We start from the raw sequence: 72,089 nt of genomic DNA, 5'->3' as shown, positions 1-72,089 counted from the left end.
ATCCACCCAGCAATATCAATTGTTACGCCGCGGTAAGTGAATCGGTAGGTTGAATTTGGTGGGATAAAGTGTGGGTACTGCCACCTGTGCCAAGGCGTCTTACCAGCGTGGAAGAGTAGGCCAAGACACCGTAGGCCAAGATAGGGTGGGGCTCTCATCTTGAGTTGAAGCCCTTTGCGTCAACAGCGGCGTGAACAGGTAATTGATGTGCTGCACCTTAATCTTTTTCGAAATAAGAACGTCGATCGTAATCGATGGAATGGTGGATTTGCCGCATTATACAGTACTTAACTATTCACCTCATGACGTGATTGTATAAACAATAAACGTTACGTGTGTATGTTGAACCTCTATCGTACCGTATGTAACCAACCGTGCTAATCGGAGGTGCGATATGAGATTCGACAACCAAGCGAGGCTAAAAAAAAAATAACCCAAAACATGTCATAGATTGACCTTGAAACACTATTTAACCCTTTAAATTACAACCGGTCAGCCGGCAATTGTGGTGTCGTGTTCTCGGTAGCGACAGTGAGCGCGCCTCCTGAAGGACCCGGATCGAGGGACAGGCATTCACTCAAAAGAGAGCTGAGAGCGGTCGTCGGTAGCGAAACGTCGTACCAAAAAAATAACACGTGGCAAGGTTTTACATTTTTTGTTATTATTGCTCGCGTTTCAACCTAAACGGTGTTGCTGAAAAACTACAACAACAAAAAAGGAATCAATTGCTGGGGCATATTTTTGCCACCCACCTCACCACGTGACAACTTGATTCGTTAAGAGCCGTGTCGGGTGGTGGAGGGTACACCGACTATGAATCACTGCCGCGCCTTTACATAACACAGCACGTGTACGCGTTGAACGGGTCTGTGGTGTAAAGTGCGGGTAACTCCCACCTTTTTCTTCCAAGACATACTGGCTCAGCGTGGAAGATTAGACCAAATACCACTCTCGCAGAGGGGGGGGGGCTCTCTCTATCGAACTCCTCCTCTAACGGAGGCCACTCTCGCCCACCGGTCGCATGAGCGAGGCTATTGCAGGGCTGCGCCTCTATCTTTGACTTTGCATCTCTCTCTCTCTGCACGATTTTGCAAACAGGCTCGGAAGCACAAGCAACGATTGTCAGTTCGAGGGGGAAAAGCCTCTCTCTCTCTCTCTCCAACGTACATTGTTGCATAACGGACCCTTGAAATTATTGCCCGTGTCCACGCTGCGATAAATACAAACAGACCCTGGGAGGGAGAGGAGAGGGGGAGGGAAGGGGAGGACGTGGGGGAGATGGGGAGGGAGGGGGGAGTGGGGCCTCCTGTCAACAAAACAGAATCCCATAACCACCACAGGACTGTCACGACATCAGAGGTGTATTCACTAAGGAGTGCGAAAGGCAATCAGTTCACTCTTGGAGCATTACGATAGACGTGCCGTGCTCAGAACTCGAAGGGAATATTTTTGAGTAGTCGGTGTGGTTTCGAATGGGGTTCCTACGTTCTGTCAAGCCAAGGTACTTGTGGAGTAGAGAGGGAGGTTGTTGTAGGTGAGTGGGTAGATGGGTAGGTGAGTAGGTGGGTGGATAGGTGAGTCGGTGGGTGGGTAGATGAGTAGGTAAGTGGGTAGGTGGGTGGGTGAGTAGGTGGTTGGGTAGGTAAGTAGGTGGATAGATAAGTGTGTAGGTGAGTAGGTGGGTGGGTAGGTGAGTAGGTGGGTGGATAGGTGAGTCGGTGGGTGGGTAGATGAGTAGGTGGGTGGGTAGGTGGGTGGGTGAGTAGGTGGTTGGGTAGGTAAGTAGGTGGATAGATAAGTGTGTAGGTGAGTAGGTGGGTGGGTAGGTGAGTAGGTGGGTGGGTAGGTGAGTAGGTGGGTGGGTAGGTGAGTAGGTGGATAGGTAAGTGGGTCGGTGAGTAGGTGGTTGGGTAGGTAAGTAGGTGGATAGATAAGTGTGTAGGTGAGTAGGTGGGTGGGTAGGTGAGTAGGTGGGTGGGTAGGTGAGTAGGTGGGTGGGTAGGTGAGTAGGTGGGTGGGTAGGTGGGTAGGTGAGTAGGTGGATAGATAAGTGTGTAGGTGAGTAGGTGGGTGGGTAGGTGAGTAGGTGGGTGAGTAGGTGGGTGGGTAGGTGGGTAGGTGAGTAGGTGGATAGATAAGTGTGTAGGTGAGTAGGTGGGTGGGTAGGTGAGTAGGTGGGTGGGTAGGTGGGTGGGTAGGTGAGTAGGTGGGTGGGTAGGTGGGTAGGTGAGTAGGTGGATAGGTAAGTGAGTAGGTGGGTGGGTAGGTGAGTAGGTAGGTGAGTAGGTGGGTGGGTAGGTGAGTAGGTGGATACATGAGTAGGTATGTGGATGGGTTGTATGGAGGTTGGTTACGTTGTTGGGTACGTTATAGTTACGCAGATGGGTAGGTGGGTACGTGTGCGAGTAGGTAGACGCATCGATGGCTATGTGAGTCGGTACGAATAAGAAGTTACTGTATGTACGTTGAACTTCTTTTGCACCGTACGTAACCCAACCGTGCTAATCGGAGGTTTGGCGGCGTCAGTGAGGCTTTCCTGGACAAATACATGGCATTATAATTCTTATTACTACGACGACTACAACAGTGTTTGTATATATATAGTACCGTGCATCCAGTATGTATAACCAGGTGAGGGAACATTGAGATACTGTACCTGAAATTCACGTAAAAGGGAAATAATAAAATAATAAAAATAAAACAATAAAATTATCACGACGTTTCGATTGCAACACAAGCAATCATCATCAGATGTGAAAACCACAGCAAGAACATTTGAAATGTGTCGTTAAACCCGCCACCACACGACACAGCCACTTTTTTTCAAATTTTCTTGCTGTGGTTTTCACACCTGATGATGATTGCTTGTGTTGCAGTCGAAACGTCGTGAGAATTGTATTGTTTTATTTTTATTATTTCCCTTCTTCGTGACTTTACCGAAAGAACCAAGAATATGAATCCCTGCAGTCACGAAAGCTTTAAATTGAAATACACTGTACCTGGTCTCTTGCACGAGAAGAACGTGGGATGAAGACACGGCAGAGAGAGAGAGAGCGAGAGATCTCACGTAAACAGAACACGCCACCTCGTCACCGGTACAGCACTAACCGGTGTGTTGGAGAGCAAATCCACAACGTTCACAATCCGAGTACGACGTTTCACCAGTAAGTTCAACTAGCCTCGTGCGAGTTCTGTTTACGTGAAAAATCTTACTAATTGGCTGTGTTTAACGATACATTTATATGTACGCGATCTACCTCCCCCACCCCCAAAAAAAAAGCCTCGCTATTGTTCGCGAAAGTCTACCACGTGTTAAACAGAGAGAGACAGAGGGGGGGGGGGGGTCTTGGTGGAGACACACGATCCTGAAACAAGACGACGCAACACACGCCGAGGGCAATGCCCACAATGCCCCGTGGCATTTCACCCGGCGCCCATTATTGCTGCTTTGTGTGTGTGCGTTTTAGTTTGTTGTCCTTCCCCAGCCCCGCACCTTCGATGAGCACGTTTGGCTACGTACGGTGCGAAAGAAGTTCAACATACAGTACAGATTTCGATTTAAAGCTTTCGTGACTGCAGGGATTCATCTTCTTGGTTCTTTCGGTAAAGTCACGTAGAAGGGAAGTAATAAAATAATAAAAATAAAAATAATTATTTTATTATGTTTTATTTTTATTATTTTCTTACTTCCCTTCTACGTGACTTTTTACCGAAAGAACCAAGAAGATACAGTACAGACATACACGCATTTCGGGGGGGGAGCTCGGGTGCAGTTCAACAGCCTGCACTCTCGATATCTACAACCGCACTGCGCCCGAATGCTTTAGCGCAGAGGCCGAGGGAGATGAAAACGTGGAGCCATTCGTGCGGCGTTCTTCGTTGTAAGGCCCGCGGGGCCCTGGCGGCCCCTGGTGGCCTTTAGTGCGGCCCTCCGACAATAGACAAGAGGGTGAAAACACCACCACCACCACCACCACCCCCATCATCATCATCGTCGTACTGTCAACCCCCCACCCACCCCACCCCATGGTTTCAAATGTGTGGCGGCACTCACACTGACGATGTTTAGTGGCACAACCGTCTCTGAAAATGAGTGAAGAACTGCTGCTTTAGACGCTACGCCATCGACAACACACCGGCGCATGTGACCGCCACTCACACATTTGCCGTCCAATAATGATCGCTGCACTTGTGAGTTTTAATTTCTCACTCGATATACGCCAGCATGGAGCCGGGATGATCGGCATGAGAGTGCAAGGTACACCGACGCGTATGATATGTTCCATTATCTTACCGATATTTCTAGAACCTTATGAGGACGAAGGGTGAGATGGATGTGGCGTGCAGATTTCATTTCCGGAGCGCAGTTGCGGACTGTTTCGAGTGAAATGAAGCGCTGAGTATTGCCCATTTCACTATCTCGTTGGCATTGTTTTGCGTAATTTGTTTAATGTTGTTTCAAGTGTGCGGTCTAATGGCGCTACATTTGCCCCATCATTTGCAACAACAAAAATAAATGCGTAAATACTCAACAATTGTTACACGAACACAAAGTGGCGCATACATCGTGGGACAAAAAGCAAAAACCGTTTAAACAGTCCATCGATCCATGCATCGTTTGCTGCATCACCTTCACCAGCCTTGTTTCTTATCCACTGCTGGATGAAGGCCTCCCACTCACCATCCCTCGTTGTAACAATAATTATGATCCAACGAAGGCCCGCGCACGGGGGAAAATGTTGTGGCTGCCATCTCCACGGCCGCACGCCCTTCTCGGAGGCTCCGGCGGTTAAAAAAGCATCGATCGGCACGGGTTGACACAAAGACAAAGATCCCCCGTATAGCCTTAACAGACTGTAGGGGCAAGTGCTGTTAGCGAGCACCTATGAAGGCCGGAACGGTACACGAGGGGGTGGGTGGCCAGCGCCACGCCCGACCGCCTTTGTCTCCCTATCGGCGATGTTTACATACCGCACCAGGTACTCATTTGAGGCTGAGTCGACCTAGGGGAGGCCCAGGACCGGTTCAGATAATCGTTGCCGTGAGCGGGAATCGAACCCGGGTCGCCAGGTTCGTAGTGCAGCGCGCTAACCACTACACTACCGCTCCCCTACGGGTTGACACGGCTCTGGGCACAGCAGCAGCTGCGCGAGACCATGCCAGCTATTCATAGGCGCCCACAAACAGCAGCCTGCCTGCTACCGTTTTAGAAAGTTGGCGTGCGGGGATGCTGTCACGGGGCTCTCACGCGGACCCAGCGGTCGGCAAGCCTTGCAAGTGGCTCTCTGTACTCGGATGGTAAATGTTGTTGTGGCTTTGCTCTCCAACACACCGGTGTTGTTGCTGGACGAGTAACGAATTGTCACGTTCTGTGTCCGTGACAAACCTTACTAATTGGCCGCGTCGGGTGGTGGCGGGTTTAACGACACATTTATATATTTACCCAAAAAGAAACCTCTATTATGGGAGTGGCCCTTTGGCTTCCCCACCCCCCCCATAGCTCTTATGGGCTGCCCCCTTGCGGGCAGCCGTTTTAAAAATAAATAAATACAAATCTTAAACTTGGGTTTAACGTAAATATAATGAATTAAAAATGACAAGGAATGGGTCACTATGGAATGTCGTGGTGACAAAGGAAACGTACAGTCAGACTGTATTGTTAGAAAATACGGGAGGCAGTCAAAAAAAAAACGAAATCGACGCCGTTTATTCCACCACCTATGATGCTTAGTCCGAATTTATTTGTCATCTCCTGTATACCTACTGCCGCCTGAACGTGAACGCTCGTCCCTCGATCGTTCGTTACATCCCCTCCCTCCTCGCCCCGTGTGAGTGAATGAATGCAGGTTCCTTCCCTTGAATACAAAGCAGGCGTCCCATCGACCTCGCGCGCCACATCAATAACCGCCGTTAACACCACGACGCTGATGGAATCGGGCATTCTCCTCCCCGCACGCCAGCCGTCACGCCTGCTCGCCCGTCATTGCAGCGGACGCGTGCGTGTCGTGCTGTGTGTGTCCGTGTGCATGTCTGTGTACCGCAGTGTATGCACGTGCTGCGCTTATGTGGGGAGCGGTAGTGTAGCGGTTAGCGCGCTGCGCTATGAACCTGGCGACCCGGCTTCGATTCCCGCTCACGGCCAACACCAGTGACGATTATCTGAACCGGTCCTGGGCCTCCCCTAGGTCGACTCAGCCTTAAATGAGTACCTGGTGCGGTGTGTAAAATTCGCCACTGGGGAGACAAAGGCGGTCGGGCGTGGTGCTGGCCACCCACCCCCTCGTGTACCGTTCCGGCCTTCATAGGTGCTAGCTAACAGCACTTGCCCCTACAGTCTGTTAAGGCTATACGGGGGATCTTTATCTTTGTCCGTGTGCATGTCTATGTACCGCAGTGTATGCACGTGCTGCGCTTATGTGGGGAGCGGTGGTGCGGCGCTGCGGGGTTTGATTCCCGCTCACGGCAAACACCAATGACGATTATCGGAACCGGTCTCCGGGCCTCCCCTAGGTCGACTCAGCCTCAGAAAATGAGTACCTCGTGTGCAAACATCGCCACTGGGTGGGGAGACAAAGACGGACGGTGCGTGGTTGCTGGCCACCCACCCCCTCGCGTGCCGTGCCAGCCTGCGGAGGTGCTCGCGAACAGCACTTGCCCCAAAAGTCTGTTAAGGCTATACGGGTGATCTTTGTCTTTGTTTTGCAATATGCAAGTGGGATGTGAGGAATCGATGTGTGGTAAAGGAGAAAGGAGAGAGCGAGCTGAGTAACATGGTTTGCTACGTACGGTGCGAAAGAATTTAAACATACGTGCAGACAAAGAATTTAGAGGTACTGTATTGAGATAGAATGGTTCAACATCATTGTCGTCAGCCGTGAAGGCCTCCCTTGAGCCCTTGTCATCTTTCACGACCCTGCGATGTAACTAACCCACCGGGAGACAAGCAGAGCTCACTGGGAAATCTGTCGAGTAGGGAAGGTTGGCGTATGCGGTGTTATGCACATTTATATCAATCAAACAATCTTTGTCAGATCGTGAGTGTAAAAATGAAGAGGAGAAGAGGAAGGGTCGTCTGGTGGAGCAATGCGAGCAGCTGGACGCTGGAGATCACGGCAGGTTGGAACCCGTCCGCAACGGGCCGCGACCCTGAGCTGAGAGGGTGACAAGAGGCATACGGGCTGCCGGACGGGCATGAGTGCTACACTGACACTTGCGTTTGATTCTACATTGTACCCACAGGTCGGTATTCGCGGGCGCCATCTGCCCATGTTTCCACCCGATCGCTCGTTGTGGGCAAAACAAGCCGGAGATATTATAGCGACACCCCCCACCGCCCTAGACTGTACAATGCAGTGTACGTATTACACAGTGGAAGGCCTTCATCCAGCAGTGGAGAGACAATAGCTAGTTGTATCATTAAATTGTAACAAGGCTGTTGCGATGATGATGATGGCTGAAAAATATATAATAAAAATGTATAACGTCCAGTCCTTTGCCAATTGACTGCTGGATGAAAACCTACCCGCTTGGCTCTGTTCCGTGACCACATGGAGTTTGACAGCTGGGCATGGGGAGCACAGCCAGACGTGATGACTGATGAGATAAAGGATTTGACAGAACCAGGGGGTGAACTCATCCGTGAAGAAAGCCAGAGACCAGACGTCCAAACCCAACATCCACACACTCATCCACCAAATCTAACCAGTTGCTCATTCAACCAGCAACATAATTACACACCCACCCATCCCACAAACTAGCCTTCTAACCACTCATCCAAGCATCCATATAGTCACTCATACCAGCAACCAGTCTTCCAACCATTCATCCACCCATCCACCAATTCAACCAACCAACCATCCACCCACCCGGTCATCCAACTAGCCATCCACATGCCCATCCACAAATCCAACAATCTACCTCCCCGTACATTAGTTCCACTTACATATTGGAGAGGATCAGTTCATATATGTACATTGCTTTTATTTCCTGTGCCAAATACTTACAAATATACCACCTCCATCATCATCATCATCAGTGAAACAAGAAATTAACCTTCCGATATAAAGCAGGCAAAGCCCATTGCATACAGGGCCACTGAAATGTTTTTTGAAGGCCTGTGGCAAAAATGCCAGGAGGCCTCCTTTGAGGCCCTCTCATCCCTTTCTGATGGTCCCTCTGCCCTGAGGCCCCCCTGGGGCAAACGGTCCCCTCCATCCATCTACAGCCCTGATTGGCAGTTAATAAAAAAATATAGTTAAGGGATTTGGTGCAGTTATGGTTTCAAGTAAATCTAAATCTGAAATGTAAAGTATATATATACTTCATCACCATCGCTATGAACAAACACTGCTTGAAAGCTGAGAACTAGGCTTTGTTATGTACTTATTACAAACTGGGGTATAATAGGCCTAACGTTTAATCCAGCATGACGTATGGGCGAATAGCCCACACACATGGCCCGGGGCAGCCTTCATCCAGCAGTGGACTGGCAAAAAGGGCTGCCCGATGTTTACTCAAAGGGTCAAGAGTTCAAATCTCAGTCGACCGGACCCCCCTCGTCCCTGAGGGTACAATAAACGAAGTACCACTTCGTGCCAAGTCAACAACGCTTGCCCTTTGTAGTAACTTGGCCCAGCCATAGGAATGTGGAATTTCCACCACTGGCTGAGGGCCATAAAAAAAGGAAATGAGCCACTTCTTGACGATTGCTTTTTTTTGGGGGAGGGGGGGCGGGGGGGGGCAACGACTTTTTTAACTTTTGAACGAAGCGACGGTTCACGCAACGTATTGTCCAGAACACACGTCCCGTGAACACGCCAACACGTCTCACTGTCCTTGTAAGGGGCTGTCACAGCGCTGCAAAAGTCGTCGTACTGATAATTATTATATCTCAAAAAATGCGTTTGTTTTTTTGCGTTTACAAATGCAGCGCTTGCTGAGTTGACGCTGACGGAGGTAAAAAACATATTTTTTTCCCCCCACGGTCACACCAAGATTATTAAACGAGGAAATTGACACGATATTAAATTGCGGAGTCAGATAAGAAGGACAGGATTTCGCGAAAGTTATTCACGGCAAGGTTAAAAATATTTATTTTCTTGAATATTGGATTGGAGAAAGTCTCCCAATACATTACTTAAATTGCCACAATGTTACACGCGCCATTAGAAGCCCAGGATTAACAGCAGCGGTCCTCATTGTTAATACGGCTCACTAACTGTGTCCTTAATGACCGTTTTCAAGATATGCACGTGAAATACGCCGCTAGATTTTAAATTACAAAAAAAATTTCGCTTCCACTTAAACTATTTATACCTGTACGATTACCGACCGATTCTACTGAAGACCGGGCCCACGTTTCCGCACGGATTGTTTGCTACCCAGAATACATGGATTCAGCACAGCCAATGAGATCGCTTCAATTCAACGAGCACTCGCCAGCGTGGTGAAGTATGGCCGAAATTTGACCCACGGCCCGCGTGGCTTGGGGAGAAGAGAACCTCATCCAGCAGTGGATTGACCAAGTGGTGCGGTTTAGATGTATAAATGAAGAAAAAAATATTAATCTGAACCAAGCCGTTGTGCATGCAAGTGGATCTATGTCTCTGACGCTCAGAGATACATTTAAAACGGAACGGGTCCGGAACGCTCTCCCGGGAATTGTTTTGGCCACGCCACATCCAATCTCACCGGCTTATTTTATCTATGCAACATTTATAAACATGTTCATTCGAATTATAGGGGTATGAGTAGGCATACCTTACTAATAGGGGTTTCCCCCTTTTTTCTGGCAACAAAACTGACACCTTTTGCAAGGAATCATGCTTACATTAACCACAATACTTGCAGTCAAATGCAATAAAAAAACAATACTCTGATAATTTATGCATTGTCTTTGAAACTGATTGGTCCACACCAGAGACAGCTTTCTTTAAAGCCTCGTCTCATATGATGTTCGACCAGATGACGCCTCAAAAGAAAGCTGTCTCTGGTGTGGACCAATCAGTTTTAAAGACAATGCATAAATTATCAGAGTATTGTTTTTGTTTGCATTTGACTGCAAGTATTGTGGTTAATGTAAGCATGATTCTTTGCAAAAGGTGTCAGTTTTGTTGCCAGAAAAAAGGGAAAAACCCTATTAGTATATTTTGGTACTGGCAAAGGAGGTCCCATGATGTAGGCATACCTTGTTCTCGAGTCTAGTTAGTCTAGTGGCAGTGCCTTCCGCCAAAAATCCCTACGCCAATAAAACATATTGTTCGGTACTGCGTATATAAAAGGTATCCCTCGGCTAAAAAAATAAAAATTGTGTTTTTTTCTCTCTCTCAAATCTGTTGAACGCTACCTCCATTTCTGGCCTAATTTGTGTGGCTGTCGTTGCAGATGGCTCAACACAGATGGCCTGTGGGGGTGGTGGGACAGGAAGGGCAGGTGGGGCAGGTGGGGCAGATGGGGCCTTTGGAAGAGGTAGGGCAGCACGGGTCGGTGGGACAGGTGGAGTCTGTGGGGCTGGAAGGGCCACTGGCATCAGCCCACTCTTGTTCCAGTGACTGGGTTGGAGGCTCATTATTGTGCAATTAGTGACTTTAACCAAGTTACTGTGCCTATCCATCAACACGTATATCCACATGCCACTAACAATTAAGATTTTGGTATATGTTTTTCGGGTGGATGTTGAGATGAACTTCGCGACCGGTGGAGGGCGGAATCGACGACGGAGGATTCTCCAGATTATGAGGCACTTTTTATTTTCTCAACCACAAGTATGGGTGGTGGAGTCTTATAATCCGATGTGTGTGTGTGAGAGAGCGACCAGATTATGTTTAGACTATTAGCATCTTTATTGACACCGGCCACGCTATTTTGGGGCGCGCCTTTACTTATAATCCGAGCACTCAGCCCAGCGAGTAATTCAAACCATCATCGTTCAGCCAATGTATCAATAATTCAAGGCACTATCACGATGAAAGTCACGAGTAAATGATTCATGCTCATCAGCACGAAGCATGCACATCATCATCATCATCCTATCAATTCATCGTTAAATCAAATATTACCATCATTATAAATCCATATATCGTCGTTATTGTCGCGTGGCCTCTGATGTGGAGATAAGAATGAGTGATTAGCTATTCACGATTAACTATTCATGACATGCAAATGTGATTAGCTCGCGTTAGCCAATTCGTCTACGAAGCGCATCATAGACACAGGATGCAAAGTGGAACATGGGCATGACACAATGCATAATGACAGTATATATATTTGATTGTTTGTACCATTGTGTCTTATTGTTTGTTGGCAGACAATAAAAAAATATGAAAAAAAAAGAAAAAAAACACAGTAGGTGTTAAGATGTTCAAATGCCAAATAGAAACCTTTTTGCAAGGAAGCGTGCCTGCATTAACCACACACAGCAAGGCTGTAGCCATGGAGTCAACATTAGGGGGGGGGGACCAATTCTTCCAGGGGGTGTGGGGGTCCCCCCCCAAGAAAAAAATGAATCTAAATTTGAAAACGAAATTCCTGCCATTACCTGCCTAAAATATAAAAAAATTCACTCACACATAGGATGCACTTTTTATTTATTCTTTACAATAATGCCTAATAGTGTATTGTATTACATTGCTCTGTTTTAACTTTTTAACCTTTTCTTGTTTCATTGTATGTAATGGCAGAGATTAGGGATTAATACAGCACAACCATAACCACAATCATATACACTGAAATCTATTTTATAGCAATATATTGGGTGGGGGGGGACATTTTGAGCATGTGTCCCCCCCAATATATATTATAATTACGGCATTGACACGCAGTCCTTGCGGTGAACGTGCAAACACATGGTGGCGCAGTGGTGAGCGTGCTGCGAGGAGTATTCGGCCGCACGAGATCGATGATCCCCGTCCATTGTTAAACATCAGTGGCGATAATATGAGCGAGCCCTGGGCCTCCTCTAGGCCGACTCGGCGGGAGACAAAGGCGGCCGGGCGTGGTTCTTAGCCACAGCACCGGGCCAGACAACTCTGCGTGTTTGCCTTCGCGCGTGTTCTGGACCTCCTCGAAAGGTGAACGCGCGCTTAAACGAGGACCTTGTGTGATGCGTACACATCAGCACTTGGGAGACAAAGGCGGCCGGGCGGGGTCTCCACCACACCCCCCCCCTCCCCCAGTGCGCCTATGAGTTTGATTCCTGGCCACGGCTAACTTCAGCGGCGAGCAATATCTGAAGGGGTCCTGCGCCTATCGCCTCTTTGACCGTACCGCACGGACCAGCGTGGTGAATTATGGTCAAATAACCCCATAGGAGTTATTTGGGGGGGGGGGTGTAGGTGCAGGGGTTCGCTTTGCCCCTTACATTAGGAATCGCGGGTGCATATAATTAATATATTTTTAATATTAATTGTAAACCACTGAAAATAAATTTCGATTTAAAGCTTTCGTGACTACAGGGATTCATCTTCTTGGTTCTTTCGGTAAAGTCACGTAGAAACGAAATAATAAAATAATAAAAATAAAACATAATAAAATAAAATTCTCACGACGTTTCGGCCACAACGCAAGCAGTTGTCCTCAGGTGAAGAACAGGGCTGTCGGAAAGACAGCGTCATTCGGACGCTGTCTTACTGAAAATAAATTTATAAAAGTGTCAAGTTGGAGGGGGGCGGGCATTGCCTCCCCCCCGTGCCCCCTTCCCCCTGACCTCTCCCCATGAACAACCCCTACGATCGACGTGTGGGAGGCCTTCATCCAGCAGTGGATAGATCTGTACATTATTATTTATTCTTATTCTTCTGAACAGCCTATGAATCCAGGAGTCTGTTTTTTCTCAAGGTTAGTCCTGGCTATGATGTACGGTTTAGATATGCGGTGTGTCTGTTCAGTATCTTATTTTAGATTGACCAAGGTGCTGATAATAGCAGAAACGAAATTTTCACCTATTTTTATTTTAGCAGTATGCGTGCAGGGCTTCATTTGAACCTTGTGTGTCCGGCTTGGCGACCCAGGAAACATGTCCGCACCCGGCACACCGCATCAAGTATCACTCTCGCTATAGCTGCGAATACTCGCTGCGAGCATTCGTAGGCACACGGAGAATGCCAATTAAGGAACATTTATCGAAAATAGATTACGCTTGCCTGGACAATAGATATAATTAAAAAAACCCACGCCGGCCAAAGGCACAGAACATCTGGATGTAGTTATTGCTGCTCGCGGGATACAGCCCGTGTGCGAGCCCTCCCCCTCCATATGTAGATGTTAACTACCTCGCCTGGTATACGGGAGGTCGCGGGTTCGTTCCAGACCCTGACGCCTGCTGTATAATTGGTTGCGTGGATGTTTCTCCGGGTCCTCCTCGGGTTTTCCCTCCACATTTCGAAGCATGGTGCGTTAAGAGCGTTTGGCTGAATCTTAATTTTGGAGCTTTCGTGACTGCAGGAATTATTCTTTGGTTCTTTCGGTTAAGTCACGTCTAAAGATAAAATAATAAATTAACCGAAAGAACCGAAGAATAATTCCTGCAGTCACGAAAGCTCCAAAATTAAGATTGAACCACTTCTACGGGGAAGTTTTAAGCTTATCTTTTTTCTCTCTCTGGCTATTTGTTCTCTCTGCCTGTGTCCTCTCTTTGGAATTTTCACACTTAAATTCTAACTTAGCAATCTTTGAAATACGTAATCAACCAGGCTATGCGTTAATTGTGTGTTGACCGACTCTCTGTGTTGCATTACATCACATTTCGATATTTTACGAGGTTATTTAATTTTAGTGTGCCTTTCTCCTAATTTTCAAGCTTGCGTGCCGTGCCACGTCGTCATCTTACTTGCGCAGAAGCAACACGTTGCCGTCCACTCATTGATATGCTAATTTTCTCTGCCCCCTCCCTCTCTCCGTCCCCGCCCCCCCCCCCTCTCTATATTTAAGGGACCGTCACAGAAACGACCCCTCTATCTGTGCCGATATGTGTCCTCTCTCTGTGTGTCCTTGTGATGTCTGTCTGCTTATGTCTGTCTATAGTTTTCTAGTTAGATTTTTGTTGCTATTTCTTTTATGCCTGATGATGATTGCTTGTGTTGCAATCGAAACGTCGCTATTATTTTAATTTATTATTTTATCTTTAGACGTGACTTAACCGAAAGAACCAAAGAATAAGCGTTTGGCTGCTATAGATTTCCACATGCTAAGCTACTGCAGTGCGCTATCGTTTGTGGCCAGGTCGCTTCTGAAAAAAGACCTATATAGCTCAGTGGGCCTTACTTGGTAAAAAAAATCAAGTTTAGTTTAAATAGTTCAGTTTATGTATGTTGAACTTCCTACGCACGGTATGTAGCCAACCGTCTGAGTCGGAGGTGCGGGGGCAGGACAACAATCTAAACACAAAAAGCAGTCCTAAATATGCGCTCTGTGTGGCTACGCGTTGTTTAAGTAAAGAGACTCTTCCCTGTGATTCTGTTAGCGGGGAACCCCTTGGGGGCTTGAATCAGAGCATTGGCCCAAGAAGAGTTCGAAGGGAGAGAAACCGAGAAAAAACAACAACCATGATTTGAAAGTAGAATATGAAAGGGGAAAATGTTGAAAGGGGATCAGGCAAAACATTGGCACCATGCAAGCAGCGGTGACTGTCTAGAAACGCGAACCATCGCGCCTCGAGATATTGTGGCAAGCGCATTATGAGTGAACATTATTTTAATATCATCATTATTATTACTTACTAATCGAATAAAAAAAACAGGGTGATCCGTTTATAGACACCCCGCTAATCCCTTAATTATCATCTACTGTCATCAATTTCGCTTTTGCCAAATTCACTCATCATCATCACCACCACAGATTTGCCACCCATTGCTTCCTCTCATCGATTTCATACACCTCATCTCCACCATCACGTTCACACAAACACACACGTTGTACCATGCTCAAGGCGCTATATAAATTCCGTTAAGATAGGAATGAGATGAAATAACAGACAGCAAAAAAAACCTCAAAATCGTCACCCTACCGCGTTGACAAAACACATATTTTTTTTTTATCGAAAAGCCTCTGCGCCTCTTCCCGCAAATCTCACACGCGAGTATTGATTGATGTAACTCTCCCACCTCTCATAACATACGAGAGTGGGGGGCCGCCCATCGCTTTCACGACAATAACTCGGCTTGTAGAGGATCAAGCAAAGGGGGGAGGGGGTGGTGGCCTTTCATTCGTCATCAGTGGGGCATCTATAAACGTATCGCCGTCTTTTTTTTTGTTCAAATAATTAAAAATCGAAACGGCCACTTTCAGATGTCCTCATTTTTCGGTGGAATAGTCGCTACACATACAGCCATTGTTGTCATTCCACTGCGAGATCAGGGTCCTCCCCACGCTGTGCAGGGACGTGGTGGTGGTTCTTTGACCATACTTCACCACGCTAGTTAGTTTGGGTTGGTGAAGGCATAGGAATGGGGGGGGGGGGTAGCATCAGTTCAAATCGCATTAGCACACAGACCTTAGCCATGGCTGGGAATCGAACTCGGTTCGCGGTGTTGATAACGCGGTGTAATGTGCAGTAGTGTATGTGTGTGTGTATAGATATGCTCATGGAATTCACAGTAATGTCTACCACCACTGCCTCCCATATGTCCAATAAAATTCCAGGGGTGGGGGAGGGGGCCTTTAAATTGTCCCAACCGTGTAATGAGCCGTATCTTCAACGAGAAAATGTTGTACATATCGCATTCCATCAGTAGCTCCAGGAGGTGCATAATCTACCGAATAATTGACAGGATAACAAAAGAAAACAGTGACGTGAATCCACCCGCTGAATGACGTGGCCACGTTCACTTCACTTGCCAACAACAACAAAAAAAAACCTCTCTCTCCCAGTTCAGGGTCGACAATTCGCAGAAAATGAATTGTTAGGGACCGCCTATTTAGGTCATGGGACGCATTCCGAGAGAACGTCAAATTGAGAAGATAGAGTCGATGCTAATCAGCTCGTGGAATGTTACATCAAGGGATCGTGAGAGTTGGCGTTCACTTGGGGGCCTTAGTCCAGCAGTGGATTGACCATGGCTGATGGTGGTGATGATTCAGGCCACTACAGTAACACGTGGCGTGGTACCAGGGCAGGATTAAGATGTTGTGGGCCCTGGGGCTACAGCTACTGTGAGGCCCCCAGTAATATTTTCAAAAGGAAAACAAAGTTCGAGAAAAATAAAATGTATTTTTACAAGGCTAACAACAATTAAAATTCGGCATTCACAAACGAAATAACTTTTCACTGACATCTCTAGAGGCCCTCCGGCTGGCGGAGGCCCCTGGGCTGCAGTCTCTAAAGGCCCCCGTGCCTTGATCCGGCCCTGCGTGATACGACCGGCAGCACGCGAGCCGTACTTCCGTGATCGGCTGTTGTTCACGACCTGACAGATACGCAGAGATCTCCCGTATGGACTTTAATAGACTGTTGGGGCAAGTACTGTTAGCGAGCGCCTATGAAGGTCGAGGAGGTTCATGGCCTAACACAACCACACAATTAAATGCCCAATCATAAATGAAATAAGAGCATCATCATCATCATCAGCCACGGTTAATCCACTGCTGGGCGAAGGCCACACCAATGCAACGCTCCGCCCAGTCTCCTGCACACGTATGTTGAACTTCTTTCGCACCGTACGTAGACAACCGTGCTCATCGGAGGTGCCTGACGTCATCACTCCTTCTCCTCGGTGGACGTCTACCTGGACGCGTTCCGTTCCTAGGCTGCGACTCAGTCACTCGTCGTGAAAGACCCAACGCAGAATATCCCCCCCGTGGGTTATGATCTTCCACGAAGCTCACGGTCTAACCCTAAAATCTCATCCACTGGACAAAGCATGGCAGTAGATGCGGATACTCGATGCACAAATAGAACATTTAAAAAAACTTCTCCGGCAGTGTGCGACTGTGGGTCATCCAGAACAGACCGTTGCAACGTGTAACGACGCAATGCCCCGATCCACAAATACGCAGGAGACATCACGGCGGTGATACACTACTCCGCTGCCTCCGACGTAGGTATCTGCCTAGGCTCGACCTCCTGAATATGAAACTGTAATCGTTGCTCTGCATCTACATCGTCAGCCGTACGACAAGAAGGGAGTCACTCCTCATGGGCCATCGTCCCTCCAAGCAAAGGGTCAAAGCCCAAGCCCACTTTCTAACAGTCTTCAATCTGCGCGTGTTCTCTAATCCACGTGTTCCTTCATCATGGGATCTCCTTTGCCAGCTCATTGGAATCCTCCTGCAGTATAAATAAACGCTTTTTGGCGTCTTCTGGTCTAACACCGTTTGAGACTAGGCTCGAAAGAAAGCTGTCTCTGGTGTGGACCAATCCGTTTCAAAGACAATGCATATGCCATCAGAGTATGTTTTTTGTTTGCATTCTGACCACAAGTATTGTGGTTAATGCAGACATGATTCTAGATTTGAAGCTTTCGTGACTGCAAGGATTCATACTCTTATTTCTTTCGGTAAAGTCACGTAGGTAAAAAATGAAATAAAAATTAATACAAATAAAATAATAAAAATCACGACGTTTCGGAGGCAACACAATACGGTCCCACCTGATGACGGAGACTTGTGTTGCCTCCGAAACATCGTGATTTTTTTTAAAAATAATTTTAATTTCTTTTTTGCAGACATGATTCTTTGTAAAAGGTTTCAGTTTGGTGTTTTAGCAACTTAACACAGCTGTTTTGTTGCCAGAAAAAAAGGGGAAAACCTATTCCCACGTGTTCCTCTTTGTCGCTCAAATACCCTGAAAGCCCCCCTTCGTCATCAGCATCGTCATCATTGCCATCATCAATTAAATCTGTTCGTTGAACGGAGGTCATATATGTTCACATCGTCAATAGCGTCTGGTAATCCAGCAGAAACCGGTGCGGAGCTTGCTTGCTGAAACAAATGCTGCTTGATAAAGTTGGTCTGGTGGGTCCATAGGCCAACGGACAAACGCACATTAATATTTGGGGGGCGACATATTTGAGACCCGCGTATCTTTGATTTTAACCGCAGAGCGCACTTCACATCAATGAAGTCGTCTCGGAATCGCTTAACACAACGTATACGTAACATGCTGTGTACATAATCACATACACATTATCATCGTCACTCTGGGGGCAAAGGATGCCGCTGCCCGCAAGATCCCCTGCACAGTGGCGAAGTAACTAGATTATTCCACCATTGGAACCTCATTTAATTGGGTTTTTACCCTTTTATCTGGCAAACAAAACTGACACCTTTTTTTTTTACAAGGAGTCATGTTTGCATAGACCACAATACCTGCAGTCATAATGCAAACAAAAAACATAACTCTGATAATGTATGCACTGTCCTTGAAGTTGATTGGTCCACACCCGAGACAGCTTTCCTTAGAGCCTAGTCTCACATGGGTTGGACCAGATGACGCCAAAAGGCGCACTAGATTATTATCAGCTCAGGAGGCGCGACAATCGGTCAGGAGGGGCCACAATATTGAGATTTCGTCTCGCACACAGGCCAGTATCTTGCCTAACCGCATCATCATTTCACTCACGGTCTCGAACATTTAACGCTGTCGGGGCAAAAATGCCGTCGAAAACATATCTCGTGGTGCTTGTCAACGGGGGGGGGGGGGGGGCCCCCAACTCGTAGCTTTGCCCACCAGGAGAGGTGGGGGGGGCGTGGGGTGTGGGGGGGGGGGCAAGGCCCCCCACACCGCTAGTTACGGGACTGCCCCTGCCGTGGGTGGCACATCTGGGAATCACGGAGCTGCGCCTCGGACGAACCCGACGGATTCCGCGGTGCCACTCAGCGGGCGAAACTCGCCAGCCGCTCGCTCCGCCGACGCGTTGATGATTTTTTTTAAATACTCTTTGGTTCTTTCGGTAAAGTCACGTAGGTATAAAATAAAATAGATCACGACGTTTCGGGCGCAACACAAGCGTCCGTCATCAGGTGGGAAAGCTTGGTCTGCTGCTGCAGCAGACCATGCTTGTGTTGCGCCCGAAACGTCGTGTTCTATTTTATTTCATTTTCTACCTACGTTACTTTACCGAAAGAACAAAAGAGTATGGATTCCTGCAGTCACGAAAGCTTCAAATCAAGATTTTCTTTTTTGTTAAATGCGCGTCGATCCCGGCAATGCACCGAAGCTTGCCCCATTTCATAAATGTGTCATGTGCGCGAGCCCAGGGGGAGGAGGATGAGGAGATAACGGGAGTCTGTGGCTGTTTGGGTGGCGTGAGGTCCGCGCGGATCATTGAAGGAAGGACGTGGGCCGTGTGGGATGGTGGTGGTTGGGTGGGTGAGGGGGGGTCTACGCAGTGGCTTGTGGATATATGGGCGTCTGTGTCTCCAGCGCTTCCGTCTGCCTCGTAAAACGCACCACATAATCACTGCCACAGCGGAATCTCGGCTTGTTAGTGCAAGGAGGGGGGGGGGGTACATGGGGGTTCGGCGGCGGGGGGGGGGGGCGCTGGTTTTAGGGGGGTAGTAGACCTGTGTGTGTGCGGTGGTGCAGCGGTTAGGTAGGTGCTACTCGCTAACATCACTGGCCCCAAAACGTCTGTTAAGGGTTTACGGGGGATCTGTTTCTGTGTTTTTACAGCAGTCGGCTTCACTGCGCTACGCTACGAAGCCGGCCACCCGAGTTCGATTCCTGCTCACGGCCAACACCAGTGACGAGTATCTGAACCGCCACGGAGGGAGACAAAGGCGGCCGGGCGTGGTGCTGGCCACCCACCCACGCGTGTGCCGTGCCGGCCTTCATAGGTGCTACTCGCGAACAGCACTTGCCCCCAAAAGTCTGTTAAGGCTACGCGGGGGATCTTTGTCTCTCGTGCGTGCGGTGGATTTGACGCAACACCCCCCCCCTCGTCCGTTGCACCGGCCCCCATAGGTGCTCGCTTTGCTCCCACTGCATATCGAGAGTATGTGGGGGTTTGTTTGCCTTTGCAGTGGTTTGCACAGTGTGGGGAGCGGTGGTGGGCACAGTGATTGGAGCGCTGCGTTGTGAACCCGGCCACCTGAGTTCGAGTCCCAGCCACGGCCAACATCCGTGGCCTACAGATGAACCGGTCCTGGACCTCCCTTCCTTCGACTCGGCCTAAAATGAGTACCTGGTACGCTGTGTAATCACTCAGTGCTGGAGAAAGACAAAGGCGACCAGAGCAGTGTCACTGACCACGCTGCCCTCTTTTTTGCATGGCGCTGGCATTCACAGGTGCTCGCGAACACCACTTGCCTGCACTGCAATCCAAGTGACTTGGGTTCAATTCCCAGCCATGGGCACATTCAGTGGCAAGGGTTTGTCTGAAAAGATCTTGGCCCTCCTCTGAGTCGACTCGGCCTTAAATGAGTACGTGTACTGTTTCTGTGTAAAAAACAGCAACAACAACATCGGTATGGCTTTGTGTGGTCCTGGCCTAACCAGCCATTACCCCGTGATTTGTGCACCATGCTGGCTTTAATAGGTGCTCACTAACAGCATTTAACCCAATGGGCTCTATCCGGCAAACATCGGAGCCAAATGAAAAATCTGTTGCCAACGTGCATAATGGCCAGGGATTGAGTCCAAGTTGAAACTGCGACGCACAAAGATCCTCCATTCAGCCCGACAGACTGTGTGGCCAAGCGCTATTAGCCAGCACCGACTAAGACCAAGATTCTATTTCAGCTGGATCTATATGGGTCAGCAGAAAGAAAAAAAAAGTCTGCATCCGACACACCACATCCAGGATAGCTAATGTTACGTCTGTGGCTACCAGTCTACCAGCGACCCGGGAAATATTCAGAGTAAAGTGAAGTCAGAAGACCAACACAGCGCAAGAGGGGAGGCCAGCACCACGACCGGTCGCCTTTGTCTGCCCAGTGCTGATGTTGAAACACAACGCCCGGCACCCCAATCGTACGGGTAGACCCAGGACAGTCTCAGAAATCTCTCACCACTGATGTCGAAGCAGGGAATACGTTACAGTTTGGCTGGATTATAGAGGCGGGTGCGCATTACCACCAACACCACAGACAAAGATCCCCTGTATAGCCTTAACAGACTGTTGGGGCAAGTGCTGTGAGCGAACACCTAATGAAGGCCGGAACGGTACATCGAGGGGGTGGGTGGCCAGCACCACGCCCGGCCGTCTTTGTCTCCCCGAGTGGCGACGTTTACAACACCGCAACCAGGTGTTCGTGTGAGGCTGAGTCGACCTAGGGGAGGCCCAGGACCGGTCCAGATAACCATTACTGGTGTTGGCCGCGAATGGGAATCAAACTCCGCTTGCCGGGTCGTAGCGCAGCGCACTAACCGCTGCACTACCGCCACCCCCCCCCCCCTACTCACACACACATTCACAAAAACGCACACACACTCGCGCAAACCAAAATCCCAACACGGAATCCAGTTTAAGTAACCGTATCGGTCCAAGTCCATTCGAAGATGACAGCTCCAAACGGATAAAGGGATATAATTGCAGCTCTTTAAATAATCCCTTTAGCACGGAGGGCTTTTAAACAAAAAAAGACATCTGTTGCCTTTCGGCTGCTGCTGGCCAAGGTCTCAGCCCCTCTCCCCGTCTCTCTCGGAAGCTCGAGCGAGCCGAGTTCTGATCGGAAGCCCCGAGGCAGTCAGCCTGGTCGCATTTGCCAGATGGATCCATTTGGCTCTCAAGCTCGCACCGAACAGGGACTCGCGACACGCACGCACGACACGCACGACACACACGACACACGCACACACGCACGTGTGACACGCACGACACACGCACGACACACGCACACACGCACGTGTGACACGCACGACACGCACGACACACGCACACACGCACGTGTGACACGCACGACACGCACACACGCACGACACGCACGACACGCACAGCACACGCACGCCACGCACACGCACGACACGCACGACACAAGCACACACGCACGTGTGACACGCACGACACGCACAGCACACGCACGACACGCACGACACGCACAGCACACGCACGACACGCACATCACACGCACGCCACGCACACACACACACGCACGACACGCATAGCACACGCACGCCACGCACACACACGCACGACACGCACGACACGCACAACACACGCACGCACCACACACACGCACGACACGCACAGCACACGCACCACACACACACGCAAACGTGCACTTGTTTTTCCTCGAGCCGTTCGTTCCGCCAAACCTCGCAGCTTTCTTGAGCGACGGACCGCGAGCCGTTTGTTTTTTATGCAATTCTTCTTATTTTTTTGGAGTCGACAAAAAAAGAAAGCAGGCGTTTAATTCGACACATCCTGTACAACGCTGTTCTCTGTGCACCCCATACATCATAGGTGCTCGATGCACTTCTGCTCCACGTGTGGTGGAGGGGCAGAGGCGGGCAGCTGAGGGTGCGAACCTGCAATTTCTTGTTTGTACCACTGCTGGCAGAAGCACCTCCGCTGGAGGGGGAGCTCTCGCGAGCCACCTCTGGAATGTATGCTTGGCCTACTCTTCCACGCTGACCAGACGACGTCTCGGAAGAGGTGGGAGTCCACACATTTGACCCCACCATCACGACCCTGCCCGATCGACTTACCGTGGTGCAAGCGATTTCAACGCTGGGTGGACAGAGGCGGAGGGATTGTTACACCACTGCCGCGCCCGGAGATAGAAGCAGTGACATCTGTGTGCTGCGAGCAGTGTGCCAAACCATTACATCACACGGCATGCGTACGGTATTCACTTTGAGATGGGATTCGTGGCTCGCGCAGAGATGGAGATTAAAAGCGACGCAACTGCAGTGCAAATTAGTTGGTGCATGTAACATATATTGCAGCAAGTAGGTTTAATGAACCACCTGTGGCGAAGGAAACGATTTTGCGTCATGTCAAAAGCCTATTCCCAGACAAATCTGTGCGAATTTTTCCCAACGCGAATGCAATCGTCGTCAGCTGTAGTTCACAATTGCTGGATTAAAAAAAAAAGGCGACTGAGCACGTGCCACCATCCCGCACCAGTCCCGGATTATCCCAGTAGCACAAGTAGCTACATATGTCAAAGGTTTTTTTGGTAAAGTCACGTAGGGAATAAATAAATAAATAAATATTAAAAATACGTAATAAAAATAATAGAAATAATAATAGAAATAAAATAATAAATCACGACGTTTCGGAGGCAACACAAGCTTCCTTCATCAGGTGTAAAAAGGCACAGCAAAATAACTACAAATAACTAGTTATTTTGCTGTGCCTTTTTACACCTGATGAAGGAAGCTTGTGCTGCCTCCGAAACGTCGTGAATTATAATTTTATTTCTATTATTAATTATTAATTATTTATTTATACCTACGTGACTTTACCGAAAAAACCTAAGAGTATGAATGGTTGCAGTCACGAAAGCTTCAAATCTAGAATTAGCTACATATGCTACGGGCTCCGCACTTTCAAGGGCCCCGCGCTAAATGCGTTCAAGCTATCAAGTCTGGTTCAGTGATTCTGCACTTGCTCTATTACTATAGTACTATACTGCCTTCAACTTTTATGAACGACTGGGTGTTTAAGCTTAGCAATGTGTCGTATTATCTGGCTGTATAGCAAATGAAAAAATACAGTTACTTCACTATGCAAGTAAACAATTGCGTGTTTTAATATGTATGTTTGTATTTATTGATTTCGGGCCCCTTGAAAACATCTGCTACAGGCCCCGCAATAGCTTAATCCGGCACTGTCCGCACGGTGTCCAGGAACTAGAATTTTATCTAAATTTTAGGCACGCGATCATCCTCCGAGCGTCTCATCCCTTCTGACCACCGTCTCCTGAGCAGTCAGACCGTGCTCCATGGCTTCCTCTTTGCGCCTCCGACTGCGATTCGCAGCGTTCATCTCTCCACGCTTTTCTTACCTTTGCACGACGTTTCATCGTTCGGTCCATTGTCGTTGTCCACGTCGCTCATGCAGCAGCAGCAGCAGCAGAATCTTATCCACGTCCTGGCTTAAGTGGCAGGTACCTCCGGCTCGCCGAATGATTCAAGAATTTGATTCCCGTTCGCCTCTCTCAATGTTCTACCACCTCTATTAAATTATTTCGTTGTACGTCTCTTACATGCGGTTATGTTCTCCACAATTAGCCTGAGCATTATAATAATTTGTAAACTATTACACAATTTTTTAAACTGTAAACAACAGTTTTCTTGCTGTGGTTATCTCACCTGATGAAGATTGCTTGTGTTGCGATCGAAACGTCGTGATTTGTTTTATTCTATTTCTACCTACGTGACTTTACCGAAAGAACCAAAGAGTATGTGAACTATGATTTCATTTGACCAGGTAAGGCCTACTCAGCTATACAGCTCTCTGTTCAGAAGCGACCTGGCCACAAATGATGGCTTAACGAAGCGGCTTATCATCGCGCGCAATTGCATAGCAGCCAAAAATACTCCGAAACGCACGTTTCAAAATGTGGAGGGAAAACCGGAGGACCCAGAGAAAAATTCCACGCGACCAAGGGGAGAACACGCAAACTCCACATATAGAGGCGTAAAGGTCGGGATCGAACCCACGACCTCCTGAAAACCAGCGAGGTAGTTAACATCCCGCCACAGCTGATTCTTCCACGTAAAACCATAAGCATGCAGTGCAAGCGTGAGAACGGAGTCGAGACTATTGACATGCCTATTCTTGACCGTGTCTTCTTCCTAGCGTTGTTCCCGCTGTGGCGCAGGGTCCGCTTTTCGGCATTGTCTTCTCCATTTGGCTCGGTCCAGGGCATCTTCAGGGGATGCGTTGACCGTCTTCATGTCTTCCTTTATTCGATCCATCATCCATCGCTTCTTCGGACGTCCGCGTGGACGGCGGCCCTCTGGCTCAATACGCATGGCAGTCTTGGCCACTGATGACTCTTCACTTCGCATCACGTGGCCGTACCACCGAAGCCTTGCCTCAAGCATCTTGTCCGCAATGGGGGCCACACCAAGTCGCTTCCGAACGTCTTCGTTCATGACACGATCCCATCGAGTGAGTCCGAGGCTCCATCTGAGCATCCTCATCTCCATGGTGTGGAGAGCTTGTTCGTGTACAGTTGTGGCTGGCCAGCACTCGGATCCATAGAGTGCCACCGGTCGGACGATGGTCTTGTAAATTTTTCCCTTCAGCCTATCCGGCATTTTCCGATCACAGAGGACTCCGGTGACTTGCCTCCACTTCATCCATGCCGCATTGACTCGTGACCTCACATCAGTCGTGATGCTACCATCTGAGCTGATGGTGGAGCCCAGGTACTTAAAGTCCGTCACTTTCTTCAGATCTTCTCCGTCAATGCCTATTCTTGACCGTGTATCACAATAATATCATTACATAGATTGACACCACTTTGTTAGTCCACTGCTGGATGAAGGCATCCGCACACTGCGTCAGTTCTGGGCGTTTGCTTGACCATGCCTCACCATCTGTGATCAGTGCGTGTCGGCAAGGGTGGCCCACGGGATCGGTTTCGGATATTACTCGCGAACCGATGTTAGCCGGGGCCAGAAGCGTTCTCTTCCGCGGATTAGATGCACCATGGCGTACACAGGTTCGTGACATCATTCCCTTAAGAAAAGCGAGTGGGCTTGGGTTTGGACAATGATCACCGCAACGGATGTTGACCGACGGTCAAGAGCAATGAAGGAGTGGCAACCAAGAAATGGAGCGCACGGAAGGTGGCCGCCGAGCGGGGAGATGGAGCGATGGAATCAGCTCGTGTGCAGGTGCCATGCGGATGATCACATTGCAGCGTCGTGAGAGATGGCGGGAAGACCTTCATCCAGCAGTTGATTGACCATGGCTACTGCTGATGAATGTTGCGGGCAGTCTTCAAACAAACAGCCGTACTTGCACACAGTTCTGTCCCGCTCAGCACGAGATCAAAACTCGTTAATTCCACTGACCGCATACTTTTTTGCTAAAAACTCCTCCTACACGGGAGCACATTTAGATCATTCAACGAGATCAACATTAAAGTGGTTAATGATTTCCAGCCGCGCGGACCCCCCCCCCTTCACCACCTCCTCCTCCCCCCAATGCGCTGGGTTCTCTCAATTTTCTCTCTCTCTCTCTCCTTCTCGCAAAACCTCCAAGGAATCCTATGAAAACCCCTTGACAAATACCCACACGGCTCCCCAGTGGGGGTGAGCATGTATAAAACACGCAACCGTTCTGGCTCCTTCCACCCCCCCCCCACAACTCACCCCCCCCGCCCCCATTCCAAAGCGGATGACATTTCAGAACCCAGGGTCACCCCACTGGCTTTAAGCCCCCCCAAACTCCGTGGTATTAACCCCCCCCCCCCCCGTTACCCCCCCCGCACCCACCCAACATTGCGCACAGGCCCAGTGGGACTTGTCCGTCTGCTCCGTTACGAATTCCCAAGCTGTCTGGAACAAGCATGACCGATGACTCCCGGCTACGGCTCACAACAAATCCTTAGCGCTCTTATTGTAACACTGACATTCAAAGCATATATGTTGTGTGTGTCCGATACATGTGCGCGTGATTCACGACGACGTCTCTGCCCAGCATGGAAGAGTAGGCCACCAAACAATGCCATCGAGGGAAGAGAGGGCCCTCTTCCGCCAGCAGTGGCGAGATGTTAACTACCTCGCCTGGTATACAGGAAAGGGTGGGTTCAATCCCGATCCCGAGGCCTGTTGTATATTTGGAGTTTGCATATCTCTCTCCCCGTGCTCGCGTAGATTTTTCTCCGGGTCCTCCGGGTTTTTCCCTCCACATTCAGAATATTTGGCCGCTGTCAATAGCCACGTGACAAGCCACTTCGTTGAGCTATAATTTGTAATAGCCAAGCTCGCTTCTGAGAAAGAGTTATACAACTCAGTGGGCCTTACCTGGTAAAATAAATAAAATTTTATAGCAGTCGCCCGGAGCAATGTATATTGCGGGGCAGCACCGTAATCGCTATCCCAACGAATTATTGACATTGCCAATGATTTCATCGCGCCAGCGAACGTATGTTGCGTCACGAGCCGTAGACGCGTCCTTCTTGGAGGTTATTCAGTCGACAACGCGGTGCCCGTGCCTCATCGTCAGACAGCCGCTGCTCGTGCGCGCTGTGAGATGGCACTTTGAAATCGTTGCTCTGCAAAAAGAGCACGTCAGTCAGTCGACACAGCTCGAGGGACGTTAACAACACAAATAAACACAACGGCGTTGCCTTTGCCGAAACGCGCAGGAGAATTCTTTAGGAGCGGGCGCGACCTGGCTGGAGAGCGGGCGTAGAACTTTTCGTGGAATGATCGGTTGTTTACGAGCGTTTGTTTTCAACACTTACTGCCGCGTGAAGGCAGCACATTTTACAACCCATCACCGTCGTGCTGCTATTGATGTATTTGCAAGCTATTTTTGCATTCGCCGCCATCATAATCGTACTATTTTTGTTTCAGAGTCATGAAACGAAAACACCGTCATTGCCAGGGTTAATCGCTTACATACACACACACACACGTGGCAAATGCATTTCTTTGACTGTGTAGGGTGGTTGGTGGAGGGTGGTTGGTGGAGGGTTCATAACATCACACATTTGGCTAGATAATTACACGGCCCAACCCAACAATCTCCGTGCGTATCGCGAATCCGTAACGTTTGCCACGGTAAATACGACGCGCGTTCAATCCGCAGGACCGCCGGACTGACTGACGCCAGTTTGTGTTCATATCGTATCATGCTCGTGTGTATGAATGTAGAACTTATTTTGCACCCTACGTAGCCAACCGTGTTAACTGGAGGTGTCCGTCCGGTACATTTAGAATGCGTTAATTCTCAGAGGCAAACTGAAAACGGGAAAGCTGAGCTTGACAATGAAAAGGCCACGTAACGTGCCAGTGTATATTACCAGCCGTGACATATGGGCCAGAAACATGGTCATTGACAAAGAAAGTGGAACAAAAGGCTGAAAAGTGTGCAAAGAAGCACGGGGAGGCGCACGCTTGGAATTGCAGCGAGAGGCAGAAAGGAGCGCGTGGATTAGACCAGCGGTTGGCAGCCATCATTAACAAGAAGAGCCATTGGCTTCGAATTCAGTTTCCGACGCGTGGATGAGACGCACATTGACCGCGAGCGAAAGGAAACTGGCGCTTTTGGCAGGACACGCGGCTAAAAGGGGACGGATCGGTGGGGCGGGGAGGTCCAAGACCAACGGCGGAGTGGCAGCCGAAGGAGGGGGGAAACCCGCACCCGAGTGGACGTCGACTGCGGGAGACGGAGCTGTGAAAATCGGCTCGCGTGCAAGAAGAGGCGGATTGTTGTTTTGCAAGATTGCGAAACAACAAGGGGGCGGGGGTGAGAGAGAGGCCTTCATCTAGCAGTGGATGTATAATGGTTGATGGTGACAATTTGGACATCTGGACATGCGTGGGGGAAAAAGAGCTTCATAGTTCATCGGATTTCTCCAGGAAAAAAATAATTAAGATTCCGATTTCTCAAGAGCGCGTGCCAAATTAAGTGCAACAACATAAAAACCCCCGCCCCCACGCTCTCGCACGACCGACGCCCCCCCCCCCCCCCCCCGCTTACGGCAGTGACTTCCCGACAAGAGGAAGAATAGAAAGTTCGATTTAAAGCTTTCGTGACTGCAGGGATTCATCTTCTTGGTTCTTTCGGTAAAGTCACATAGAAGGGAAATAATAAAATAATAAAAATAAAACATAATAAAATAATTCTCACGACGTTTCGGCCACAACGCAAGCAGCAGTCCTTAGGTGAAGAACAGGTCTGTCTTTCCGACAGACCTGTTTCTACACCTGAATTATTTTATTATGTTTTATTTTTATTATTTTATTATTTCCCTTCTACGTGACTTTACCGAAAGAACCAAGAAGAATAGAAAGTTCCACCGTCAAACTCGGATGCGCGCGAGAATGCGGTTTCATGAAGGGCGACATCCAGGCGCGCAATCTTAAAACTACGGTCTCCTCCCCGGTAGGCGGGCGCGCGCACTTGCGAACTGGGCTCCCCCACATGGTTCTGAGGATATTGGATCGAGCAGAAGACGTAAACAGTGAGAAGATTACGATGGGGGCGGGCGGGCGGTGGGACGACATGGGGGTAACAATGGGCAGACGGACGAATAATCTATTCCATCGGTGTTTATCGACTTCACCGGTGGTAGGGGAGGCTGTTTATAATTGCACTGTGAGAGCTTGGGAAACGCGTGCCCATTGGGTATAGCACTTACAAGCAATTTTATTAGGGAATGCCAACGTCTCTGAGGCTCGGTATGACAAGGACAAAGACCCCCCCCCCCCCTCATGGGCTTAACAGACTGTTGGGGCAAGTGCTGTTAGCGAGCACCTATGAAGGCCGGCACGGCACACGAGGGGGTGGGTGGCCAACACCACGTCCGCCCGTCTTTGTCTCCCTACTGGCGGTGCTTACGCACTGCACCAGGTACTGATTTGAGGCCGAGTCGACCTAGGGGAGGCCCAGGACCGGTTCAGATAATCGCCAACTGGTATTGGCCATGAGCGGGAATCAAACCCGGGTCGTCGGGTTCGTAGCGCAGCGCGCTAACCGCGACACCACCGCTCCATGAACACACACACACACGCGAGCGCGCATGCGATACAGAAATATCATTACATTTCAAGTTGAGAGACAGCGGGAGTGTTTGAGCTCCGAGATATACAAACGTGACGTTAAAAGTCGCCTGGAAATTAAAATGCAGTAGCGTGAGAAATAACCTTCATCTACGCACCCGATAAGGGAAATTTAAACTGCAAATATAATATACATAGAATGAGAAGCAGGGTGGTGAAGTGTTCCCGCACGCTGCACTATGAACCGGGCGGTGTTAAGTTTGATTATCGACCGCAGATAACATCAGGTGGCAAGTGCTATCGGAAACGGTGCTGGGCACATTTCCTTCACCAGCCTGCCTTTACCAGCGTGGTGAAGTATGGTCAAACAGTGGATTGACAAAGAACTGAACATTAGATGGGCCAGGATTTTAAATTAAATAGGCAACGCGATGCATCACGTGACCCACCACATTGCCCTACGAAAATTTGAAAACGTCACTTTGGCATTTCACGGAATTGATAACATTTGAAGGTGAAAAGAGAGTTGCCCTAGGAAGATTTCGGAATGGGCCTAAACCACAACAGCTGATCCATGAAGTTGAAGACGGGGGGGGGGGGGCGGGCAAGATGGAGCAGAAACCACGAGCTGAGCTGGCAACAACGCTGTGCCAACGACCTTGTCCATCGACCGCCGACGCGATGGAACAGACGCAGTGTGCACGCGTCCGTTCAGGGGACCGCAGTGCGTAGGGCTGTTGCCGGTTGTGCGTTGTCAGTATGCGCCGCCACTGCCGTCTTGGTTGGCACGCTGCCCCGACGCCTCGCTGCACTTGCCGGGGAGAGCTTCTTCGTGAACTGAAGAGTTCCACATCGGAGAGATATCAGCGGCGGCTCGTATTTCTAACAAAGCACAAGACTCCAAGGGCATCCAGTTACCAATGCGTTTCTATTAAGATACTTGCACTGTTCATAACTTAACAGCGCACGACGCATACAGCGTTCCCTCGTTATTCGCGAGGGATACGTTGCGGAGATGCTCGTGAAGAGCACATTTGGCCTACGAAGATCTGAATTACGTTAAGTAAATACATAGGTTGTGAAATATTTGAAAATTATCGTGACGCAAAAAAAACGTGGTTATAATAAACGTAAAGTAAGAATATATATTAAAGCACTCAACAATTGTTTACAAATGCAGTCGTGTCGAGTTCCACATGCGATTCGCGGAGAGCAGGCTCGTGAATAACGAGGGAATTGCCGTACGTAATCAACCCATCCACGCCCATGTGAGTACACGCCGTACACCAACAACATCCAACTGGCTCTCACTGTGCACAGGACGTGCATGATACCCGCGCGTGAACACAACACCAATCCACAAAGCGCAAGATTATTTTCAAAGAACTTTACTTTTTTTTTGGTCGAGCTGCCACACAGCCATACAGGACTGGAAGTTCAACAACGCAAAAAACAAAGATGTCCCGTATAGCCTTAACAGGTTGTTGGGGCAAGTGCTGTTAGTGAGCACCGATGAAGGCCTGAATGGCACACGAGGGGGTGGGGAGCCAGCAGCAAGCCCGGCCGCCTGTCTCCCCAGTGGCTACATTTACACATCACACCAGGTACTAATTTGAGGCCGAGTCGACCTAGGGGAGGCCCAGAACAGGTTCAGATAATCGTCGCTGGTGTTGGCCGTGAGTGGGAATCAAACTCGGGTCGCCGGGTTCAACACACACACACACACACAAGCGCGCACACTTGAATATCAACCAGTATTAACTTATTATGCTTTTAATGTGACCGAGAAATTACAAAACAAAGATTCCAATTAAACCCTTTTAGCTGCTCGTAAGAAAAAAAGAAAATCCGAAGGAGCGCAAGTGTACAGTTGGATTTCATGTACCACGTGCCAGAGCAGGACTTGCTGCCACTTAAAATATGGCAAAACCTTTAGCCATATCGATATTGTTTATACATGGCTAATAAGACCGACTTCTTTGATAACCCACTCGTTCAAAATAATGAAAACGCTTAGGTCACCGTTTATTGGTTACATTAAGACACTGGAACTGCTAAAGTCATGGCCACCGCTGGTGGAAGAGGCGGGTCAAATATCTGCGCCGAGCTCAAGCGATTCACATCTCTCGCTCTCTTCGCTTGCTTCCCCCAATCGCCACCACGTCCGTGAGCGACGCACGCAGGGCTCGTTATATTTGTTCCAACGTCCCAGCGAGGAGGGTTTCCTATGCATTCTATTACAGTAGTGCTCCACCAAGTGTGCAAAAACGTGGCAACCTTGATGGTCAACGGGCGTGTAAAAATTTAAGCCGTGTAAGGCTTTTGCGACTAATATTATTCATAAGAGGTTTTTGGGTCAGATCGCGTTATTTATAAATGTGTCGTAACCCTCCACCACCCGACACGGCCAAATTGTAAAAAATGTGTCACGTTTTTCAAAGTACAAAATAATTCACTTCTTTAACCCACCGGTGTGCTGAACAGAAATCAAATTTAAAAATGCTGGTGATTCTCTCTTCAGCACACCGATGGGCTAAAGAAGTTAATTATTTTGTCCTTTGAAAAACGTGACACATTTTTTACTATTTGGCCGTGTCGGGTGGTGGAGGGTTACGACACATTTATAAATAACGCGATCTGAACCAAAAACCTATATTATGGGCGTGTAACAATTCAAACTGCACCTTGCCACCAAAACAAAGATCCCCCCCCATATAGCCTTAACAGACAGTTGGGGCAAGTGTTGTTAGCAAGCACCTACGAAGGCCGGCACAGGACACAAGAGGGTGGGTGGTCAGCACCACGCCCGGCCGACTGTGTCTCCTCGAGTGGCGATGTTTACACACCGCACCAGGTACTCATTTGAGGCCGAGTCGACCTAGGGGAGGCCCACGACCGGTTCAGACAATCGGCACTGGTGTTTGCCACGAACGGGAATCAAACTCGGGTGGCCAGGTTTGTAGCGCAATGCGTCAACTACTGCACAATTGCTCCCCACCTATATACACCCACCCAACCACCCCAACACACACATACCCATCCACACACCGAACTACCCAACAATTAGATAATTTGTCGTCATTTAGGGGGTTGCAAGAATGCGTTATATTTTGTTTAGTTTGGACCATCTTGTTTGCATCATCTCGTTTTGGAATTCACGCGTAGTTGGTAATTTATTGCAAGATCTTGTACGCTCCATCTCGTTGTGTTATCGGTCCCATACTTCATGTTATTGTGGGAATTGTATGGCGGATTTGCACCGTCTCATTTGGATCGTACATCTTTATCCCACGTCCCGTCCCATGTCACATTTACATTGCGAGTCTCGTACATTTCGTCTCGTCTCGCGTGTGTGCTGCTTGACATCTGCATCGCGTCCGTGTAAAAATGATTATGGTAAGAATGGATTCTGATTGATGCACCGTCACATGAGCCAGCTATTGTTCATCCGTGCACTGCCCATGCGCAACACGCCGTGAGCGATGGCACCATACCGGCAGCTCACGCAGGGATAGAGACCGAGCGCGCCAGTCCACAAGGAACATCTTTGAAAGAGCCGATTGTGCCCAGTAAATTAATCTTTTTGTCGGTGGTCCCGCCAATTTCCCCACCGCGGTTTCTTGAAAAAGCATCTCAGCGTTAGCTCTGCGACATCCACTTTCCCCGTGGGCCGTTCTCCATTGCACTGTGCCGCCAAAGGTTCCGAATGGACGCTTACATCCCATAGTGGCACGACGCCGATAGCACAAAATCGGGACGATATTGTGGAGAAAGAACCAATTAAAGTCTCGCTCTCGTGTTTTACAATGAAAAATAAAACCGATTTAGAGGCCTGGTGTCGGTTTTGATCCGAGTAGAATTCTTCTATCCTAGCATTAAAGGTAATGAAAATGGTGGCGAATTTACCAAAATTGGTTAGGCAGTTGAGGATATTTTCAGGCTAATTAATTATTAAAAGCCCATCTCTTGCAGATGCGTCAATTGTGTAGAAGTGAGGCCTTTGACCAAAACACCCGCAGTGCACCCGAATTGAGAAGCAAAGCTGGTTGGAGTCTGGTCAGTGCCCGGATTGGTGGCCGCCATGCATAAGAGTTGCCAACACCATGGGCAAGAGGAGACAGATGTATTAGACCAGAATTATTCATTGCAAGGCCCACGGGGGGCCACTGGCAGTCCCCAGCAATACAAAAAAATGTAAAACCACCCCTTTTTTCAGGCGACGTGGCGGCCCTCAAGCCGATGTCTTATCGGCGAAAGGGGCCGCCCCCCCCCCCTCTGAAAATGAGTGAGGAACACGCATACATTGTGTGCAGTAGACGGGAAGGCAGTGCAGCCAAACCCATTGTAGTTCTGCAACTTCCTCCCCTAACCCAACAAATCCACGCTGACCAGCGTTGTGATGCATGGCCAGACATCCCACGTGGCCAACGAGGCATGGCCAAGGAGGCTCTCGTCATGCAGCGGATTGATACCGGCAAAACAAATGCGCTGGAATATAAAACATGGCATGATGCCGAATCCGGAACACAAACACAACGAAATCGTGAAGACAACGATGCGTGGATACTTTTGCACGCAAAGGCTCTGCATGGTTGGCCTTCAAGCCAACCCGTGACATTAGTTTTACAGCCTATCGTGGGAGTAATATGCACTTTTAACGGTAGGCATGTATACAAAAGGCGTTCAAATGATGACAACTCTACATTAGGTAGCATTGCCACCCACATGTCAAGTATTACATTTCCAACATTGGCTAAAAAACCGATGCATACAAAATGTCATGGTATTCTACAAAAGGGGAAAAAAAATGCAACCCAATGGAGAAGAATTTGGTTTTAGGGTCTCCCAAATGCTGGATTTCAAAAGCCTAATTATTAAAACTTTTTCCTTTCTATAGACTTCATTAACGTGTCTAAAAAAAAATAATCCACGCTTCAGGCTGCCGTTTCAGTTCACCGCTAACCACACGACAGCCAATCCAATTGCACGCACACATTTTTTTTATATATTTTGCACTATTTGATTTAGAATAACGTTAGAAGTAAATCCATACGAGTCCAATTTAGTATTTTTGATTTAAGTTTCAAGCGATTCCACAGCAGTCTGGTCGGCAAGATGATTGCAAATCACTTATTTTTTTTTTTAAACGTACGTACAATCCAGCTTCAACTTATTGCTCATTGCCACTGGCATGACATCACAGAACCACAAACTATATTAGGGGGACTATTACGCACGCCACCCCACCCGATCAATGCCCATCGCTAACCAAAACGGTCTGGCCAGGGCATGCCAGGAAGCCAGTGGCTCTGCGGTGGGGGGGGTGGGGCGGGGGAGCGGTTCTCCGGTCGACCGGTGAATGACATGGCAACGGTGCGAGGCCATGCTTGTGCCTACGGGAGGGGGGCGAGTACAGCAAGGAGGTTTTGCCGACAAACTCGTTGCAGAGTTTTGAGCGTCGTTGCCCACGCGTCTGTTCGCAGGGTTCTTCGGGAACTCCGGGTTTCCTCCCAATTATTGATCAAACAACTTAAAAACAGGACCCTCCAACCCCCCCCCCCGCCCCCCTTCTGCAAAAGAGGAAGAGGCTCGGCGTGGTTTTCGCACATCAAAATCTAAATGGTCTGAAGCAGCACTTGGTGCCACGGAGGAGGTCACTACAGTTGACACTTCTCCGCGATAAAGTTTTTAGAAAAGTAACTCCAACACCATAACAAGGCCAACATAAATATCAAACCCAGCAGAACACCCCCCCACCTCCTCCTCTCCCTCTCCACGAATCACCTACAAGTTCATTATACATTCAATCGGGTACGGGAATTAAAAGAGAAAATGCTGATTGCGGAAAATGTACACGTTGGACGCGCGAGAAATGTGTAAGTGGCATATCTAGTGTACAGTCTTGGCAATGCTTAGCCCAAAGTGTTTCCAAGTAGGCCGCTGCTGGAGGGCTTGTAAATAATAACGGGACCCAAAGGGAACCCGAGCAGTGAACGTGCCGGGGGAGGAAAGGGAAAAAAAAAACCGGCGTAGATTTTCGCTTGAGAGTCCCCGTGTGCGAGCGGTAAATGATATGAAAATTGCACGGACCTCGATCTCTCTCGCGCGCGCGTGCGCGCCAAACGCCGAAATTAAACTTAATTGTGCTTCGTTCGGCTAATGAGCGCAAGCAGCCGGCTATCGTTACAAGATTCACATAAACTGTTCCCGCGGATTGTACAGAGAGAGACCAGACGGCGGATGGGCGAGCGAGACTCTCCGCCACGCGTAAATCCGATTAAATTAAATATAGCTTCAATTAAAAATATTTATAACATTCCTGAAACGGTAAACGTACGCGTCGCGTGCGCGCATCAAAATGTTTCGCACGACGCCCAAACTTGCGGGAGGCAAAAGGTGGGCTCCATCATTCCACTTTTTGTGGGACGCATCCTTCGAGTTCGATCAGCTCGGGCCAGCCCTCGTATTTGTTGGTCTCCTTGTTGTTTTTGATGTGCTGCGAAGGGAAAAAGAAAGGGGCGGGGGAGAGATGTTAAAGGCTTTCGAGGCGCGGCTCTAAAAACACGCGGATGTTGTGCATTAAGGGGTCAATGCCGACTATTCACAGGCCGCCCTGGAAGTCACGCGATGACGGTAATCTGCCACGCTGGCCATCGACTAACTGCCGTGTACCCATTTGTACTGCCGAGTGGGTAGAGGCGGGCGGGGGGGAAGGCCTTGAAGAAACCTGTAACGTTGCATTTAAACTTCCGAGCTGGGAGACGGAATCAAACTGGCAGTGACCACTGCACAGCAAGCCCAGTGTGCCGCTAACCGTAACACCACGGCAGCATGTACCGATCTCTTGTTTTTGTTTTGGCAATGAGAAGCAAAGCAATGTGGGATGGTTGTCCCCCCGCCCTGCAGCCCACACCCTCACACTTCTCCCCACAACTCCCCACACCTCCCCCAACCACCTCCCCCCATCACCATGCCATTTTCACTGACCCCGCTGCTAAAGGTTTCTGGGATATTTGGCACAGGAAATTGTGCCGGTGATAACGAGCACTGAATGGCGGTCATTGTGTCCGCAAGCTTCACGGAGGTGCGAGGTTAAAGGTACGCAAACAAAGAAGCCACTTAAGTGTTCTTGGCCATTTTGTGTTCCTCGAAGACACCGGTGCAACCGTCAAGCGTACCAGGACATCAACAGGCCGATGCACGCACCCACACCTCCTTCATGAACGGAAAATGAAATATGCAAGTGGCAGGTGTGTGCGACTCTGACCATGCAACCCGAACTAGAATGATAAATACGAATTTTGATCTTCCACGAAGCTCATGGTCCACCCTATACCGCATCCGTACAAACCGTGGCAATAGATGCGGATACCTGACGCACAAATGGAAAATTTAAAACTCTCCAGTAGTGTGCGACTGTGGGTCATCCAGAACAGATTGTACAATGATTCAATGCCCGATACACAAATATGAAGGAGACATCGCAGCAATAAACTGCTGCTGCTGCCACGGTTATCTGGCTTGACCACCTGGATGTGAAATTGTAGTTGCTGCTCTGCATCTACATCAGCAGCCATACGAAAGAAAGAAAAACAATTGGCATTCATTAAGGTGCAATTCATCCAGGGATCTCAGTGCGCCATGTACAAAGTTAGGAAATATAAATAATATTACAAGGTCATCCGAAAGTCATACGTTGTTGTCCTTTGCCTACACCTCCGATGAGCACGGTTGGCTACGAACGGTGCGAAAAAGTTCAAACGCACATGCAAGAGTTGAATAAATTGGCACCCTTACATCGTGACAAATCACGGAATTGCTATTGGGGGTATAGAATTGTTACTTTCCTAAAAAATAGTAATTCCAAATGCCTCCGACATCACTCGTCTTTGTGGACAACATTGATGATGCAGAAAACATCTGCGGAATAGTGTTGCTCGTTGACACACTTTTTCCCTTTAAAACCAAAAATGGGATAACATTTGGCAGGGGAAGAAGAGAGGAAATGGCAGTAACGATGTAAAAGTGGGGACAAAAACGATCAATGGGTTTTTTTTAAATACACAAACAAAATAAAAAGCGGTAAAAATCGAACACAGCATGTCCATTAGCCAGGTGCGTAACGCGACCGTGCAATCGGACGTCCATTAAATAAAAAGATGTGCCCTTCCCCTTTGATTTACCCCAAAGTCAGCCGCCATCGACAAACGCCCTCAATGCACGCTCCCAATGCACGCCCTTCCTCCTGCGACCCCCCCCCAACGCTCCCCCCCCATCCACCCCGTTCCGGCCTCGTCGTGCGCGCACGGCCGCTCGCTGCCACCACAAGGTTTTTAACGCCGGCGCCTTCCGTACGCGGCCGTTAAAAGAAAAAAGGCGGTCGCTTGAGGTGGCACCGCGGGTACCATCCCGTCGTAAACTCGGCAGCACGATACGTCGATTGATACGGTCTCTAGAAATGCGGCCGCGCCTCAAGACGCTGTCTCCCGAGCCTTTAATTTGAATAGGGAGTCGATGGCACGGATGACTGGGGGGAGAGGGGGGCGGGGAAGGCAGTTCCAGACCATGGCGGCAAGCAGAGGAGAAATAGAGGCCCCTCTCTCTGAAAGGTTCAAGGTGTGTATTCGGGGTGTATTAATGTCAACCCATCGAGTTCAATCTATTATACTGGTAGGAACCTCCTGGTTACACCAGCCCACAAGGGATTATTGTGTCCGTCCGTCCGTCGTGCAGGGAGGAGCTGGGTGGGGAGCGTGGGGCTGGGTGGGGAGGGGCTGGTCACCCCGTGGTGCCCTTATAAAACTCAACGTTTAACCTACTCACGCCGGCTTGTGCCCGCCCTCAGTCGGGCATATTTGCGTAATACACCATGCCGCCGTTGACCCTGGCCATTGACCGAGCAACCCAACGTTCCTACCAGCTCCCTCCGCAGGAATGTGTTTATGGTCCAGATATATCGAGCTTATCGTGTGTGAGAAGCAGTTATTCTCTGCGTACATAATTAGTCAATGAGAGCCCTTCTTCTAGGGACCAGAGAGGTGCTATGGTGCACCCCGCACAATGTTTGCTGCAAAAAACATCTAAATCGAAACTGAAACCACAGATCGGGAAATTGCAGTCGATCGTGAGAGGGGTAATCATGTTATGCTTAGATTTGTTATTTAGTTAGGAAACCCTCTCTGAGAGTCTCATGGCTTTTTCAGGAGGGGTCCTGCATTGGGGTGTTTGGAAAATGAATGATGGGTTTCACTAACCCACTTGCTATACTACCATCTACTGGTCATATTGCAGCTGTATAAGGCAGTATATGTTTGGGTTTTACAAATCTGAGTCACAAGTCTGCATCACCGCACCTGGTTTCCAAACACGACAAGCAAAGACACGAGGATGTCCAGTTACAAACTTCTGCAGTGAACTCTGTTAGGTGTCACTGTCGTACCGATTGGCTGTACACGGTTTCCAATGAAGAGTCTTCTATTCAGGTGAAAGTAACCGGTGAGAAAAACGCCTTATGGCCCATTCTGGCTGAATTCAATTGTTGAAATCTCAGTTACATTAATCGTGAGATTTGTAGTGTGTTCACACTGTGGTATAATTACACGGATTTTTCGTATTGCTCAGGTAACTTGAAGGGATCTCAATCAGTTCTAGGATATCTACTTCAGCGGGCCACTCGCTAACGCACAACGGTGGCGGTGCAATGCTGAAGACGGCTGCTTGCGTTATGGCCGAAACGTCGTGAGAATGATTTTATTTTTATTATTTTCCTTCTACGTGACTTTACCGAAAGAACCAAGAAGGTGCAATGCTCTTTGAGAGTTCCAACTGGGAACTTGGTCTCATGACATCGAGACAAGTTTAAGAGCAATGGTGAAAGAGACAAAACAAAAGCGTTATTAAACATATTATTTGCCACATCTAGAGGCTTCGCTCACCTCGTCTGGACGCTATCATACTTACCGTCTTCAGGGAACGTCGTCCTGCAATAGTTTCACTCGCCGTCAGACCATGCGGTCACAGCTTGTAAATAATTGCAGTCGCGCACCACCACCTAGTGGCAGCATACGAGGTGCACTCCACTCCCTCGTCATTAGCGCAGGATACGATCCGGAGATTACGAGGGTATAGGAAATATCGGAATAACACGTCTTTATTTCATCACTTTAATCTCACAACTTTATTTCTCTACCTCTCGATGCAGTCGTGTAAAGTTCTAAATGCGATTTGGGGACAGCCAAAACCGCGGATATCAAGTTCGCGATAACGAGGGAAAAGCTGTACGAGTGCATGGATTCCCCTACAGATCTATTTATGTCCCGAGGACTTACTGAAGGGCCTTCCTCTTCCCTAGGATGATCTGGGGCCAAGCTGCCCTGTTCCTGGGGTGCCACGGTGGCGAGATATTAACTACCTCGCCTGGTATACAGGAGGACGTAGGTTTGATCCCAACCCTGATTGGCTGTATATTTGGACTTTGCACGTTCTCCCCGTGGTCGCGTGGATTTTTCTCCAAGTCCTCCGGTTTTTCCCTCCACATTTAAAATCAACGCGTGTTTAGAGTATATGGCTGCTAACAATTTCCACTTGCTAAGCCACTTCGTTGAGCTATCATTTGTGGCCAGGTCGCTTCTGTGAAAGAGCTGTATAGCTCAGTGGGTCACGGGAATGGTGAATTGTTATTTGACCATGGCCCCGGTCAGTGTGGGTTGGTGAACGTAAGGAACACAGAAATACTGTACAACAATTAATTTTGCTGCACCGCGCTCTTGCTGCAGCCAACGTAGCGCAGAGGCCCTGTCATGAATGCTGGTCACCCATCCAAGCACCTATCAAGGCCCAAGCCAGCTAAGCTTCCCAATGTGTGAAAAAAAATCGTTTGCATTCCGGTACGATTTAGCCCAAAGGGCAAGGCTCGATACGAAGAGCGAAACTTGACAACGAGTCGAGGGAAAACCTGACAGCAAGTGTCATAGCAACAATGAGGGAGCGACCGCGATGAATAAAGGTAAAGTATCTCCGCGTGAAAGGAAAGGACACCCAGGCAAAGGTGAAACCGCCAATTGAGAAAGGTGTGGTCTAAGACATGAGCCAGATACAGCGAGACAGACATATTAAGTTTCCATACAAAAGAAGTAGGTTACATGGTGTAAAAAGGGCTGGCCTTTTAGTGCAAACATATTTAAGTGAAGGGGCCCAACCATTATAAACTCTCATCTGTCAAATGAAATGTCGAGCAGATAACGCCACTTTGGATATGCCAGGATGAAGAGTTACATGCGTAACATTTGATTTGATTCACGGTTCTTATCTGGAGAATGTTGAAGATGGAAAATCGATTAAACAAAACTGCAAAGTTGCCTCCCGCTCAACTGATTATGTACATCTTGCCTCATCATTTCACCTAACGAGTCTACAGTTACTCGCTGCTACGCAGTTTACCGGACGACTACACAATTCAGAATGCCGACTCAGAAACGTTACGGTGGAGAGAGTTACATGGGCAGGGTTTCCCCCGCACATGTGAACTCCCTTGCCTGGTATGCAGGATGTCGCGAGTTCAATTCCGATACTGACGCCTGTCAATGTCGAGTTTCCCTCTCCCCATGGTCACGTGGATATTTCTTCTCCAGGTTCCCCGTTTTTTTCTTCCACACTTAGAAACGTGCATTTAAGAGTATTTGGCTGCGATAAATTTCCACGTGATAAACCACTTCGTTGAGCTATCATTTGTGGCGAGGTCACTTCTGAAAAAAGTTATATTGCTCAGAGGGCCCTTACCTGGTAAAATAAAAAAAATAGTTGAGTATAGTTTTTATTTTTATATTTAAAGGGTGTCCAACAAAGAGAGCTCAACTGTACCTGACCCGGATGGCGTCAGTGATCACCTTATGAATAACTTCGAAGCGGCCTGCTGTTCAAACGAGCGCTAGAAGATTTCCATCGACTGTTCGCAACCCTGCGCCGGTGGTGTCATGTCCACGTTCCTTCGACAGGGGCCAAGTCCGTCCCACAGGAGCCTTTTTTTTCCAATTCACTGCAAGGAAATGAGGGCCTCCCCACGCCGTGCTCGGACGTGTGGGGGTTATTTGACCATAGTTTACCGCGCTGATGAGTGCGCGCTGCCCTCCCCTGCCCCATGACGTAGCCCCGCGGCCGAAAACGGTGGTCGCCCATCCAAGCAATGTTCAGACTCAAACCCTGCGTGGCTTCCTGGATCTGACGAGATAGTAATTGCAATCTTGATTTGAAGCTTTCGTGACTGCAGGAATCCATACTCTTTGGTCACGTTGGTAAATCACGATGTTTCGGGTGCAACACAAGCGTCAGGTGGGAAAGCATGCCCGAAACGTCGTGATTTATTTTATTTTATACCTATGTGACTTTACCGAAAGAACCAGAGTATAATAATTGTAATTGGGACATTTATAAAGCATAAGTCACCCAGGGCACTCGGTGCACCATTCTGGTTGATTGGGTCATAGGTACAGTGTACGTAAAGCACTGTACATATGCCTATTGAACAACCTCTTGAGGCATGAACACAAACACATACATGAATTAAGACCTTAAAGCAATGGTTCTTTATTGCAAGGCCCGCGGGGCCACTGGCGGACTTTGGTGGCCTTTAGTGTAGCTCCTGACGCACCCCCCATCATTGTGCTGTCAAACACCAGTGGCTTCAAATGTTTGGCGGCCCTCACACTGATGTCTTATCGGTGGAAGTGCCCCCCACCCCCTCCGAAAATGAGTGAAGAACACTGCCTTTAAAAGGCACAAATAAGTTACACAAGCTTCGACTGCGATAAGGCATTGCCTGTGGATGTCAATGCAAAAAAAGAAACCCTCAATCTACATATTGGTCATAGGCTTCCACAGGGCAACCACATGACGCAACAAAGCGGCACCCTTTTTAAATGGCACTGAGAAATGCGAGTGGCTCAAGTGGACCCCGCGACCGGTATTTGAACTCGCGCGACCTTTTCCGAGCTCGAGTCGATCACTCGAACAGTGTCGCCGCACGTTCAATTAATCACAGGAAGCTAGAGAGAGAGAGAGATGAGAAACTGAGAGGTCTTTTCTTACCCTTTCAAATGGGCTCTTCATCCTGATGCCCTTGGCTCCCACAAACACCCAGCTGTCACGGAATCCCAAGTCACTGATGAAGCTGCTACCCAACTCCGCCAGCAAATTCCGAGCCTCGTCGTTCATCCTGCGAGCGACGACAATAAATAATAATAAAATAACATCACTCCAAATCACCATCCCCCCCCACCCTCAATCGCTCTCGACAAAATTTCCAGATGTTTTTGCTCGCTGCGCAGGGGCGTCACGCGCGTGCCCGATTAGGACACAAGCGGGACAATAATGGGCCGGCGCTTACAATAAGCGTGGATGGGCAACCAGCATACCTGGAGAAAATCCAGGCAGCATGAAAAACGGTTGACACTCGGAAAAAAATGTTAAAAAGTCCAGCACTGGATGGTGACATGAAACCATTTGCTGTACCGCCGACTCCTCGATACCCCGCAGCCCCAGTGGGGCCACGTGTCACAGGAGTCGATTCACGTCCATTGACCTCCTGGCTGAAATGCGGAAATATTTGTTTCCCAATCCAGCAAAAAATGTGGTACCCCCCTGTGTGTTTAACTTCCGAGCCGTGGCAAGTTTGAGCATTATTCAGGGCGATTTGGTGATAGCCAAATTACGGAGCGCTCGTTATTACGCTTGGCACGGCACATGGGAGGGGCGTGTGGCACGGCACCACGCCAAGACCGCCTTTAGCTCCATGTGCTCCGGCACGAATTATAGGATTGGGAAAACTGCAAGAGAATTACACAGGGTTTCGATGTCAATTGCCACCAATGTTGTGCATGGTCAGCGATCGAAAGCGGGCCAACGAGACCTTCAAACAATGTGAGAAAAAAATCGCTCAGCTGAGCAGGAATCGAAATCGGGTCACTGGGTTCGTAGTGCAGCATGCTAACCTGTACGCTACCACCCACCCCCCACACAAGACAAAGATCCCCCGTGTAGCCTTAACATACTTCTGGGGCAAGTGCTGTTAGTGAGCACCTATGAAGGCCAACACAGCACCATAAGGGGGTTGGGTACCCAGCACCACGCCCGGCCGCCTTTGTGTTCCAAGTTGCGAAATTTAAACATCGCACCAGGTACTCATTTGAGGCTGGGTCGACCTCAGGGAGGCCCTTAAACAGGTACAGATAAATCGTCACTGGTGGTGGCCGTGGGCAGGAATCGAACTCTGATCTCTGCCAGGTTCGTAGCGCATGGCGCTATCTGCTACACTACCGCTCCCCCCCCAGACACTATACGCACTCACGTGATGATAATAATAATGAAATGTATGTTTGCTCAAGAAGATCCTCGTTCAGCAAACGACTCACTTGCTGGCCGCGTCATCAAAGGACGCGATCATAACGATGGACCCATGCTGTATGCCCTTCAGGAAGACGATGAGATCATTCACATCTGAAAAGCAGCGAACATGACAAATTGGAAATCAAACAAAGTGTAAGTGGGAGCCGGAATTTTAATTGTATTTCTTTTGAATCATTTTATTTGACAAGCGTGCTACGATTGACCTCGCTTCCTGCAGCAGTTCAATGAGTAACCAACTCCACCCCCTGCAGCGGTACGACAGAGCGCCCGTTGATTTTAAAAGTAACGTTTTTGTTTAACTCAAATTTGTTTCAGATAGCACAGGGCACGAGATGCGTAGAGGTACGTGTTAACCCCAGACAAAAGCAGTTTCTTTCTTTGTGAAACAGATCGCTTTGAAGAGGTCAAAATTGTTGAAAGTATGGACCGCTCTTGACTCATACACCTTAAACACAGTAAAGTCTCGATAATTAATCTGTGGGAATCGGTGGTAGGAATGATCCGGATATTAATCGAACACCGCAAATGCAAAACAAATGCAAAATATACCAAAATCGTATTTATTGTTTACTTGCAAAGAATTTGGCACGAAGACGTGTAACACCACGGGTTGATTTTTCATTTTTGGTTCGTAAGAGTTACCCGGTCACCGGGTCGCGAAGGAGGAGTGGCTGGGTAAATGGAACAATGGCACGAGCGTTTGCAGCGCGAGTGGAATACCGCGAGCTGTATTTTTTTTTTATAATAAACGTTTTTGGGTTAGATCGCGTTATTTATAAATGTGTCGTAACCCTCCATCACCCGACACGGCCAATCAGCAAAAAAGTGTCACGTTGACAAAAGACAAAATAGTTCACTACTTTAGCCCACCGGTGTATTGAAGAGTGAATCCACAACATTTACAATTTTACCCGGGTAAAGATATTTTATTGAAGGAAACGCTTAAGGAGGAAAACGAGAATTATTTTTCTTCCGACACCCTTCGCTTACCCCCTCCCCACATGTCCACTGACTTTGTAATCGTGAGTTCACCCGTCATTCCTGTGGCCAGACAAAAAGGGAGAGACAAAGACAGCAAAGGAGTTGCAAAGGAATTAAATTTGAAGTCGTAGGACAACCGCGTGAACTTATGGCATCTTCGCAGCAACGGCTTTTGGCTCGCCATCGAAGAAAGATGGTCACTGCGTCGCACGCTTTCAGATGCGCTTCTGCGGCTGTCTGGAACGCTCTTCCTTCCAATATTAGGAAGCCATTGGAGCTATGCACTTTTAAATATAGATTGATAACTCGTTTCCTTAGAGCTGCTTTTTGTTTAGTTTGTTGTTCTTACCCCACACCTACGATCAGCACGGCTGGCTTTGTTCGGTGCGAAAGAAGTTCAACATACATACAAGAGAATGTAATAGGATGACACTACGAATATATATATAAACTAATTCAGTTACGTTATTGTTTGAAACTTCTAGCAAATACAATCGACGGTCTGCCATATGAACAAATTCCTGCATTGAGCTAAAGGGCCTGACACCGACCAGGATACTCACTCACCATTCACCACAGCCATATTCATCCCCCTCCCGACGTTGTTTTTCACGCTGCTCATAATTCTGTACAAAAAGAAAATCGCAGGACGCGGAGAGCGAAATGTCAGACATCGCACCGAAGAGTGCTCGCTACAACCGAAAAATGCATCGGAGAGCCGCACGGCACAACCGCGTGAACCTATTTGATGCATCACACACACAAATCGAGTGTAAAAAAAAGGGTGCGAACGAAAGTCATGTGCCATATTTAAATGCTTATCAGATTAAAGCATTGTTTTGTGCTTTATCAAAATAACTGCAATAAGTATATATCTTTTTTTATTTGTATTTAAAGGATGGCAACATTAGGTGGTCTGGTAAATAGCTTTGTGTTCTGAAAGTTTTAAACAAGAGCGACAACACACAATGTGCATATTTAAAAGGGCAAGTAAACTCACACCGCTGTTTTAGAGAAAAAAAAACCACATTCAACAACAAAAAGCCACAAAGCCACTCATCAACGGCGCACGGCAATGTGGCGAACACTTTCAACGTCGGCAAAGCCCAGGGGTCGGCAACCAAAACAACAACAAGCATTATTTTCGAATTCGCTAAAAACACCCCCCAACATTTGAAAAGCCACAATGCAAGTGGTGAACACGAAACTGTGTTTCTTAATAAATAAGGTCACGTAAAGGTCCTTAATGAGCCGTGTGCTACTACAGAGCCGCAGGCTGCCCGACCCCTGCCAATGGTAAACCGGACTTCCATGGTCAGGGGTCGGCAACCAACAAGGAGGAGCCATTTATTTTGAATTTCAAGAGCCGCGCACTGCAGTCCTCAACAAAAACAAGAGTCGCGTGCGGCACCGCAGCCGCAAGATGCCGATTCCCTTGGAAAAGCCTCACAACGGACTGCCGAACATGTGCGGCAAAAAAAAAACTTGTCAGACAAAAACGATTTCCCCCGGCAGGCAGGGTCGCATGTCCGGTGGAGGAGGAGGCGGCGGCTAATTGAACGATTGATAAGCCTCCGTACAATTGACGTCGCTCACATCGGACACGCACTCGCGCGTCTTGAGTAACCGTGGAAAATTCGCGCCGGATTACGTTTGTCATGCATGCAGATTCAAGACAGAGGCCTGCGCTGTGCGACCAAAAATGCCCGCGATTTGTCAAGCGCAAGTACCAGGATATGTCAGGATTCACACCCGCCTGCCCACCCCCCACCGTCCCCCCACCGTGATTCTATGAACTGTCAAGATTTGGGGGTTGCGATTTCATTCTGTCTCGTTTTCTCACATCTCGCTTGTAGTTTCGTCCACTTCCACCGGCCTGATATTATGATCGTTATCAGCCGTGATCGATCCACTGCGAGATGAAGGCCTCTCGTCGCCGCCACCACCAAGGAGCAGACTCATGAATATATCAGAAGTTTCCCTTGCCTTCACCCCCCACCAGTGTAATGTAAGCATTGTGTTTTCTCATATCAGAGCTATTTTTATCATGTAATGTCCTAATATACAGCTTCTGCTGTATCGCCGTGCTATGAAAAGGCGGTTGAGCCGAAATATACCAATTATACATATAATTTGCATACATTGTAACTTGAACAAATGGAATATACATGTTAATCCACTGCTGGATGATGGCCTCCCCACACCGTGTGGGTCGTGGAGTTAGATTTGCCCTGTTGTTGCACGGTACATTGCAGCAAACGGTTTTGCAGCACTGCCCTCTGCTGCCCACAGCAGGTACGCTGCATTCATCACAAAACACAGCCTTGGCCGGGCAGTGGTGTTTCTAGGCGACACGTGGCTGTGATCCTGCACTGTGGAGGCTGCAGCGAGGGTTGGTGGATCACCGCACACAGATGTTGTGAAACTCTCTTCCCGTGGGCGCCGCGGTGGTGAGATGTTAACTACCTCACTTGGTATACAGGAGGTTGTGGGTTTGACCCCGATCCTAATGCCTGTATATTTGGAGTTTGCATGTTCTCCCTGTGGTCGTGTGGATGTTTCTCCGGGTCCTCTGGTTTTTCCCTCTCCATTTCGAATCAACAAACGTTTAAAGCATTTGGCTGCTGTACATTTCCGCACGATGATAAGCCACTTCGTTGGGTGATCATTTGTGGCCAGGTCGCTTCTGCAAAAGAGCTATATATAGCTCCGTGGGCCTTACCTGGTGAAAACAAAATTGTTTAGTTTAATAATTTTTGAGCCGCCAAGTAGCTTTCAAAGTTGCATAAGAATGAGCGCCGCCAGCCACAGGCTCGAGCCCGGGCTCGTGGATATACCCTGAGCATGACTGAGAGACCATGCTCGGAGCCTGCTCAAGTACAGCATGGCTCCGAGCCAGCTTGGCTTTGAGTCACGTTTAACTTGTCTCACTTGAGCGAGGGCCAAGCCTGAGCCGAGAGGCTTGACTGAGGAAACAGGCCTAAGAATGTAAAAGGTAGGGCTGAGCCTCTAGTAGGCGGTGGGGAGAGCTCAGCCCCCTACTGCCCCCCCCCTCCCTTCTGCCCCTCCCTCCCTGCCTCTACTGCTGTGCAGAGGTCGCAACCGGGTACCCGATACCCGTACCCTACCCGATACCCGGCTACCCGTACCCGGCCGGGTACGGGTGCCCGTTTGCGACCCTGGTGCGGCCGGGTACGGGTAGACCGTGAGTCACTGGTGAGTAACCATTTGTCACTCATTTCCCAATGTCTTGTCTCTTCTCACAATTCAAGTTCCTAGAATCAACCCACCCGCGCCTGCAACATGGATTCATCCCAGAGGTCGCAATCGGGTACCCGGTACCCTACCCGTACCCAGCTGGGTACGGGTAGGGTAAGGGTACGGCCGGGTACGGGTACCCGTTTGCGACCCTGGTGCGGCCGGGTACGGGTACGGGTAAGGAATCAAAACCCGTTTGCGACCTCTGCTGCTGTGACAGTAGAATGGCTGTGTGGCTGTTGCGTCGGCTGCATGTGTGTAGAGAAGGACTCACATCTGATCCTCCAGGCAGATTTTAGGTCCCACGATGTTGGCTGCCCCGGAGAGCAACCGGAAGGCGAAGTGTTTCTCCGGGCACGCCTCGGCAAGCCCGCATTTGTAACTGGGCAGCTTCGGGTCTGCGATTCAACGCACATTAAAAACAAACAAAACGAGAAAGCAGGCAAACGTAAAGATGGGCATGATCAAATACGGTGGCGAGATGTTAAGGGTGACATTGGTGGCGAGATGCTAACTGTCTCGCCCGGTATGCGGGAGGTCGTGGGTTCGATCCTGACCCTGACGCCTGTACATTTGGAGTTTGCATGTTCTCCCCGTGGTCGTGTGGATTTTTCTCCGGGTCCTCCGCGGTTTTTCCCTCCACATTTAGAAAAATGCATTCAAGAGTATTTGGCTGCTATAAATTTCCGCGTGATAACCCACGTTGAGCTATCATTTGCGATAGCCAGGTCGCTTCTGAAAAAAAGAGCTAAAAAGAGATCGGTCGGCCTTACCTGGTAAAATTAAAAAAAATCAGTCTAAATTGTTTCGTTTTTAGAACGCATCGTGAAGGTGAGAGTGGGGTTGTTGGCACGGACGTCGCATGCACCCTGTCTGCATGGTATCGAGATGCCCATGAAAAGTGAGCACGAGGTGATGGGTGCAGGCGAAGCAATTGCTTCCTTGGGGCACTACTTCCAGAAGTTGCTGCGCCCACAAGTGTCTCACGAGGGCCCTCCTGTGGCTCTCTCCTACTCTTCCACGATAGGCCAGACATCTTAGGGGGATACATGCGAGTACGCACACTTTAGCCCAACGCACGCGACCTGTGATCGACTAAAAAAAGCGACAAGAACCTGCTGTTAATGTAATCATGCACGTATGTTGAACTTCTTTCGCACCGTACGTAGCCAACCGTGCTCATCGGAGGTGTGGGGGAGGGACAACACACTAAACACAAACATCAGCTCTAAAGAAATTAGTTTTAAATCGAGATGATTTAAAAGTACGCAGCTCCGGTGGCTTCCTAATATGGGAAGGAAGAGCGTTCCAGACGGCCGCAGAAGCGCATCTGAAAGCGCGCGATGTAGTGACCACCACCGTCTTTGTTCGATGGCTAGGTAAAAAGCCAAAGCGAGGATGACCGGAGTTTTGCGTGAAAACACGACATGGAGGTTGAGATAGGTGGGACACGTTTAAATGATGGAGGGGGCAGGTTACAGAGTCGCACCCAAAAGTCGGAGACCAAGGGGAAGCCCCCAAAACTAGATGACAGTGATGGCGGTGGTGATGAAGAAACGGTTAGAGTGGTTCTTGAAGGTCTGGTGACAACTTTGCAACAACTAGCTGACCTAGCAGAAGGAAGGAAGGAAGCCGTGATGTGGAGCACCGATAGAATTTGCCACCATGGCTTCTTGTGCTTTGAATGTATAAGTTTGTTATTTACATTTATAGATTATTTCTTTCAGCCAGACGACATCGTTGGAAAATGAAAGACATGCCAGTGCTAATGTGATCATGCAGCCCAAAACTAGGGCCCGCACAGTAAAACGACTGTAGTCTGCACTCCCTTCAACGGAGGAGGAACAGAAAAACTCCACGAACTCTCGTCTCTTGAAGCTCTCTCTTCGTCGTGACTAGGAGACCTCGACATTGGCATTTAGCTCCTGAACACATTGCCATCATACGCAAGAGAAAATCATTGACTGGTTACGCTTAGGTGTCGGGAATGGCCGTGCACTTTCAAGGACTGTACTCGTAAATGGGGCGGCCCGCTTGGACAGCCTTGTGATTTGTTGCATAAACATTTACCACGTAGCACGCAAACCTAATAAACCAGTAAAAAAAACTCCCCACCACATTCATCATGAACATCGCATTTATCGTCGTCATCATCAGCCATGTCCACCTATCCACTGCTGGATGATGGCCTTTCCATGCCATCACCACCCCGCGATGCCACAATGCATCTTCGCTCCTGTACATGAATGGACATGATCGCTCCGTCTCCACGGAGGTCGTACTCAGGCGTGTCCTTGTTTCATTGTCTTGACTACCGGCCATTGTCCCTGCTAGCGACGTGCCCGTCAATCCAACCTGTTGCTCGGGATTTCTGGCCTATGACCAAATCACCCAGAATGCACCCAATTCAGTGAGATGAGCAATCACAATGCATAACAATCGGCTGATACAGGCTACTGCTGCGGGTCTACATTGTGAGCAGCAGAGGGCAGTCCAGCAAAATCTATAGCTATGCTTCCTGCCCCTTCACCAACCCACCCCTCTGGCAGTGAATTATGGTAAAATATCCTTCACTGCCAACAGGGCATGGGAATAGCTTCCTGCAGCAGTGGATTGACACAAAAGAGCTGAAGGAAAAAAAAACGTTTCCAGTATGTACTGTGCGTGGGTAATCCACAACGCCGCGTGGCAAGCCGCTGTTACACCGGCTGTCTTGAAGCTAACATCGAAGCAACGGTGACTGTAACCGAAGCAACAAAACCTTCATATTCATTTCAACCCCCCACCCCCACCTCACCTGCAAGGCAAGATACCTAATCCAAACGTGCTTGCCGAGAAAAACGTCAGAGCCTTTATTTCAACCGGGCGGCGAGAGTACATGGAGACTCAAAGACTGTTATTCAAGAACGAGAACACATCTCTTTGCAGGAGGAAGTTCTCGCTCATAAACATCGGGCAGTTCGCCAGCAACGGCTGAAACTAGCAAGCCCCGACTTGGCTGTTGAGACACCGATGGTCGAATCTTAATTTGGAGCTTTCGTGACTGCAGGAATTACTCTTTGGTTCTTTCGGTAAAGTCACGTATAAAGATAAAATAATAAATTAAATAATAGCATACGACGTTTCGATTGCAACACAAGCAATCATTATCAGGTATAAAAGAAATAGCAGCAAAAATCTAACCAGAAAACTATAGACAGACATATAAGCAGACAGATATCACGAGTCCGCTCCAGAGTTTTGCCTGCGTTGAATCGATTCGCTCTCGGTAGCCCCCCCCCCTCCTTCATGGGCGATGTGCTAGTTAACAAATGTTTTTTTTATATATATAAAAACACTAAAAATGTCTAAGTAATCAATCTGGAGTCATCAAAGACAATGTTGCCGGATTAAACCTTTCTCATTCTGAAACATCTGCAAGTTGCAGGATGGGTCCCGTTCACCGCCGAATCTCTGAAAACGCAAGCAGTTTGTGTTCATTTTATTCAGAGGCATAGCGCCGTTTATTTAAGAGACATTGTAACCGTAGCGACATAACCGCCACCCCGCGATAGCTGGCGAAAGAAGGTGCCATACGCGCCCTCACGCATTGGCCTCGTGGGAGCCTCGGTACAGATTCAAGATATTATTACGTTGTATGATGTACACGTACGTACATAATTGGAACGGGGAAAAGGGTTGAGGGAACAGATGGTTCTTGCAGGAAAGGACGCAGGATTTGGCTCATGAGGTTCCACGGTCGGAAGGAACTTTCACCAAATTCGAAGACGCTTGTCCTCGGCGTATGACAACGTAGTTTCGTGGCTTCTCAGATTTTGAGAGCTAAAGTCCGGGTTAGGAAAACGCAGATTGCGTTTATATTGGCAGAGGCATAGCGTGCAGTCTGAAAACTAACCAAGTCCAATCTAACAGATTATTTGGTGATGACGCCACTCCATTTGGCAGTGGTGGACGAACAAAAATAACACCAAACAGACACGTTAGTCATTAACAGTGTGGCCTTTAAAATAAAAGGAAAACATATACATAAAAGGTGACATTCTGGGCAATTGCCCTTCTTCACAGCACAGAGAGAGAGGTCAGAGAAATCAGCCCTAGTGCGATCTCTGTTGACTCCCTGCCCCTGCTTAAGTCAACTCAAGATCTCGGCCAAGATCTCAGCCTTTGAACGATTGCCTCTTCCTCCACATCGACGGTTAAACGGTAAAGGTGCAGCCCCTGCAAGTGCTTGCTCATGCCACTGCTGGCAGAAGGGCCATCCTCGAGAGGTGTTCGACTTATTCATTGTACGGTGGCGAGACCTCTTCGAAGGAAGGTGGTGGGTACTCACACTTTACCCCACCACTGCACTTAACCTGCCCGCTGATCGACTAACTGTGGCGTGCCCTGCTTATACCGCTGGGCGGACAGAGGCGTTCAGGGGGGGGGACTTAGGAAACTTGCACCATTGTTAGAACTGCCGTGCCAGGAAATTGAGTTAAAACAGTAACTTTTAGATATCTGCTATCTAAAAAACAGTTAGCCATGTATTCTTTCTTTCTCGAGAATGCTCATTTGCCACTGATGGATGTTGATTCGGTTGAAATCAGGATACTTTATAAAACGAAACTCTATTGCTAATAAAAAAAAAGATTTAGAAACCCCCATCATCAAAGAACAAGTGCAGGCCGGATAACCACGAGGTACAAACAACACGCAGAAACATGTAAAGAGCACTCCGCCTTTAAAGAAAACCCCATCGGCAGTTCCTGAAGAAGTGCAGAGTGGGCCTTCTGTCAGTCACATTTGCGGTCAGCCTTTCACGTTTGCTCCAATTATTTGTTTTATGGTGACCTATAACCACAAAATGCAAATTTTCAGAAACTGCTGATGTTTTTTTTTTACAGAGCACTGTAATCCCCACCGGAACGCACCCAACGCCACGGAGTTACTCACTACTAACCTGATCGTCGAGAAGGAGCGCCATTTGTGTCTGGAGGCGACAAGACAGAGAAGAGAAAAATGTTCAAAACTTGCATGGAGAGTATACCGCATCGCGGAATTCCACACGAGTGTTTTGACACTTGCGACGACGGCGATAAATGTTGTGTCAATTTATACAACGAACCGTGACACTCCATTACCAGTGGTGTACAAGCACGCATTAGAAAAAGTCAACAACAATGCACTAAAGAGGAGAAAATATAAATGTGTCATACTCTCCAGAGAAGATATGGTACTCTGGAAAGACATACCCATACATGTGCCCAGTGGCAAAAAAAATTACGCAAATCAGGTGCCACATTTACACAATCCCCTGGATTGTGTGTGTGTACATATGTTGAACTTCTTTCGCAATGTACATAGCCAACCGTGCTAATCGGAGGTACGGTGGGAAGGACAACAAACGAAACTACGTATGTATGTTGAACTTCTGTCGCATTGTACATAGCCAACCGTGCTACGTGACTTTACCGAAAGAACCAAGAATATAAACTAAAACACCAAATGTGGTTCTAAAGAAATTCGTTTTAAAATTAGGCACCCCCAACTGTTGCTTTACAACACGGGGGAATGGAGCGTGTCTCGTAATCCCGATAACGCGGTAGGATGCAACGTTTCGGGCAATGACCCTTCGTCTGGGCAGAGGTGCGAACACTTCACCCAAGGGTGTGATGGTATCATTGGGAGGGTATAGATTCATCCAAACTGAAATGAGTTGCCTGCTCTGTGATCTACAGGCAGAAGTTGAGGCCTCCTCCCCTTAACAGTCGGGTACCACAGGTAAAAATGTATCTCATAAATTCCGATTTAAAGCTTTCGTGACTGCAGGGATTCATCTTCTTGGTTATTTCGGTAAAGTCACGTAGAAGGGAAATAATAAAATAATAAAAATAAAACATAATAAAATAATTCTCACGACGTTTCGGCCACAACGCAAGCAGCCATCCTCAGGTGAAGAACAGGTCTGTCGGAAAGACAGCGTCTGAATGAACACCACCACGCTTGGCAGCGTATATTTAAGCTCTTCCCCCTCCAACCCCGCTTAAATCTATAGACAGAAAAAACTAAATCAAGGATGAATTTGCCAGAGGGATGAGTTAAGGCTCAGCTGATCCCTCCCCCCACGCCCGTGCCCGTGCCCGACCGGGTATTGAACCTACAACCTTCCAATTGTGAGACTTTTGTGCTCTAACCGCTGCATCCTCCAAAACAGAATGAGGTTTCTAGTTTAAGAAGATTATTTAACCTTTCCCATAAGTACGTATGCATGTTGAACTTCGTTTGCACCATACGTAGCCAACCATGATAATTGGAGGTGCCGGAAAGGTACTGAAAGCACTGTGCATCACAAACATAAAGACATAATACTCGTTGGGTCTTTCGGTAAAGTCCCATAGATAGAAAAAATAATTTAAAAAATGTCTCATATCTACGTGACTTTACCGAAAGACCCAAAGAATATGAATTCCGGCAGTCACAAAACTTTAAGTCAAGATAAAGATATAAATTGTTTGCAAAAGTGTGCAAAAACTAAACTAAACAATTTCTTTATATTTTACCAGGTAAGGCCCACTGAGCTACATAACTCCATTTCAGAAGTGACCAGACCACAAACGAAGTGGCTTATGTGGAAATGTATAGCACGTGATCACGGAGAGAACATGCAAACTTTAAATATACAGGGTCAGGGTCGGGATCAAACTCACGACGTCCTGTATACCCGGGCGAGCTCGTTAACATCTCGCCACCGTGGCACCCCTAAGGTACGAGGGGAGCTGCTTTCGAAAACCGAACGTGGGACAAAATCAACACGGGTTGAGGTGGGGTTTAAAAGACACCGCCGCCATCGCCTCCGCATCACGAACAACACTGGGCAGGGCGTTCATGGGCATGGGTGGAGGGGTGTGGCGGAGATTTAAGAGACCTGGCCAGATTGGTTTAATTAGTCCGAGGGCCTTTGCCTTCACGCATCACTGTCGCCTTCGCCGCTACATTCCGGTACTCGGTTCTTACCTTCGACGAGGAATCGCAGATTCTTGTGAAACTTGTTGCCCATCATCCGGTGGCCTAAATATAGCACCAGCACCGTTATAGCCCCGGCCAGCAGCATGCGTATTATCGCTGCACACACACAAATACAAACACAAACAACCACCCATGTAGCCGACACAAGAGTGCTGGGCCAAGTGCTGTTAGCGAGCACCTACGAGAGGCTGGCACGGCGCACGAGCGGGTGTGGTGTGCACGGCACCATGCCTGGCCGCATTCGTCTCTACCGGTGCTGATGTTTTGCATGCCTTACCAGTTACTTAATGAAGCGCGAGTAGGCAAGGGAGAGGTCAATGGACTGGTTCCGTTAACCGCCACCGATGTTTGCCGTGGCCGGGAAATGAAACGTGGGCCGCTGGGTTGGCAACCCAGTCTGATAACCATTGCGCCACCGCTCCACACACACGTAGTCTTACACACGCACAAGCGCATGCAAAGCCAACTACCAAACTAAGATAAGGATGGGCATTGATTGGTGTTTCATGCACTCACTGTATGCGGCCACAACTTTGACTGTGAACAGGGAAGTCAAGCGAAAAGTGGAAACAACACGTGAGAGATGTGGGCGAAGGGAGGGCAAAGAGAATGCTCCCGAGCTGGCTGAAGTCCGATTACAATAACCGAGATGAGGCAAAAGCCCTGGAATGGGTCACTGTCGGTGGTGAAATCTTGGTGGAATTCTTAAAGGCAGGAAGGATGTTGGGAAAGCGACCTACACAGGCAGCAAAAGGAGCATTGCTGCTGCTTAGCAAAAGTGAACTGAAGAAGTTGAAGACCAGGGGAGGATGGACAGAGTTTGAGCCAAAAACAACTAAAGACTAAGATGTTAACTACCTCGCCTGGTATACAGGAGGCCGTGGGTTCGATCCCGACCCTTACGGCTGTATATTTGGAGTTTGCACATTCTCCCCGTGGTCACGTGGATTTTTCTCCGGTTCTTCCGGTTTTTCCCTCCACATTTAGAATCAACATGCGTTTTGAGTGTTTTGGCTGCGATAAATTTCCACGTGATGATAAGCCACTTCGTTGAGCGATCGTCTGTGACAACCAGGTCGCTTCTGAAAAAGAGCTACATAGCGCAGCAGGCCTTGCAAGGTAAAATAAAAAATTTGTAAATAGTCAATGGTGCACAACGCACAGAGGCAGCAGTTAAACGGGGCAATACATTGGGTGAGGAAGGAAGAGGGCAATAAACACAGATGAGGAATGGTAGCAATAGGGAAGAGAAGACATGCAACTAGGACATGCACAAACAGCCACCACCCTCAAGCCGAAACACCGGCGGCTCTAATTTCATACGCGACCCATCTGGCTGGGAACCGACGAGAGGGACACGGGCAACATGAACTGCGTCAGGGAGGACAGCGAGAGAAGGTGAAGGAAGCAAAGAGGACCAGCAGAAGGGACGGCAGCTGTGAGACGACATCACCGAGTTCGGGGGGCAGGGATGCACCACTACTTGACAGAGACTCAACTCAGGAAAGGAAGAAGATTTAATGGGGGAGGGACGAGGCTTGCCCAACAGCGGGAAGTTACAAGCCAAAGAAGACAAAACGATCTGATAAGGAACACAGAACCCCGAGATTAGGGGAAGGTGATGGTAGCTGGTGGCAGTGAATGCCCCCCCCCTACCCCAGCTTAAAGTGAAACACATTGTTCGGTGATAATGCTTTGGCAGTGGTGCTTAAAATGTAGCTCTTGTCTAAGCTTACACTGGCAACACACATGGAGAAGATAAGCGATAGGCATGGAAATTATTGTGGTCACTTACCACAATCTCTAATCTAAATGTGAACAAGCTTTCCAAAATAAGCATAATTTCCATAAGTGAAGACATGGAATTGAGTTCTGCCTATGTATGCATTTGCCCATGACACTCCATGGCAATGTATTGTGATTTTGTGTTCGATAATACTGCCTTTTGCGTTTAACAGCGTCTAATCGTTTGTATGGAACGCTCGTGTAAATAACACCAGGTAACCCAGCGGCATTTTGCTGATAAGGCCCAGAAGGGTCACAATCTGCCCAGAGTTTTCCTGCTTAAACAAATTCTGCTTGATAGCATTGAATCTAGAAAGCCAATAGGCTGCCCGACTAAAACATATATTTTGTTTATATGTGAAGATTTCAGAGTGGAGATCTGCACATACACAAAACAATTATTTACCTATATAGGCAATATTGGTGGTACACCTACCTGAAGCCCTCATTGTTGAATGGGCACCGGAATATACAATGCTTCACTTCTCCAGCGAACCAACTTAAAGGGGTCCTGTGAACAGACAGAAAAGCAAAGCAGAAACTATTACAGCAAAATAATATAATAATAAAATAAATAACAACACAGACGTTTACACCATTGGTACCTCATTTGCCAGTAAAAAATATGATAATTGTTTTTTTACCCTTTTATCTGGCAACAAAACTGACACCTTTTTTACGAGGAGTCATGTTTGCATAGACCACAATACCTGCAAAAGTGCGCCTTTTGGCGTCATCTGGTCCAACCCATGTGAGACTAGGCTCTAAGGAAAGCTGTATCGGGTGTGGACCAATCAACTTCAAGGACAGTGCATACATTATCAGAGTTATGATTTTTTGTTTGCATTATGACTGCAGGTATTGTGGTCTATGCAAACAGTTTTGTTGCCAGATAAAAGGGTAAAAAACCAATTATAACACAGACGTTTTAATACTTGATCTAATAATACACGAAACCCTTTTACTCGCGGATTATATTCCCAGTCCGCGATTGCTCCCGTGGAACACCGCGGCGGAGTGAAAGAAGTTGCCGGATTGCAACATCGTGATCCGTAGAAGTGGGCACATCTAATGCAGAGCTGCAGTAGCTGAGCTACAGAGAAATGCCGAATGGTTAATGTCTCTATCTCGCAAATAATAACTCTTACGTTTCGCATCTGCACAGACAAAGCTACGACGATGTCATTTTTGCTTGGTAGAAAAGGGTTTTTGCATTTTGTTTAAACTGCGCCATTTGGGTCTTAGCTAAACTCACAATCAGAAAAGCTATCGCGGATTAATTTTACCCGTGGGTCACGTGCCGCGCTTCCCCTGTAATCCGCAAACTTTCACGGATAAATGGAACCGCGCAGCAACTCCTTCCCCCCTTGATCCGTGGCACACCACGTCGGTGCAAAAACATCGTCGCGGATTTATTTGGTCCAACCTCCGCGGCCCACGACAGATTACCGGATTGCCGTTGATATAGTACCCCCCCCCTCCCACGCAGATTTATTGAATTTCTCCTCTCTTTCGGTTGCCTTTCTACTCCCGAGTATGTATGTGGTTCAACTTTAAATTCAGAAATCTGCGTAACAGTTAGGACGCTGCAATCCAGAGCTCGCCACCATTCGACTGGATCTTCTTGCGCGACGGTTAAAATAATGGACACGTTTCTTAAATCCCTCCCACAGTATAAATGGGTACAGGCCACAGTTAGTCAATCGGTAGGTAGGTCGTGTGCGGTGGAGTAAAGCGTGGGTACTCCCACCTATTCCAACACATCTGGTCAGCGTGGAAGAGTAGACCAAATACCCTCCAAAGCTTCCTCTTTGACTTTAAATCGGAGCGGGATTATCCGATTACACTCCCATTGATCAGTTCGATCACTCAACTAATCAATAACGTGGGGAAGAATAGCCCAGCCTGCGTTTCCACGTGCCGCTGGACGGGAGGTGATGGCGAGGGGGTGGGTCTTGCTGACGTCACCGGCGTCACTAGAAGCGGCGCCATTGGAAGCCGCCACACTGGGGGTGTGGCAGAATGGGGTGAGGGGGTGGGGGAGTTCTGCCCTTCGTTAAGGTGCCCAAATAATTATCCACCGCAAAAATCAATGGCATTTGTTTTTGATCAAGTGACTTCATCGACGATTGGTTTGCAGATAAACTTTAACCAACGAAACGTTCATGTAAAAAAAAGTGAAACGCAAACTTTCACCGCGTATTAAAGGGTAGAAAGTGCAACAACTCCGGTTTCGTGCAACAAAAATGGGAAGTGTGAATATCGATTTACAGCCCTTTGTGTCAATACATGTCTGGAGGATGACACCCCCCCAAAGGAGTGCGGGTTAGTTATGTGGATGTTATAAGACCGCAAGCATGCACGATGCAGAAACCACAGACGTACCGTACAAGAATGTTTTTTGCCACACTGTTTTCTGCAGGCCACAAATATAGCCCCAGAAGACGGCCTTCAACAAAAACTTGTTCGGCATCGTCAGGGGTCGACAAACTGCGGCTCTCTAAGGAGCGCTCCGTGACGTCATTCACGGGCTTTTCCAGCTCTCTAAATATTGACCTTTTTTTCTTTCCGGAATTAGAAAAAAATGTTTCTTGTCATTTTTGTTGCCGACCCCTGGAATAGGGGGTTAGTGGTAAAGGTAGTGATGTGGTGGCGAGTCCAACAGGTGTGTGTGTCTGTTCGTGATCACATATGAAAGCCGCAACAGCACACAAGGACTTGTGGGTGGTGGCGTGGTCAGAATTTTCCCTTTGACTCTCTCACACGATCATGTTGACACAACCACACCAGGAGGAACGTGAGACACAAAGACGGCTTCGTGACGTTATTAACGTGCATTGCGGCTCTTGAAATATTTCGAAATTCTTACCGAATTCTAAATAAACGGCTCTTCTTGTTATTTTGGTTTGCCGACCCCTGGGCTTGGTGGCCACGCATCCAAAGCAATTACTCAGACTCAACTCCTACCTCGCCTTCGAGATAGGGATGAGCTGGGACACGCTGCCGGTGATTTTGACCGAAGGCAGTATGACGACGATGCCGATGACGACGGTGAGAATGCACTGTCAAGGGAACGCAATAAGGTTTTAAAATGTGCAATGCAACATTGCACCACTTGTGTGTGTGCAGTGATGAAGCATACAAATGATGGTACCGTTTTGAATGACATTTTCCAGTTTTTCTACATGACAAGCGCTGGGTGGAGTAATGTAGTGAGGGGGGGGACGGACATTTATTTATTTAATCTCATTGAAATATCTTACCTGGCAAATCCCTTGAGATGTAACATCTCTATAAAGTGAACATTTTTTTTATTTTACCAGGTAAGGCCCACTGAGCTATATAGCTATTTTTCAGAAGTGACCTGGCCACAAAATGACAGCTGAACGAAGTGGCTCATCACGTTAAATTTTATAGCAGCCAAATACTCTAAAAGCATCATGTTTATAAATGTGAAGGGAAAAACCGGAGGACCGGGAGAAAAATCCACGCGACCACGGGGAAAACATGCAAACTCCAAACATACAGCAGGCGTCAAGGGTTGGGATCGAACCCACGCTTCCTGAATACCGGGCGAGGGAGTTAACATCTCGCCAACGTGGCGCTCGTTTGTGGCAAGCACGTCCGAGGTGTCACGTGACACATACAAAGCAACACGAAACCACACATGAACAAACACAGAAACATATTTAAATAAATCATTATACCTTCATATTATGTGTGACCGTGTGTCAGCTATTCTGGCTATAAACTGTGCTGTAAAATGTTTTTGACGAAATACCGATTATTAGTGAATGTGCTCCCCCTCCCCATCCACCTGTATTTAACAGCATGAATTGAGTATTTAAAATCTAGTTGTACAGAATCGCCTTAAATTTTGACTTATAACTTTCGTGACTGCAGGAAATCATATTCTTGGTTCTTTCGGTAAAGTCACGAAGATAGAAAATAAAAAATTAAATACAAATTTAATTAAAATAACAAATAATTTTAGTTTAATTTGATTTTCTATATAAATGACTTTACCGAAAGAACCAAGAACAAAATCACCTTATTGAAAAAGGGTTTCTCCATAGCAATACATGATCTCTCTAAAGGGCCGTAAAAGACCCCACCGGTCAGTTGATAATCATTTTCTACGAGACAATCTCTACCAAATTATGAGCAGCGCCATGACAACCACCTTCAATTGAAAACGAATTTCTTTAGGGAAATTAAAAAATATTTTTTTTCGAACAGTTTTTGTGTGTGTTCAGTTTGTTGTCCTTCCCCCGCACCTCCGTTTAAGCACGGTTGGTTACGTACGGTGCGAAAGAAGATGGCTCTCCGTAGTACTGTAGACTATTCTCCAGATCATAACAGTAAAAAAATGTAGGATGCATTTAATAATCATGAGACTAGGGTAATTATGATAACTTAGAGCCCTCTGCAATTCAACCTCTAATCGACGTGTCAGTCGGCCAGTGCAGGTTAGTGGAGCTGGGGGGGGGGTTCGGAACTGGTTAAGATATCAAAGCCATTGATGTTAGTTGTGGCCGGGAAGCGAACTCGGGTCACCAGGTTCAAAGCGCAGGGCTTAAATCACTGTGCCGCCACCACTCCTCCTCTGTGCTGTGCGTTATTTAAAAAAAGATCCAAGACCATGATGTAACCACAACCACATACGTTGACGGTGCTCATTCCAAAACAACCACCGTCGTTCGCAATTAAGTGATGGTGACATCACCACGACGCTTGTGCCAAGCTAGGTGCACCTTAAGGCCACGTGAAGTGTCGAAGGCTTGCTGACAGGTCATGGAACAGACCCAGGTGCAATGGGTTGATTAACTGAGATGACTTGCAGATGCACCTGTGCTCCCCACTCTGGCAACTTGTTGCGTTTTAACCGACCGGCGCTCCGCTCGTTGTGAACGTCGTTCCCTCTGCCCTAAAGTTGTTGCTGCAGGGCGACTGCCTCCAACTGCCCAGTAGCAGCGTCCTTCACGAGCCTCCTCCATAGAGGTCGATCTCGACACCGCTGGTACCAGTCATCGGCAAGTCCACTCGGCTCCACATACTTCTTTACCACATCAGTCCATCTCTTTTTCTAATCTGTACCGTGCCCTTTAAGTCCCCTCTATCCAGCCAACATATTCCAAACACCCACCAATACATACGACACCTGTAGTGTACAGTGTAATGAAAGTAAACTTCGGAAAGTTAAACAAATTAAACATTAACAAGCAATATATCAAGTGTACAAAATTTATTATCTGCAATTGATGAAATAATTGATTGATTTTAGCCCTCGCAAAAAAATATATACTTGCCTTCCTACAAATGCCTCCTACGGTTGCCACACCAGCCGTAATCTACCCACTGCTGGATGACTCTGGCTATCGCCTGATGAAGCTGGTTGTAATCACCAGGGAAACCTCGTACTTGAATTGTAAATGTTGCGAGTATATTGTCCAAAACACCAGTGCGCTCAAGTAGTAAATAATTAGTTACTACTTGATCAGTTACTACTTGAGCACACAAGATGTGCCAATTATAATTGGCACGTTTTGTTTACGTGACAAACCCTTTCTAATTGGCCGTCAGGTGGTGGCGGGTTCTAATGACCAATTTATATTTACACAATCTAACCCAAAACAAACCCTTCATTATGAATAATATTGGTTGCGAAAGCCTACTGCTGTGTTAAACTATACGGACCAATGGCAATCATCGATCCTTTCTTGCAATGTGTCTCAACAGTCAAGGTTACGCGTTTAACCTATATTCTCTCTGTAACCACGTTCTCTAAACCGCCTCTCCGTCTGTTAAAATCTAGTTTCCACACTTTTCAGTTTTTGTTCCACTTGCAGAACTGCTGTTAACCAGAAATGTCAATAATGCTCAAAAATCTTCCTTGTCCTCCCCGAAGACATCCGTGTCATGGGTAATGGGGGCTGGGTAAATTCCACATCAGATAATCGTCGCGAGGATTCAAAGTTTCCGGCATAACTACAAAAATAAACTTAAACCATAAACATCGTAATGCCGATGACCAAATCACCCAGAATGCACCCCATCTTATCAGATCTCAGAAGTGAAGCAGGCAAGAAGCCTGGGTTAGTCATTTGGATGGGCGATTAACGTGCAAGCCCTGTTGGTTGTCACAGCTGACTGAGGAGTTGTACCAAGTTCGTGGGCAAGAGAGGGCAGTGGTGCAAAATCTTACGTTACATACATACGCTACACCAACATATGTTCAACTTCTTTCGCACTGTACATAGCCAACCGTGCTAATCAGAGATGCGGAGGGACGACGACAACATTTGTTTTATTATGCTGTCCCACCGTTCTCTCAACTCTCGCATTTGCCACTGTGGTAAAGTATGTGGAGGTCACCTCAACGACCTGCAATGCCGTGGAGGGGAGGGGGAGGCCCTCGTCCAGGAGTGGATTGATAAAAGGTCCTAGCGCGCCGTTGAGAGCTACGCTCCGTCACCAGAGCGGACATGCAAACAGAAATATGCTCTGATAAACGCGTTGTCTTTGAGAAAAAAGCATGCACTGATAATCTATGCATCGTCTCAAAGAACATGTTTTTGTTTGCATGTTCACCACAAGTACGTGTGGTTAATGCAGACAGGATTCCTTGCGAAAGGTTTCCGTTTGGTGTTTTAACTTCTTAACGCCTGTTTTATTGCCAAAAAGGGTAAAACATATTCTTATAGATTTGAAGCTTTCGTGACTGCAAGTATTCATACTCTTAGGTTTTTTCGGTAAAGTCACGTAGGTAAAAAATAAAAATAAATGAAAATAACTCAATTAAATCACGACGTTTCAGAGGCAACACAAGTCTATGTCTTCAGGTGGGACAGTACATTTAGCTGTGACGGTCCCACCTGAAGATGGAGACTTGTGTTGCCTCCGAAACGTCGTGATTTAATTTAGTTATTTTCAGTAATTATTATTTTATTTTATCATTATTTTTTACCTACGCGACTTTACCCGAAAAAACCTAAGAGTACCCATTCTTATATTTTGATGCTGGCACAAAAAGGGTCCCGCATTGAGATTATCCTCGGTTTGTTGAGCTTCTCACCACGTTAAGCAAAATAAAACTTGAAACGTGACGTCAGCCGTGGCCCAGAATCGAACTTGGGTGATTGGAGTCATAGTGGAAGTACTCGAACCATGTTGTGGCTGCTCTCACAGGCGAGAACACGGCAGCATGCACTCATATTTGTAATTCCCTTCCCCTTTTTAGTTGAAAATTTTGGATAAGGATCACATTCACCAACAATGCGTCTGCATCTTAAACATGCACACGAGACGAACATTAATTTGGACAGCTGCATATTCTCACCTGCGTACATACGTCTCAACAACATATAAAAGCGTGTAAAATGTTGTATACTTGTTCATGTGATGCATATTTATATATTATATACCCTTAAATTGTGAGGAGTTGAAAACACTGTCACGTTAACGAACAGCAGTTTGTCAAATCCACTGCGAAATGAATGCCTCCCCATGCCAGCCACAGAGGGTTATTTTTTTTACCATACTTCACCACACTGCTGGGTACGAACCGGAGTTCAGATATCACTCGATCACTGATGGTCAGCCAGTGCGGTAAGCCGAATTTTTTTTTCACAGGCTCCGCGTGATAAGGAATTAATGAATGAGAAATGCACGACCATGCCCCCCTGACATGCCCATGAATCAGAATCTCTATTTAAACAGGAGGAATCTGATGAGCTATAAAGCTTTTTCATAGATTCTAGATTTGAAGCTTTCGTGACTGCAAGGATTTATACTCTTAGTTCTTTCGGTAAAGTCACGTAGGTAAAAAATGAAATTAAAATTAATACAAATAAAATAAAAATCACGACGTTTCGGAGGCAACACAAGTCTGATGACGGAGGCTTGTGTTGTCTCCGAAATGTCGTGATTTTTATTTTATTTTTATTAATTTTAATTTCATTTTTTACCTACGTGACTTTACCGAAAGAACTAAGAGTACTTTTTCATAGATATCCACTAGCTAACACCTTCTTGTCGTGTAGTTCAGAGCCGTGAGCCAGACACTTTTCCACCGCTCCGCATGTTAAATCAGTGATTACTTGTGTACAGTAACGTGTATTCAATTCACTTCCTTTAAGAGCAGCTACGAACATGTCAAGACCAGACGCCTGTTTTTGCAAGGGAGACCAGGGACAAACGCATCCTTACAGCAAAAGGTGTCTGTGCAACAAATTAACGTGCAGAATTAAGCACATGACGTGTATGTTGAACATCTTTCACACCGTATGTAGACGATGCTACTTCCATACAGTGGTGCACTGCATGGAAGTAGACGCGTTCCAGTGAAACAGGAACTCTAAAGATAAGGGTTTCATTTTAACTACACTGTGGAGATAAGATTGTATAAAGCTGGCCAAATAAAGTGAATCATATAATTTAAGGCCAGATATTGTTTTTCAACTAAAGATAGTTTTCATTTTGCATGAACTCTTTTTATCAGTGACCTTAAAGAGCATAAACTCTTTACAAACATGTGTTCCTCTTTTGCAAGTTTAGCTTCAAAATATTTCCGTGTTGACATTCGCACACAACAAGGCTATGGTGTGCACTATGGATATGGAAGCGGTTTAGATGGCTTTTTTAAGTTGCATTTTTGCGCTCTTGAAATTCCAAATGTGTCAATACAAAATGAATAGCAATGGCTCGATTCTGGTAAGGACTAGAATTAGACTTGTACTCGAGTTTTGGAAGAGAAGAATGACGTAACATTTCGATTGAAAGCTTTCGTGACTGCAGGGATTCATCTTCTTGGTTTTTTCGGTAAAGTCACGTAGAAGGGAAATGATAAAATAAACATAATTAAATAATAATAAATTCTCACGACGTTTCGGCCACAACACAAGCAGCCGTCCTCAGGTGAAGAAACAAGAGCTATCGGAAAAACTTTACCGAAAGAACCAAGAAAATGACATAACACTTTAGATGGTGAGAGAGACAGTGAATATGGGATAGAGTTGAGGTTCCCATATTGTTTAAAGTGTTTGGACAGGTTTAGCGGTTATGCTTCAGACCTGGTGTGTTAGGATAGGAGATCAAGGTAACAATCGTGATAGTGGATGGGTGAGAGATAGGGGCATGGTTGGTGTTAGGGTTATTGTAAGAGATAGGCATAAGGCTAGTGTTAAGCGGTAGAGTTAATAAAAGGGGAAGGGTTAGTGTTAGGATGAGCTTAAGAGGGGTTAAGAGATACAGAATTGAGTCAGTATTAAGGCCAGAGATAGTGATCATTATATACAGCCCTTATCAAAACACTCTTGGATTTTCTGACAGTACTTTACCACACTGGTTGAGTATTGATTTCTGAAGGTGTGGTGCAAAGACATGGGAGAACAGCAGTTATACTTCATCATTAGACCTCCTTTGCCAGTACCAAAATATAATAATAGGGTTTTTCCCCTTTTTTCTTGCAACAAAACTGAAACCATTTTACAAGGATTCATGTCTGCATTAACCACAATACTTGCAGTCAAAATGCAAACAGAAACACACTATGATAATATGTGCATTGTCCTTGAAACTGATTGGTCCACACCAAGGGACGGCTTTCTTTTGAGCCTCGACCCAATTGGTGCTCGACCAGAGGACGCCAAAAGGCGTACAGCTCAAAGACAATGCACTATCAAAGCAATGAGGGCTTGGGGTGAGCATCTACATCACTAGCTAGTACCAAAATATCCATGCACGATCTAGGCTCAACCCTGCTTAGCTTCCAAGATCCGATGAGATCAGGCACATTCTGGGAAAGAGCTATATAGCTCAGCCGGCCTTACCTGGTAAACAAAAATAATCTTTAGTTTAATATGTCCATATAGAGCGCCGGGCAGTGAAGGAGAGAACGGTTACGATGTTGGGGATGAGAGGGTGATGAAAGGGGAGGGAAGAGAGAGGAAGGAGCTGGCTTTAACTGCACAGAGGAAAGACTTCATCTTCTTGGTTCTTTCGGTAAAGTCACGTAGAAGGGAAATAATAAAATAATAAAAAATAAAACATAAGAAAATTTAATTCTCACGACGTTTCGGCCACAACACAAGCAGCTGTCCTCAGGTGAAGAATTTACCGAAAGAACCAAGAAGATGAATCCCTGTAGTCACGAAAGCTTTAAATAGAGGAAAGGCTTTGTGTGTTTATTTTTATAGGGGAAAGGTCGAGGGGTAAATAAAGGGGGCGGGAGTAGCCACACATTAGCCACGTGATTTCGGGGAAGCTTGAGCTGACATGGACAAACATTAAAAAAAAAATGTACGTTTCAAATCGGGAAGTGATTAAATTAGCATTATTCGTTTCAAAGAGGGCGGACCAAACTGATGTGAACAATTGCAGACACATTAGTCTATCACAAAAATATAAACTCTTCACAATGGTCATAGAGAACCAAATAATGAACAATTTATAATCCAACCATCCACACAAATGTAAGCTGGATTTGCAAAAAAAGTTTTCTACCAATGACCATATACACATTGTACTACCAATCAGATTCTCGAAGAGACAAATTAATAATCTGTATATTTATATATACAGGTAGTCCCCGAGATACGATGTTTCCGACTTACGATATTTCGATCTTACGATGGCGATACGACAAAATTGCCATCAACAACCTGAAAAAACTTTCTATTAAATTGCAGTTCATATAGGTAGGCTAAGAATTTACCTTGTTTTTTTAATTAACATTTTACTGTGCAATACAATATTGTAATTAATAAATGCATACAGTATACAGTTAATACAGTACGTACTGTAAATTGCTCTGTTTTGCTAAATTATCACCATTCTTTAAGACTCCTGGGGTCGTCGTAACGCATCTCCATCGTAAGTAGAGGACTACCTGTAATAACGACTGGCGTTAGTAATCTCTAAACAGGCATTCGAGTTGGTGAAGGTTGATGTAGTCATCCAGATTCACACATTTCTATATAGCCACTATAATCACCCAGGAATGTCTGTCCTTAACGCTCGTGACGTCACTCCACATCGACCAGCCCCCCTCATTAATATTAATTATCGGGTGACGTCACTCCACATGGAGTACCCTCCCCCCTCATTAATAATCATGAGCAGGTAACGTCAAATGGACCCCCCCCATTATTATTACCGATTATAATGGGCCAAGAATGTCTGTGTGCAACGCTCATGACGTCACTCCGTCGACCAGCCCCCCTCATTAATATTAATTAGCGGGTGACGTCACTCCACATGGGGGGGGGGCGAGGTGCCTCCTCCCCCCTCCTCAGCGTCAACTTACAACCCTCACTACAAAGGCAGAAGAACCCTCACGTCATCACGCGATCTCCGTAACGCTGTTGAGACATCGAAGTAATAAGTCATATTTAAAAAACTTTTTTTTTAAAAACACGCTTTTATTAAATGTACCCTACTAGTAATGGAAAAACTCCACGACTCCATGAAGTGGCCCCGAAGCTTGCCACAACGTAAGGGACCGTGGCCAATTAAAGCCAACGTGAGTTGAGCGTGGACAATAACATCCAAGCCTAAATATAACATTTAAAAAAGAATGTTTAAAAATATATATTTTTAATGATAGTATTGTCATCAGTATGACATAAGTATACCAAGTTTGCAGTCGATACCACATTGGGAAGTGGGTTAAAATTGAGTTACAAGATTTGAGGATACAACAACAGAGTGAGTTAATAAAAAGCGTGTAATAATAAAAAGGACGTCATGATGAACAAGGGATAATAACCTTAAAATGAAATAAGTCTGTGTCACCGTGCCCTTACCAACTGCACACGCATTTATGCAATGAATATATCACGTCACGGTCTACTTTTCGCTTGCAAATTTCACATTTACTGCAATACACCCGTCCTTGGACGGGCAAAAAGGCGAGTAACAAATGGTAAAGAATTATAGGAAATGAGTCAACAACCTAACAATGTAGGGCTGAAAAGCTGGGTTAATGAAAACGTGAGCAAAAAAAAATAAGTCACATAGCAACTAAAGAAAAGAAAATGCTTATTGACTTTGACGAAGACAACCTATTACTGATGTTTACATCTAGGAGCAAATCATCAAAGATTTGCCAGATCAAAATGATCAGGCAGGAAGGAGTGCTTTTGTAAATGTGTAATCAATAATCAAAATAACATAAGGGACGTCTCTGAGGATAGTGTTACATCAGTACATATGAGATCAACAATAGTCGCCAGACAATATGCTGACCCAACAAAATGGAACAGAAACTGAAAAGTACACAACAAAGCAATGCGCATGCTGGACATTACTGAGAAACACAAAGACAGAGAACAAATAACAGAATTAGCGGCTTTACAATTGATTGAAGTAGACAAAGTGTAGCCTTGGGCAAGGCACCATCGCCAGAAGGGGATGATGGTCACTGGTCAAAAGTGACCTGGGGTGCCACTGTGGCTAGGAGATGTTAACTACCTCGCCTGGTATACAGGAAGTCATGGGTTCGATCCCAACCCTGACAGCCTGTGTATTTGGAGTTTGCATGTTCTCAACGTGGTCGCGTTGATTTTTCTCCGCACCCCTCCTGGTTTCCCCTACACATTTAGACTCAACCATGCGTTTAGGGGTTTTGGCTGCTGTCAATTTACGTGGCAAGCCACTTCTTTTGGCTATCATTTGTGGCCAGGTCGCTTCTGAAAAAATAATAGCTATATTAGCTCAGCGAGCCTTACCTGGGTAAAGTAAAAAAAAAAGTTTATAATTTTTGTGATAGTTTATAACAGAATGGCATCAAGACGTAGGCAACGCCCAAAGGAACGTCAAACCACGGAGATGGAGCGATGAAAACTCAGCCAGTGTGGAGCCGAATTGTTGCACCATCGACCGTGGGGCCATGGAGGGATGGCGATGGCATAGGGGAGGGGGTCTTGGTCCAGCAGTGGATGAAGTTGATACAAAACGCCCCCCCCCCAACATGAGTGAGTTGCTGGCTGTCGGCAACGTGACGTTCACAAAAAAAACACGCGTACGGTTGCGTACTAAATTCGCGGCTGAGTCGACCTAGGCGACGGTCCCACAACCGGCTTGGACTTCCAAGAGATAATCCTGCACCAGAGGTTGCGAGCAGACGGGCCAAGGCAACAGTCGATCATTCTTACGACTGAAACGGATCAAAGATAGGGCATTACTAAGTTATGTAATAATATAACCATGTGCCAATATGACCCCGATCTGACTTGTTTGATCCGGAAGCTTATCTGGGAAGTGCCTCGAATGGGTGACCACCATGCTTAACAGGCGCTATAGGCTGCCAGGCCAGGGCAGGGCAGTACAATCCAATGTTGTAATGCACCTCCTATGCGTCCACGTCTATTGATCCCAACGCAAACCCGCACTTTGGTGCCCGACCAGGGCAGGGCAGTACAATCCATTGTTGTACTGCACCTCCTATGCCCCCACGTCTATTGATCCCAACGCAAACCCGCACTTTGGTGCCCGGCCAGGGCAGGGCAGTACAATGCATTGTTGTACTGCACCTCCTATGGGTCCACGTCTATTGATCCCAACGCAAAGCCGCACTTTGACTTAAATAAAATCGTGACAATCGAATCGCAAATGGTATCGAACAACTTGAACGCGACGGCATTTAACTTAAATCTATCGCCACTTTTGTGGCACTCTATATTGCCTTACTATGATCGCCACGGCGTAACATGATATCCACTCGTATATTCTAGAAGGGATAGATTGCTGTGACTAATAGAATACATTCTGACCACATGTATTATCTGATGTGAGATTTCATTACATTCTTAGCGTGTTCTATCAGGGCTAAAGAGCGGTCTGTGCGAGTGAGGTCAATACATAAGACGTGTTCGAGAAGCGATTTTAAACACAACTCATGTGCGTGATCATCAGGGGAGAGAGAGAGAGACTGGTTGGTTTACATTCTTGCCGTGTTCCAGAAGGGTGAGAGAAAGCAACTTTTTGAATTACAATCTAAGCCAACAAAAGTGGCAAAACCTCTAAGCGCCGTCCACTTTAAAACCCCACGACGTCAAATCGTGAAGTTATATCCAGACTAATTAACACTGTAACGATGTCCTGAGATAAATATACGGTGTTGTGTGTGTATATGACATTTGCCACAATATAAACGGTGAATATGTACCAACAATTGGGACACACTCCCCAAAAAACAGGTTTGAATATTTGCCCACCGTCAAAATAAAAATGTTAACAGCTCAAGAGATGAAATTGGCCTTCGGCTACTGGGGATGCATCCGAGACAACCTCGCATTGTTAAACATTTACAGAGCAATAGATCTGTGTGTGTATATGTATAAAACCGGTGAAGCAAACACATCTAGTGTGGATAAACACGCCACTCAACTGAGCTTAGCGGTACAGTACTAAGGCACACACACACACAAATCGACACGGTATGAACGTTTGCACCGCTCACACGAAAGCCACCACCACCACCATCATCATCCACTTACCGAGGGCCGATAAAATAGTTAAAGCCAGGATACGCGCGCGTGTGTGTGTGTGCAGGGCGTGATGGTCACGATGTCAATGAATAGGAAGGAACGGCAGGGAGAGAGAGAGCGAGCGAGCGACGTTCATATAGGACGCGTCACGGTGACGCCGAGGGGTACAACACACCCAGACGTGGCTCGCCATGCCAGATCCGCGGGGCTTTTTTACCTTCAGACGTTGAATTTCGTTTCAACTGCAGCGCGTTTCGTTTCAACTGCAGCGCGTTTCGTTTGCGGATTATAAGACGCGCACGATGGTAAGAGCGCCCCCTCCCCCACACCAATTTGTTTTTGGTGTCAATAAAGATATACAAATCGCACACGCACGGATCCTTACCGGATTATAAGACGCACCACCCCACTCACATAAACAGTTTTTGGTGTCAATAAAGATATTCAAATCGCACGAATCCTTACCGGATTATAAGACGCACTCAATAGTAAGACACACCACCCCACCCACTCACATCAATTGTTTTTGGTGTCAATAAAGATATACAAATCGCACACGCACGGATCCTTACCGGATTATAAGACGCACTCAATAGTAA

The 72,089-nt window shown here is 47.4% G+C and overlaps 1 protein-coding gene across 5 annotated transcripts; it reads right to left on the bottom strand.

Moving 5' to 3' along the window:
• Nucleotides 1-34,630: 34,630 nt before the first annotated feature.
• On the bottom strand, nucleotides 34,631-71,787 carry LOC144729382 (protein FAM3C-like). Of its 5 annotated transcripts, none has more exons than XM_078609623.1 (11): nucleotides 71,500-71,648; nucleotides 59,871-60,063; nucleotides 57,438-57,512; nucleotides 55,205-55,312; nucleotides 53,151-53,180; nucleotides 48,483-48,606; nucleotides 45,518-45,576; nucleotides 44,960-45,010; nucleotides 43,975-44,059; nucleotides 42,653-42,779; nucleotides 35,750-36,065 (listed from the first exon to the last, which is right to left on the bottom strand). In XM_078609623.1, the coding sequence occupies exons 3-11, from the start codon at nucleotides 57,448-57,450 to the stop codon at nucleotides 35,976-35,978; spliced, it is 687 nt and encodes a 228-aa protein (XP_078465749.1). In that variant the 5' UTR covers nucleotides 57,451-57,512; nucleotides 59,871-60,063; nucleotides 71,500-71,648; the 3' UTR covers nucleotides 35,750-35,975. The 5 variants fall into 5 exon arrangements, with proteins under 5 accessions (XP_078465747.1, XP_078465749.1, XP_078465748.1 ...); XM_078609622.1 differs by having other exon boundaries at nucleotides 59,969-60,063; nucleotides 71,500-71,600; XM_078609621.1 differs by lacking the exon at nucleotides 59,871-60,063 and having other exon boundaries at nucleotides 34,631-36,065; nucleotides 71,500-71,615.
• Between the last annotated feature and the right edge of the window lie 302 nt (nucleotides 71,788-72,089).

This window comes from Lampetra planeri, chromosome 32, assembly GCF_965212315.1.
Source record: "Lampetra planeri chromosome 32, kcLamPlan1.2.h2, whole genome shotgun sequence".
Taxonomy (NCBI): domain Eukaryota; kingdom Metazoa; phylum Chordata; class Hyperoartia; order Petromyzontiformes; family Petromyzontidae; genus Lampetra; species Lampetra planeri.
The sequence above is the reverse complement of the archived record's forward strand: the minus strand, read 5'-3'. Positions and strand labels throughout refer to the sequence as shown.

Bases quoted from the DNA above. Each gene is read 5' to 3' on its own strand.
- LOC144729382 (XM_078609624.1), bottom strand. The intron at 44,060-44,959 runs GTAAGCGAAGGG...GCTGCTTTTCAG, and splicing joins AGTGGACATGTGGGGAGGGG to ATGTGAATGATCTCATCGTC. The intron at 42,780-43,974 runs GTGAGTCGTTTG...CGTCGCTCGCAG, and splicing joins TTTGATGACGCGGCCAGCAA to GATGAACGACGAGGCTCGGA.